Source organism: Coturnix japonica, chromosome 4 (genome assembly GCF_001577835.2).
Source record: "Coturnix japonica isolate 7356 chromosome 4, Coturnix japonica 2.1, whole genome shotgun sequence".
Lineage (NCBI taxonomy): Eukaryota > Metazoa > Chordata > Aves > Galliformes > Phasianidae > Coturnix > Coturnix japonica.
In genome coordinates, this window is record NC_029519.1 from 61,444,356 (window position 1) to 61,516,444 (window position 72,089).

General features: G+C 37.4%; 1 protein-coding gene across 1 annotated transcript; it reads right to left on the bottom strand.

The window, feature by feature from the left end:
- Positions 1-7,312: 7,312 nt before the first annotated feature.
- GRXCR1 (glutaredoxin and cysteine rich domain containing 1) lies at positions 7,313-40,344 on the bottom strand. The gene is made up of 4 exons (XM_015862377.2): positions 39,019-40,344; positions 16,704-16,943; positions 9,518-9,583; positions 7,313-7,548 (listed from the first exon to the last, which is right to left on the bottom strand). The coding sequence occupies exons 1-4, from the start codon at positions 39,463-39,465 to the stop codon at positions 7,369-7,371; spliced, it is 933 nt and encodes a 310-aa protein (XP_015717863.1). The 5' UTR covers positions 39,466-40,344; the 3' UTR covers positions 7,313-7,368.
- Positions 40,345-72,089: the final 31,745 nt, after the last annotated feature.

Here is a 72,089-nt window from a genome sequence, read left to right on the forward strand (position 1 = left end):
CATTTATATAGATGTGTTGTTAAGTGGTGTTAGAGAGAAGCTCTTGGCTGCTTTGTTTCTCAAAGGTATTTCTACTCTCCTTAAAGTAAATAATGCTTCTGTCCCTCTGCTTCTGCTTGGTTCCTTTAGGGTGGCTCTAAAAGTTTTTCAGTATCAATTTTGCTGTGCCACATTTTCTGTTGCATTCAGTCAGGAGGACATGTACCCTTTGCATGATTACTATGGGCAGCCTGCCATTTTCCAGCAATATTTTTCAGGATTTCATGACCTTTTCCAATGAGTTAAAAATAGAGCCTCAAATGACTATCTCCAGATCAGGTAACTTTGAATATGTATTGGCAATATTTCTGTCTAGTCTTCCATCTTATCTACAGCTATTAAAATGGCAAATCTTTTTTTATTTTTTTCCTTAAGTGATCTCTGCTACAAAAAAAAAGTATACCCTAAAAATGCATTTATGAGTTCAATTGCTGCTGTTGAGAATCTCCTCCAGTAAAATGCAGCAGCAGCGTTTGCAATGTAAAGTATATTGATGATAACTCTAAACTTGCTTGAAGCTACCTGGAAGCTGTAATAGCTGTTTTTCTCCTACAGGTCTCTCAGTCTCACTAACGGATTGGGGCTACTTCTCTGCTCAGTCCTTTTGCTCCCTCCCAGAAAAAGTGATATCTAAATTATTATTAATAAGAAAGCATGTAGTTTTTACTGGAGCTACCATTTCTTTGTATATGGACATTCTCAACTTTGCGAAATGGGAGAAAAAAAATGTTATAACTTTTCAGACAGAACCTTCACAGTTAGTGCTGAAGTGCAAGTCAACACATTCTTAGTTTTCATGTAAAAAGGAGAGACAACCTGTTCATCCTAGGTCTGTTTGTTGTTTTTTTATTTTATTTTATTTTTAGTGGACTTACGAATCTTTACGCATCAGAGGAACTTAAATATCATTTTTTAGGGTTGCTATGAGTTTCAGTGTACACTTAATAATATCACTGGATTTTGACTGAGAGAAACTTATTAAAACATTCTGATAGATTTAATCAGGTTAATTTTCCCTGCTTTGAGGGGGGAAAGAAAAAAGATTCTAAACGATAGGGGGAAAAAAAATCCATCCCTCAAGTTCACTAGTAATGAGATATATTAAAATATATATTTTTTGCTGTTCTAAATGTTAGGAATATAACTATCAGGTAGTGAAACTGCTATATGGGACAGATTCTTTTTTCTTGTTTATGTTGGCTGGGTTACTGGCACAGTAGAAGTTGGAGATGAATTTAGTATACAGAGTAGTGTCTGGCTATGAAGTAAAAAGCTACAATTTAATTCAAATTGTATATTTCAAAGGGAATGTATTCAGTGTTTCAAGATATGTATTTGCCTGCAGGAATGTGAAAATGTCCAGCAAACAGCAAATTAGATATCTGATGAAAATTCTTTTTCACTGTGTGATAAATCTGTGCAGTCCTGGCTTGAACCACATAGGTAGTCATTTCTTTTTATTTACGTTTGATAAAGGAAAAATCACATCTCTGTGAACAAGTCAAAATTCCTTGTTAGGAAAGTAAGAAAATGAAGTAACAAGTAGTTAAGTTGATGCTGTGATTAACATTAGCATTACCTAAGATCTGTGTGTTTTCCTAGTTGTAATACCGATTTTGGCCTGTGCATGGAGGGACACTGGCAGTGGTAACAGTAGGTGCTAATGAGCCCAATATGCTACCCTAGCATGCCGTCCTGCTGGTTCAGTCACGTAGCATAAGGGGACATCCAGAGCCTTTGCTGAAGTGCTACAGTCTTTCACTGTGTCTCATGCAGGACTGAAGGTGTTAATGATGAATTTTAACTGGCCTTGTGCAACAGAGGCCAGGGAAAATCCTGAGTGTTGCACAAATAATGGCTCTACCAGATGCAGCTCCAGGTCTGCCTCAGAGAATTCTGCAACTGAAAAGATTAGTGTCACACACCTCCATGGGACTAGCAAAGGGAACTAAGGAGAACAATGGGCAAGTGTTTGTATTATTTTCTTCTGAAACAAAGGAAGAAAAATTGGACTGTAGTTTTGTGTTTAGCTCTGCGGTTGTTGTTTTGTTTCAGCCAATAAGTTGTCACTTCTGGTAAATATCACCTCAGATTTCTTCATCTTCTTTCAGCTGCATTCTGAACAGATTACACATAAAGGACAAAATTATGTAAGATTAAGGAGTCAAATTATATTTAGCTAATAATATCAATTTGATAGATTCATTTAATAGCAGAATACATTAACTACTTCTTCCAGGAAGGATGATTGTTTTTACTTTTACTAGATGATGTATTGAGATTGTAATTTCATTGATTCAGGAGTCATCATTGGCTCCTTCTCTTGCAGTTAAGGTAGTAGATGTCCTTTGTGGATGAGATGTTTTCCAGTATTCTGTCAATTGAAAACAGCACATAACAATTCTTATATCTCTGTGCAAAATGACAAGGAAAAATATTTGTGGCCCATTTCTGTTACAGGAGAAAAATCATCAGCAAGCAAAATGAGGTTCAGAACTGATGAAGTTTTCCAATAATTTGTGGTGACCTCTCAATATGAAACATGAGCCATGTGATATAATACTTACGTGCTATTGTGTATTAAAAAAAAAATACACTCCAAATGTGGTGAGTGCTGAAAACATTAGAAGTGATAAGAGTCAAATACCTCTGAGCACAAGAAAATGTGACCTAACTTGCTTCTAGCAAGCTACTACAGGCACATGTTTCTAATGAGCACTGAATATATGCTGAATCTGTTGCTGAGTGTTATGTGGAACTTACCACAGAAAGCCTGAATTTTCTACTTTTTAACATATATGATTTTTGTACACAGTCAGACTTTAGAACCTAAACCAACCACATTATATGAGTATTCTTAACAATATAATTATTTCCAGGTATCTTAGCAGCATGAAATGAAGAAGAAAACAAGGGAAGTCAAGAAGTCACACTTTTTCCAATGTAAAGCTTTTGGAAAATAAAAATTTATAGTCTTTAAAAAAGAAAAAGAATGTCCCTCAGAAAATATTTTATGGGGCATAAAGCTTTTAGTAAATTCTAATTTATGCCCAGTATTATCTACATGAACCTGGACATCAGCAAAAATTGCTTTTGAGTGAAAATTCAGATCAATTTTATCTGCTTCATTACTGCTGAGGCAGGTCAGGATGTTAAAATAGGGAAACTATATCTGGCCATTCAGAACAACTGTGATGATCTTCAGGGTTTATGAAATACTTTCAGATCCACAGGCAAGAATTACTTTTTTACAACTATTATCTATGGAAACTTCACATTGGGGGGAAAAAATGTCATTTTGAAAGTTTAGTAAAACTCTTGAAAAGAAAGCTCACTATGAAGTTAAAGTGATACATTTATTTTTTTTTCTCTTATCTATGAGCTGTTGCTCTGCAAGTGTACATTGAATTAAGACAAAGCCTGACAGCAGCTGAGAATTTAGTAGAAAAGATTAGACTATCTTTATTAAATATGATGGACAAACTCTCTGAAGAAGAAAGGATGAACTGTGTGAATCTGGGATCAAACCCTAAAAACAAGTTATGGTATAGCAAAGTGTTCTAGACCATAAGTAATAATACAGCAAAGGCAGGTAGTAGAAAAGCTCCTAGACAGGGCAAGAGGACTTATGACTATATCCCAAGTCTATAAATCATATTGTAAGTAGCTATACTGAGTTCATTGAAGGTAACCAAATACTGCAGTGTGACATATTTGGCATTATTGAACATCCTATGATCTTCAAGAAGCATAGGCTGAAATAGGACATACTTATTACTATCATAGATCAGATAAAGCTCTGGAAAATAAATGCAGAAGAACATTAAAGAGTTTTTCAAACCATACTACTTATGAAATATGTGCTGGAAGATTGGCTGTAGTGGCTATAAAAACAGGAAAGAATTTTGTGTTTAACTTTTATTTGACACAAAATGTGAACTTTTAGTAGAGAATGTAAGACTGGCAAATTAGGGTTTGCTATGTCCTAGACTGGTAAAAGAACATGTGACATGGAGAAATGAAATATTACACCACTTTTCTGGCTGCAGTGTATGCAGTCCCAGAGGATATTACAAGAGGACTCCCTAAGTAGAAAAGATGTCCCAGAACACTAATGAATGATTACAGACTGAACTTCCTGCTGTATTTGTGCCAAACTTCTCAAGATTTTAACTGATGGATAGAATAACAATAGATATGTCCTATTTCTATTTAAAAGTACATTTCTGTTGCTCAAAAGTAACCACATAATTTTTTTTTTCTATCATTATGATGACAGATAAAACTTCTCAAATATATCAGTCTGCAATTAACATTAGTTTGCATGTAATGCTAAAAGCAGTGGTTGCAGTACCTCAGATATATGAGTGTTTATGGTGTTTATTGTTTTCATGCTTGTATTTATATGTGAATGTGTATATATTTGTGTGTTAACACATAAAGACTTTTACTGTGAACTTTGACTTTACATACTGATGCACTGATTTTATGCCCCGTCTGCTGACTAGACCCCTGAGGCAGTAAAAAGCACTGGTTGCCAGTGCAGTTCTATTGATGCAAAAGGTTTAGCATAAATTTATCATCCCACGGATTTGTCTGATGTTTTGAAGTATAACATCTGTCCTATGGTGTTCTATTCCCAGGCATCACAGAACAGGGAGAATTAATGAACATTGTGAGACTGTTGGACTCAGTCTTATCACTAGAGAGAGTACTCAGATTTAGATAATGCTTTGTAGATTTGTTACCCTTATTCATTCATAATTTAAATGAATTTGAATAAGGAAGAAATTTCTCCTGTATCTAACAGGCAAGAGATTCATCTACCAGATATAATGCTATAAATTAAATGAGTAAGTTCTAAGTAGTAATCCTATGAATGTTGCCATTTAAAAGTCTTTCTACCGGTTGTCATTTGTTAATTTGAACCGATCGCAATCAATAATGATAATAGCAATTGTAGTCAGTCCTTCTATGCGGTCATGTATCCTTCTGTGTTTTGAGAAATTAAACCAGATTTCATTTTTCTCCACATTAGAGTATAGCCTTTTTTAGCTACTAGAGAATATTACCTTGAAAAATATTTCTTTATATTCTTTCAAATTTCACATCAGTAATCTATAATGTCTTGTGCTTGATGTCTAATGGTTTTCAAAAAAAGAATCCTTCTATCAGTAGAAAAAATGAGGCCTCAGAGAGATACAAGGCAGGTAGTGCATGTCTTATTACAGCATGGCTCCTCATGAACAGTGAAATTACTGGATTTCATGAATCTTTGAGCTCATTCTAAAGCAATCTTTCAGCATTGCGGAGTAGATAAGGTAAAAATCTTCAGAGCAGAGTAGATAAGGTAAAAGAAGATTAAGCTGCAAGGTTGTTTTTTTTGTTTTTGTTTTTAACAGCTCTTTCCCTCTGAAGAATTATTTCCTGATTCATTACCCCCTAGCAAATTAATGCAAGAAGGAAGAAAAATAGGATTAAATAAAACAATTTATTTCTAATAACTTCTACTTTTCAAATCATTGTTGGCTTACAATGACCGTTACTATAAGCTCTAAATTATTTAAGGCAAGCTATGCAGTCTAAATTCTTCTCCTTCCTAAATTATTTAGTGCATTAATGTTTCCTGTCAAATGCTTATGTGGTCAAATAATGTATCTAAGAATAAGTGAAGTGTAAATTAAATGTAATACAATACAAAGGCAGTAGCTAGAAAAAGCAAACAAAGAGTCCACTATTATAAGTATTATCATGAAAATTGTAAAACAGCTCAGAAAAATTAATTTCCTGTTTTCATGAATAAAAAAGAAAATGTCTCAGGAATTTATTTTCTTACATATGACACCGAGGTCAAAACTAGTGTTTCATTGAAATACAAGTTTCTTTCAGCAGAATGAGCTTCAAGATCTGTCACATTCTTTTCATTCATAACTACGAATTCTTGCAAATTAACTCAAGGTAAAAACCTTGGAGGGTTTCAAGGCAAATAATTATTTTAAGAGACATATGCTATGCACTATAATAGAGTTGATTTGCTAAGTCAAACATTAGCAGTGCTTCATTTCTAAAGAGAATAGGGGTAGTCTCAATCAAACAAGTGTTTAAATCAATACAGTCGTTCTTCTAACCTTGAGAGGAGTGTATTTGGAATTAGTAAGTTTTAGAAATAGCAAAAAATGTTTGCTTTATGTCTAATATTCTTTTAGTAGATAGGAATTACCAGGACAATCGTGTCCTGCAGAAGGCGATGCTCATTCTTGCACTCTACAACTACCTGAAGTGAGGTTGTGGTCTTCCTCTTCTCCCATGTAACTAGTAAATGACAAGAGAAAATGGCCTCAGGTTGTGCTAGGCAAGGTTCAGGTTGAACATTAAGAAGAACTTCCCTGAAAGAGTGGCCTTGTACTGGAACAGGTGGAGTCACCATCCCTGAACGTGTTCAAGAGATGTTTAGATGTTGTACTGTGGGACATGGTTTAGTGGGAATTATCTGTAATGGTTGGACTGGATGATCTTGGCGGTATTTTCCAACTTAGGTGATTCTTTGAAAGAGAAGAAGATTGTTTTGTTTTTCTGTAGGTTCAGATAAGGGAAATAGTGTAGCAAGAAACATACATTTATCAGAAGGAGCATTTTTGCAAACCATGCTTTATGCCCATGCTTTATGCAGCTGTAGATATACTATTTAATATAACAGCTATGCTATGCCCAAAATACTGTAAAGGAAGATGGGCAAAGTCAGTGTAAACAGAAGGAAGTATGCATAATATTGTACCCTATTAAAAGCACTCTAGTAGTTTATGAGCACTCAGAAACTTCCAAGGTGTATATACCTGATGTGGAGCCCACAGTGTATCGATGCTATCTGCTGACTAATTATCTTCTGTTCCTGTTGAGGAAACCTTCCAAAAATGACAAAGCTGTATGCAGTGGTAGAGTTGTCTGACCATTGACCCTGCTGGAAAGCACAAGTGCTATAAAAGAATTGCACTAGACCAGACCTTGGTCCATAACTGTTACTACGCTGAACATCAGAAATTTTGATATGGCCTATAATGCATGTTTTCTTCTTGCTTGTTTAGTATTGCTGATGATTACCCACAGAAGAAGGGAGTGCTTCATATCCTAGTGTAAGCACAGTAAATTTAATTTGGTAGCTAGCAAATAGTTCCAATGACCAAACCAGCAGAGGCATACTATAAATTGATTTTTATTGACTGAATTAGATAAACACATTAATTAAAAAAGAAAAAAAAATCATATTACAAACTGCTGAAGTACAATAAAATGAGTTGCAAATATGGAGATGCCCATATGGAGATGCCCTTTTTAACCTGCACAACTTCTGCAGCGCTGTAGCCCATTCTCATTGCAAGCTGTGCACTTGAGGGCTTTGAATGAGTCCGTAAAGCAGTTTCGAAACACAGACATCTTGCTCCCATGGCACACTGAGCACGGAAGGAAACCAAAGCCCCCACATGAGAGGCACTCATGAGGATGCTGGACTCTCTGCTCAAGGAAGAAAGTAAGAAATATCAAAATGTTACTTTGTAAACCATCATAAGCTTTTGGACAAAGAGTCCTCTGGAACAGCTTCTCAGAAACACATTTTTATTCCCATCTTGATAAACCACCACCTCCCCATCCTAAGTTATGCCACCATGGAAGAACAGTATGTCTGCCTTTTCCTTTATAGAGACATGCATGCAGTACCAAGTCAGTCACACTATGCCTCAGTAACCCATGTTCATAGTTGCCAAAGTGGCTAGCAAAATGAAAGAATATGTACACTGTGCTCTGCTGTAGTCATAGATCAATTCTATTAGGTACTGGAACTGATCGGTTTTATATCATGTATGTTGAGATATGATATGCTGAGCATGCTCCTACTAAGGTTAGACCTGATCATATTTTAAAAAAGCAATTCATAGCTTCTGACAAGCTGAGCTTTATATTATCAGTAGTGTGCCCATCTTTATAGGTCTAGAACAGTGAAGTTTTTGGTGGAAAAGAGGAAGACCATTATTCATGTTAGATTTGAGAAAAATGCTGCATACAAGTCTTAGGTTTGCTCAGGTGTCCAAATTCATGAGTAAAACAAGATTTATTTAATTATTTATTTTTGGCAGAATTAAAGACAGTGGAGAACACAGGAAGAAATTTTGAAGACATGTTTTAAGTTATGCTTACTGAAAACATTGCTAATTTATTAAATGATCACTTAGTGCTGGTGTATTATGCTGCTCCAAACCCATACTGTAATTTAGGAGTATGTTTCTACTTACTTTGCTTGTCAATATTTTTGATACAACAGTGCTCTGATTCACACATAGCAGCTATTGTGCAAATTTATCTAAAGTGCCATATTTTGGTCTTATTACATATGCAAAATACTTACATCATTCTTTCTTGCCATATATTTTATTGGTCTGATAGATTATCATTATAGGGAAGGAGAAGACATAGGAGAAATAATGGATTATGCAATATGTACATCTGTCAAGCAAAAATCAAAGTTACATGGGAAAGTTTTATGGGGAACAAACCAAGTAGAAATGCAGTAGCATAAGAGCATTAGAAGGGGTTTTGTTGTTGTTGTTGTTGTTGTTGTTTTATTTGTTGTTTGTTTTTACCTCCATTCTTCTTTACTGGTCTTAATCTTTAGTCTAGGGGCAATGCTTAGAAATATGTTGTTTAAATCTATCACTTTTATCTCAGGAGGGCCCTTGTCTTTCATCATGTAAGAAGGTAGTTTACTTCACTGGATATTATTGCAACTAATGTTAATATTTTAATACAATATTCAAATTTCAATAACTAAATTTTTATTGATTAGTAATTAGTAAGTAATAATTATCATTGTTACTTGTTATGTTTGTAAGTAACAACCTTTCCATGCAGAAGGCTAAATAAGAGAGCTAAGAAAGAAACATTTTATCTTAGTGTCTCAACAATTACTTTCTCTCTGGAAGAGATAGGGGCTGGTTATAGAAACTGTATCTTCAGTGATGAAGAAACATAACTATCCCTTCCTTGTAACTGTAGCAAAACTATTTTTGAGGTAAAATCCAGTAGGTAACTACGTATTCAAAGTAGTTATTGTATTCAGTAAGCAGTTATCAGTCTGCTGTGGCCTGGTATCTTTTGTCTTTTAATTGTACTTGCTGTGCAAATGTTAGTGCCTAAAGCAATTTAGTTCCTAATGTTATAGGACCTCCCGAAAGGCAGTGTATGGGGTCAATTATTCCAAAGTAATGAAAAATGTTGAGAAGTACAAACTATTCTCTCCCTCAGACAACAATAATTCTGCATGTATGAATTGCACATACACATTTATTAAAGAATTTCTGGTTAGCTTTCCATTTCAATTTGGAATCATCAGTTTGTAACAGAAGAGAAGTAATCAGTTGAGAAAAACATTTTCAATTGTAAATATTCAGTGTATGCTAACTATAAGTAATTGCAGAAATACAATTACCTCAATTTTGGTTAAGAGATCCTGTAGTTCCCCAGATTCATTCATTAGCAAAATTTTCTCAGCACCCTATTAGTAAGAAGAAGAAAAAGGTCAGTATGAAAAGCCTGAGATGATTAGGAGATTTGGTCTTGAAAATTTAAGCAAGCTGAGTACAAATTTCACTCTCATTAAGTATTTTGTAACTAGGTCAACCTCAGGAAAGCTAGAAGGAGAGAACGGTCTAATGGCAGTTATGGTGGATCTGTCTGAGGTTAGTTACCAAGTGCTGTATTGCATTTCCCCGTTGTAAAAAGTGACACAGCTTGGAAATTCTCACTGTGTTCACTTTATTTTACAGAGTATGCCTCCTGACAGAATAATAATAAAAAATGTCTAGTTACTGTATCAAAAATTACAGTTACACAAATATACAACACATCAGAGAATGCATCTAAATGAAAGGAGAAAATTGTATTTCAAGTATTCCAACAGCTGAGGATTGAATTAAGGTATAATATGTCAAATGTAAAACAGGAGAAAAACTGTAATGAAAATACTGTAGCAACATTAAAGTCAGACACAACAATGAATAATAATAATTCAGTCTGCGTACAGAGAACCTCTAAAGGGCTTTGTGATCTGAACAAAGGCAGTGCTAAGGTAGTTCTTTTCCTGTCTGAAAGTAAATTAAAAGAAATCACTGGGGGAAAAAAAAAAAAGTGAAAGTATTAAAGATGACATAACTTTTTTTCCCCCTTTAATTAATTTAATTTCTTTCCCATCTGGAACTAGAGGGCTGTATTTGAATGCTTACACATCAGTGATACAACAACATATAGTGAATTCTGACTACTACCAAATGCTTTCAGATGCTTCTGATCAGTGTTTCAAAAGAGAGTGAGAAAAAATGAGGAAACTGAGGCACAGGCAGAAGGAATGGTGCAGTACTGAAGCCAACTCACAGCAAAGCATAGATGAGACCTCGACTCCCATCTCTCCAATGTCTTGTGCTTATTGACAGCTGAGGACAATTAGCCATAAGTGGTGGGTTTATGCCATTATGTTTCTCTACTTTCCTCATCCCTGAATTCCCAGACTGCTAAAATTCATCTTTGGTGAATCCATGAGCAGAGAGTTGCAAGGGGATTCTGGAGACGGGATGCAAGCTGACAGGTCAGAATTGCTATTACTTGGAGTCAACAACAGTCACCTCTCCCAAGGTGCAGAGCAGGCAGGGAAAGGGCCAGCAGATCTGCCTGTGGCTGAGTACTGTACACAGAAACACTTCAGAGTGTAGCCCAAAAGCCAGTCAAGGGGCACAGAAACTTTGAAAGGAAATTCGCATTACAACCTAGTGAGGTTTGTTGAAAGACATTTTGCTGTGGCTTTGTACAAAGAAATGCACTTCTGACTCTGAGTACAGTGGTATATTAAACAGGTCCACTGCAGACTCCTTTGCCATGTCACTGAGTATTATGCAGAGATGTTTGTAATCACAGTATTACACTTCATTTAAGCAGATATTAATGTTTTAGTGGTGTTTTTGCCACTTCTGCAGTAAACGCTACTCTCTCAGTTTTCCACTTCCAAAAGTGTTTAAGAAAAAATTACCTGCCGGGTAATTATTTGTCATTAATTATGTGGAATATAACAGGAGACAGACCAGCTAGCATTGCTTGTGCTGAATATGTCTCTACTGAAATCTAGTACATCTGGTACGCACAGAGTGTACCAGCTTCAACATGCGCATCACATGTCTTTGTCTTTTTTTATATATATATTTATACTTTTATATATAAAGCGCCTATCACCTGATTGATAAACATTCTTTGGAACCATTCTGATGGCAGGGGTAAGAACAGGAGTCAGCCTGTTAGTACCTCAGCATTTCTGTTTCCAACCAATTGAAAAAAAAAAAAGCCACAAGACTTTGCTGCCAGCCTGGCGTGCTGGTGTTTAATACTGCTGTGTCCCCAGCAGAGAAACTTATAGCAGCCTCCTTCACAGGCTAATCTTTTCCTGTTCTCACACAGAATGGACAGCAGGAGCGACTGGCACAGCAAAGCCAGGGTTTGCCAAGAAGGTCCACAGAGCATTAGCTCAGGCTCAAACATGCTGCACTGTCTTGAGAGAGTTTGCATTGTCTGTGCAAGGAAGAAATATTAAGGATTTGCAGCTTTACTGATGTAATTGCAGCAGTGCAAATTCCCTAATCAGGTCAAGCCCTGATTTGCCCTCGTGTAGGCCGAGATCAGTTCTGTGCAGCAAGAGTTGGCAAAAATCATTCTTCTCGCTTCTGCTCCTTGATGCAATGATTCTGTACAGTGACACTGACTGGCTTTAGGAAGCCTGTAATTAAAAGTCTGCCAGGTTTCTTATAATAGATTGATATTTCAAAGGATTTATAATTCAGATGACATTCAGTCAGCCAGCTGTGTTATTCCCAAAGTGGAAAGTCTCATCACTATGTCTTTAAAATTAAAAACCATACTTCCAAATGACTATCAGCATTTTCAAGTGCTTAAGTATGTCCTTTTGATTAACATCTGCCTCAAGTGAAATTTGAATAAAAGACACTTTGCAGAGGTTAATCTACCCTTTGAATCTGTGAAGCCTAATGTGCAGTGTCTGTAATTAATGGAGTAATTAAAGCAGCTGTTAAGTAAGTCCAATAGCTGCTTTCTGATCACAGATTGATGCCTTTCTTGTATTGTTCTCAGTCCACAACTGACCACAAAGTGCTGTGACGCAGTTAAGACTCTGTCCATCCGAAGATGGAAATGAAGAGCACAACTTAGAGGGGCATAATATCTAACCAAGAGACGAGAGCTTTCAGTTTTGTGAATGAAAGAAATATTCCAAGTTCCAGTCTGCTAATGCCCCATCTGCTAGTTTAAATAGCTGCCTGCATGGTCCAGTCCAGGGGCTGCAGTGAGGTGTTTGCTTTTCATAGGCAAATGCTATATGCAGACTTTGCTAAATTGCTCAAAAGGTTTCCTACACCATTTTTATTCTTCACACTATTTTCTCAGTTTTCCGTTGAGAACATCTGGTAATTAGCATCATATTTCAGGTATGGTCCCACTAATTGCAGAACTAGGATGAGCCCAGTAAATTATCTACTACACCAGCTCCTTCTTGTCATTAAACTAGCCTGATGCTCATCCATCAAGAATGTAACACGTTACCATTGCTGTGATGTAGTTCCTCATCATGGGATGCATCTTAATCTGTGTATATGGATTTGGCTAAATTAGAATGCCAGCTGATGCAAGGAAGTAGCCTCTCATCTGCATCATTCCTTACATACAGAGAAAAATTAGCACAGCATGGAAATAGTAAATGAAAGTGGGCTGGAAGCCAATCTTGGCCACTTTGTGGTTTGTAGGGAACAGCTGAACCCAAGTATCTCTTGTGAAGATGTATGGAATGAGATTAAACACCTGGAAATCTGCCAATAAACATAGAAAAGTGCAACTGCAGTGTGGCATAAGCACCAGAAATGTGCTTAATTAAATCTCTCTGTTCCTGAAATTTTAAAGCAGAGGAAGCGTGTGACTGAATGCAACAATCATATCATAGCTTTACTACCACAGAGCTGTTCAAATCTACCCCACCAAGGAAAAGCCAGGAAATATGTTTACTCTAGCAAAACATGAATGCAGTTGAGAGCTACTAAACATAAATGGGCACTGGAAAGAAGTAAAAAGGAAAGTGTTATTATTTGAATAACAAATTATACTTTACACAAGTATTTTCTAAGAACAGTCACAAATATGGCTTCATCAGTCTTAGGAAACAGTAAGAAATAATTAGTGAAAATATTTTTACTATAGAACCATAGTAGGTGGCGCAGTGGTAGGAATGCCGCTTTGCAACACCGGGGCCCGAGTTCGAATCCCCCTGTGGCGTAAGTGGTAGAAGTGCCACTCTGCACTATGCAGGAGACTTGAATCCTGGGGGTTGGACTCGATGATCTCTAAGGTCCCTTCCAACCCGCACGAGACTATGATACTATGATACTACGATATGATTTCAGCTGAGAAAACTAAGTAGGAATCTGTTTATTTGCAACAATAATTGTCATAAATATGCATATGTGAAAATATCTAGAGTAGTTTCAAATGACAGCTAAGTACTGGCATTTAGTCACATATTTGAAGTGAAAAATAAATGAATTATTTGTGTTTTAAAATTATAAAGTGATGAGCACATACGTTTATTAGGGTTGACTCTATTTGTCTTTATTTTCATCCCTTTTCCAGTAGGGAGGGGCTTTACACAAAATAAATGTTTAGCAAACCTGGGTGCCTTTATGAAAGAGTAAATGAAATCTCCAGTGTTTTTCCATGTTGCTTTCTGCTTTGTGGGAATCATTTTTCACTCTGCTTTGGAATCTGCATCTGCACCCAGCAGATGGCATAATTCCATTTCAGATGGAGGTAGCCTCTGGTGAAGGGTTTGGGGAAATTAGATCAGATGGTAAAGAACGTACTGCAGAAAGAACCTGCAATTTGCTGAAATGCTGATCTTTAGAGGGCATGTATCAACATATGCAATTATTCAATCTTGGGGAAAAAAAAAAAAAGAAAAAAAAAAGGAGATTAATAAACCTGCTGTACTGCAGCAAACAGGTGTTTCCTTGCTAGGAACCAAATATGGTTTTTATTTTGCTTCTACCCAGGAAGCTGATTGGTTTCATTTATCCTGTGCAGGCAGTGATAAATTCCACAGCCCTGTGACAGTTTATCCAGTAAATGTGCAGTATTCCACAACCCCATCAGGCTTTTTGAGCAGCAGAAATACTGTGTTCTTTGTCACATGCACATATGCTTTGTTCTGGTCCTTTTGTTACATTTATCTCACTAAAAATAATCTTGTGTCCTTTCAAAACTGTTCATATTTTAATGTGGGTGCTTCTTTATCCTTTAAGGCTCATTGAAAGGTGCCTGGCTTAATATAGGTCCTCTTTTGTATTACTACACACAATCTCTTTTGGGAAAGGATTTACTAGGAAATAAATATTCAAAATTAAAAAGAGAGAAGGAGGGACAAAAAATAATTCATGATTAATTTACAAACACACCAGGCTTCTGGATTTCTGTGTACATTTGTTTTGCAGAAGATAATTATAGCAGAAGGCGTTATGGAAGTATCTGCTGTCACCAACAAGACCAAATTGTGCATTGAGCTCTTGATTACACTTTGAAGAAACACGAGCACAGCACAGTGCAGCCCTGCAAACACCCATCCCACCCTCAAGGCAGCAGATAGAAAGAATCCTGGAATCACAGAATCTTTAGAGTTGGAAGGCACTCCAAAAGGCCACTTAGTCAAACTCCCCCACAATGAATGGGGACACCTACTGCTAGATCAGGGTGCTCAGAGCCCTGTCCAGCCTGGCCTACCTGAGGAGTGACTGCTTCCACATCCTGGAAGAATGGGTAAATGGCCATAATTTTCCCAACATGCAAACTGGCCCCAAAATTATTTCTCTTCCTCATTAATTTGATTTTGTCCTCTTTTCTTTTTTACTAGATATCTTTTCTTTCCTTAAACAATATGAATTGAGTTTGCATGTTTTAACAGATGTTTGTAGACCAGAATTTTTTCTTCATTTTTTACCTGCTGGTGCCAGCAGGTAGTTTGACAGCTAAATACATCTCTCCCATGTACAACTGGTTCCCTAATTTCCTTTCCTTCATTCCTACACCTATGTAAAATATCCCATAAAATACTTCATTTTAATAAGATTATATTGCTTGCTACACTCTTGTTCTTCCATTAAAAACAAGTTTCCCTTGCTATTCTACATCATCCATCATACAAAAATGACTGTAATAAGGCTGAGCAAATAATTTATTCAATACATTTTGGTATCTTAAATGATTTCTTCTGATGAATGGATTGGAGTGAGGTATTCGTGAACTTGGTCATAACTTGTTTGTATTCATTTACTTATATAACGTGCCAGTTAGGTGAGCAAAGCTTAGTGTGAATCCTAATGAATTGTAAGCTACTCTTGAAAGTAGCAGTGCTGTTCCTGGTTGGCTGGAGAGCTGTCTGTCTCAGGGTTCTGATAAAAGCAGTCACTACTGTGAGCTGAAATTCTCCATCTGCTGATGCCCACTTGCACATTGCCCGTTCTGCATTTCTGCAGCTGTCTGATGAAGTGAGCTGATCAGGGAAAGGCAGAGCACAAAGAGCCTGGCAGAATCCCAGTCCCCTAGGAAAAGGGAGGAAGGGTGCCTGAGTGTTCTTTACATCCCCAACATCAATTATGTGCTGTTTGTTGGATGCATTTTATTTCATTACTTAAATCTTTTATAATACCAGCAAACCAGCCCTGCTGTGTTTAAATACAGTTTGCCTCTGCAAATCATAGACTCACTGTTGGTGCTAATTGCTACTTCTTTACCACTTGAGACACATACCTTTTCTAAGCTCTCAGGCTGTTTTGTTTGTGTCATTTTGCTGAGTTGTTTTGGTGTTTTTCTTTTCACTATAAACTCTGTTTCGTTGTTGTTTTTTTTTGTTTGTTTTTATTTTCAGTTTCTGAAAAATGTTTCTAAAGAACAGACCTGAACAAAACAGTTTCCTTGCCCAAATACAAATTTTAACTATAGTTTTCTACTCCTGCAACAGAGAAGCTTAGGGCAGTTATTTCTCTTTCTAGTGTTAGACTTCAAGTACTAATCAATTCTGTATTTAAGATAACGTTCAGCTGATTATAGTTGCTTGATGCACCACATAGTGTATGCTTAAGCTCTTAAGCCCTAAGCTGCTAGACAGGCTCATATTCATTGCAGATATTACTAAATGAAATATTCATGCAATGTGTATTCATTTTCCTGGGTCAGCAATACATACAGGTTCTCATGAAGAAAAAAAATCAATTTCTCTAGATTTTCATGATTGCAATTACAGAATGAGTTATTTTTTAAGAAACACAGGGTAGCTTCGATGGAATTACTACATCTTACTCCCCTCCTGAAATCATCTCCATAGCTGTCCTGCTTTTGCAGCTGAGCCACCTAAACTCAGAGACGCCATTTCTGCAAGCGAGTTGATCTGCACAGGAGAGAGAGATGGCATCCAAGCTACTCAGTGTATACCAGAGTTCCCATCACTCCAACACTGTAAACAGTTTCATTAATAACAATTTACATTTGTTCTTATAGATTCGATTGACTCATGATTTACTTACCCCAAGGTAATGGCCATCAATAAACACAACAGGGAGAGATGGGGCTTCACACACCCTTCTGCATCTCTCATCAAGTTCTTTTCCATAATCGCTGTTCAGAGCAATATTTTTTTCTTCAAATTTAACTCTGTGGTTTTGAAATATCTTTCTAACCAGTTCACATCTTTCAAAAGTGGTTCTCACCACACGAAGGCTGGTGGTATAAATTACTATGCGGCCAAATTCTGGCACTGTTGACACCTGGAAAAAAAATAAAATCAGTTCCCATTGCAGCTCATGAAATGTTAACAGTCTGTTTCCCTTACTGCTGTAATAGCATGCAAATATTGAGCAATATCATTAAAAATATTATTTAAGCACACAAAAATAGCAATTTAAAGTGTTTATCAACATAAGGTATAACTACTGTTTTCAAAAGAAGTGGAAATAGTGAATTAAACCCAATATTTTCAAGAAACAGACATATTTTAGATCCTGATGAGATTCCGAATGGTAATAGGTAATTGCCTTTTTGCTGTTGTAGCATACACATATTCACCCACATTATCCAACCTAACTAACTTTGAGTTAGTTTCATTTCATTTGCAAAAGCACAAATTCTTCAAAGATGCAACAGAAATGCAATTTTCAGAGCAGTCTGGTTCTGTTAAAACTGAGAGTCTTGTTTGTACAAACTGAATCTGCTAATGTCCATGCTAGGTCTGAGATGCTATTCCAGGTATTAACAGTCTCCTTTAGGAAAGGACTTGAAGGAGCTAGAAGCTTCATCACAAACTTGTGTCAACACTGACCTATTTTAGCTCTCTCCGTGCTGAACTAGATCATGATTGCAGAAGTGACAGATATATCCCTAATTTTTAGTGAGGAATCCAGTCAAAATACTATAAAATCCAGCCAGCACTAAAGAAAGTGCTGCTTGTGCATATTCAGTGTTCAGTTCCATTGGGCATAGTAAGTTACGGGGCAGGTTTGACATTTTACCACACTTATTTAAGGGTAAGTTTTATATTTCATCCTTTCTCCTATGAAGGCATTTGGGGAATGTAAATACTGAAGGGATATGAGTTTTCCAGGCCACTTATAGATCATTAGAATTATAACTATAGCCATATGCAATTTAGTGGGGAATTTTGGTGATAGGTGGACAGTTGTTCTCAATGATCTTAGAGGTCTTTTCCAACCTTAATGATTCTATCTGCAATTTACCAGTTTTCCACCTCCCATCTCAGAAAAGAGGCTTATTATGATAGGTCAGCATTTCTTTTAGGAAATAAGTTTATAAAAAGAGAGCTACTTTTCACTATCCTATCCTATTTTTCTATCTAAAATCTGTTATATCTCTCCTGCAGAACTGACTCTTCTGCAACATATTATTTACACATTCTAAATGAGAGTAATAGCTTTTCCTCTGCTTCAAAGATGAATACTCTACATAGATATGGCCAAAAATTTTAGTAACAGTGCATAGGCCACAGGAATGAAGAGTTCATCCTTTTCAGAAGTAACCAAAAGGAGGTTTTACAGTATTCTTTCAAAAGGTATTTTCATATGCTTATTGCTTTCTCCTCTTTGGAGTGCAAATATGTTTTGGAGTGAAAAACTATTCAAAGGGATGGAAATTTGTGCTTCTTCATAGCAGTATTCTCTAATGCTGTTTGTTCACAGACAGCAGGGCTGGCAGGATAGCTACAGACTGTCATTATCTAGAAAACCATCAGGGCTGCAGTGTTCCTGCAGCATACAAATAAGCAGCTGAAGACATGGAAAAAATGGAAAGTTGTAAAGTGATCTGGAAAGATATCAAGTGGTAAGTGTGTACTGAGTCACTTTTATGCTTATCCCCCATGCGGAACAGTGAAGAAAAACCCTTGTTTTCACTACAAAGCAATATCGAGGGCATTGAATAAATAATAATAATCTAGGGAAATTTTCAAAAACACATTGTTTTGTGTGATATAAACATGCAAAACTTTTCCTAGGCAGGACTTTATCATATCTGGGAAAATCACTCCTGTTACCTGTCCTGAACAACTATAGTAAGTGAAAAGAGAGGTAAAACAATTAGAGAGATTTACAAGTTATTTTCTTAATAATAATCTGTGTTTATTTGTATTTGTTATCCATTTCAGTAGTTGCAGCCTGTAAGATTTATTTGCTAGAATATGCTCTTGAAAGTAAATCAACAGAATAATGTTATATCACTCTGCTTTTCATTCCTAGGCTGGAAGTAAAGCAAAAACAAACAAACAAATAAACAAACAAATAAATAAACAAATGTCATGCACTGGAAACAAGTGAACAGAAAGACATTCTAGAAAATGAATATTTACAATTAAAGGTAAAATATCCAAATTAAAATAATCTTGTATGTCTTGTACTTGCACAAAAAATTTTAGCTGTAATTAAACAGAAGACAATTCTGTGGTTAATGAGAAGGTCAAAATGTTTTCTGGGCTGTGGAAGTTGAACAGATGCATAAAACAAAAGATTTGGACTGACATACATTGACCATTTTCTCACACCTGTGAGATTCTCACTGAAACCTGAAGGCTGTGAAAATCAGAGGGGAGCAGAGGGGGGCAACTTTTGTGTCAAATTCAGAAATTTCCAAGCACACAGGCCAAGGAATGTGTTCCAAAGAAGGTATCCATGTAGAAATACTATCAAGTGATTGAAGGCTTCCCAGGGAAACAAAACTGTTTTATCAACAGCACTCTACATCATTTACAGCTCACAGGTTATCGGCACAGTGCTATCATCTTCCACAGAAGCATTCAAAGGCATTGTCTGTTTTATTGCATCAGTATGAACATCTTGTGTTTTGCTTGGGATCATCCAGCAGGAAGCAACAACAGCATGACCTACATGGCTTCCTGGCACAGATGCTACTCTCAGCTACTCGGGAACAGCTGCCCTTCTTTCATTAAGGAAGGAAGGAAAGGAGATAGGAAGGGCAGAAAAAGAAATATCAAGAAATACCCACAGCAACAAAAAAACAACAAAGAAAAACACAAATTGTCACAATGAGACAGTAAGAACCATACAACTAAATGTATGATTAATAATATAAAAAATATTAAATAAAAGAGAAAATGAAAAGAAATGTAGCAAATAATAAACCTTTCTAATCCTCCCTCTGGACAGAAGGTATAAATTCATGTTTTACTCTCATTGGTGTGAAAAGAATATCTATTTACATTCATGCTCATAAATAATTAATTTCAATGGTGGTGTCACCTGAAAATTTGCACTTTTAATGTACTTGTTTCCAATAACAAATGAAAAACAAACTAGTAAACAAACCAGCAAACAAAAAACTATTCTGTATTTTGCATTATATGAGCAACTGTATTCTAGCAAAAATAGAATCTTTTTCTGTTAGGATTAATGGACTACTATAATATTCTTTCAAAAGCTAAATTTCAATGTTAGCCTTTAATATATATGAGATTTTTAAAGGCTTTTACTATATTCAAATATAGCGTTCGACTAACATTATCCATGATGTAGTGAATTGTTTCTTTGACCTAAATCAATGGCTGATACGCCCTTCTCTGTCTCAGAATATCATCTTACAACATCTCAGAGTGTTCTACTGAAATATGCACCTCTTGTCTTTGTAATTAGATACTATCAGACTGGTAAAGTATCTCCTATCCACTAAGGTAGCTGAGGAAGAAGCCTAGAGTACATTCTAAACCCTGCTCCAGAGATGTTTCAGTGAGTAAATGTAGTATTCGAGGTCTAAAGAAAACACTGTGCAAGAAAAAAGTTGTATGTATGCATGTATGTGCCTACTTGAATATTTTAAGGTATACCTGCATACCTACAAGTCTTAAATTAAGCTGCTCAATTCATATTTGGTATTTCATAACCTACAGCTTGAATTAGAATAAGCACCCAACCAGACCAGAAGACCTCTTGCAATGAACAAATCTTGTGTTCCAAAGTAACATATCTTTCCTTGACAGGCGAGGTTTGTTCACACATACAGAAAGAATTGCAAACTGCCACAGTTTGTGCTCTCTGTACAAAATCACATTCTGTTCCTTTTCATTGTTTGTAGTTTAAACCCTCCATAGGCTCTCACATTCCAAAGCACAGAGAGCACTCTCTAAAGTACTTTATTACATTAAAGCTGTTAGTTCTGTTTGCATTGTCTTCAAGGACCTGGCACTATACCAACAATTGGGAAAATTCAGAAGTTAAACTTTATTAAGTACAGAAATCTATGCATTTTTGTAGGTCACAACAGAATAGAGACTAGTTTTCTGCAGCAGTGCTACTCGAACAGTTGAGGTCAAAGCATATGCTGATCTTTTTTAAAATGCATCACTTTGTTAACAGTACACTAATAGTACACTTTTCTTATCCAATTTGGTACTTTCAAGGACCATAAATATGGGACTTGGAGTCTGTGAACCTTTTTCATTGTGACAATGAAAGGATCTCTCCAGTTATCATCCATAACCATCAGCATGATGTCTGCCAACACCAATTAACAAAACTGGAGAGGGCAACATACCCCTAAACTAGGTATATGAGATTCTGGGACAGTCCCAGGTTTAGACAGTAGTTTTGTTGTCTCCATGAAAGTGGTCAAATCATAGCTTTTCTCAGCTCTTAAGGTAGCACAACTATGTTTCTGCCTTTTGTCTGCCTAATTCCTGATACTCTCCATCCCACAAACAGCAGTCCTAGGAACATAACTATTTACAGGAGCTATATAAGAAAAATTGTTCTTCTACTTGATTGAGTATTCCAGAACAGAGCATAAATATTTATTTCTGTTTCAGTTTCATGGGATGCGATAACTCTGAGGATCTGGTCACAGGGAAGGGCTCAGATCCAAAAAGAACATGACCTCTTTGACTTCCTAGCTCTTGGACAGTTTTTATATCTCTTTCCTATACATCCATCATATACTGAAGACTGCAGAATAGTGCAGCTGGCATATTTAAAATTGTTCATCAATTGCAAAATAAAATAGATATAGGATTTCATTACACAGAAGGAACAGGTGTTGTTTTTTCGTGTATGCATGTAATTCATTTTTATTTCTAAGGCTGCATATTAGTTTTGTGGATATCTGATGAAAATGACAAAACTAGTAATACTGTTAGATGTGATGTTTATATTGTTCCTTTCATCCAAAGGATGCCAAGACATTTTCTGTGGGGAAAAAAATAATTTTTTTTTTTTTTTTTAAAAAAGGCTTTTTATTAGCATTATTATCAGCATTCAAGTCATTTGACAGAGTACTAAGAAAAAAGGGATGTGGTAGATCTGTCTGTCCTCTAACTCCAAGTATATGAATATTGTGACACTTTTTGTTCCTCAAGTGATAGAGCATTATATTGTGGTTTGTTTCTACCACTGCAAGCTTTCCCAAATAACCTCCAGCACAGGCTGCTTTTAAGGAGATGACAAAGAGTTTCCATTTGAAATCAGAAAAAAATTTGCAATACCACAGAAATGAAATAGAGGGCACAACCCAGCCAGTCCCTGCTCCTTGGAATGCTTCAGATATTCATGACATTTATAAAGGGTTCATGAAGGGTTCATGAAGTACAAAGACTGCGGCTGAGCTCACCTCCCCTTGTTCCTGTTGTCATTCATCCTGTACACACCCATGAGGCCATGCTGAAGCTCTTGGTGCTCATGAGGCTCTTGGTGACCCCACTTCAGATAACAGAACAGGTTATGCCCTTGGGTTCATGGCTTCCACCAGACACTCTACCAACATGATTCTGACTCGGGACAGAGTACAGTCACTAGATAGCAAAGCATAGTAGTGCTGGGGAAATCAGCCAGGGCAAAGTATGTTAGAGTGTTCAGATTAGTAGGGAAAAAAAAGCATCATTATCTATCCATGCCTAATTGCATCATTTAGCAGGCTTTCAGAGGCCTATCAGTATTTTCTTATTAGTGTATTTATTCCTTTCTGCAAAAGAAAGGACTATATGAAACATTTAAAATCATAAGCAAAAAGTAATAATTTCCATGAGTAACTCTAGTCTAGCTTGCAGTTATCACAGGGTGGGGGAGGGGAGGGGAACAAAACACTGTGATACGGTGTTCTCTGTTCTTCTCACTTCCTCGCTACTTGTTTCTTCACATATTGGTGTGGAACCCCCTGTGCTCCAGTTTATGGCTGTTTCTCCTTGCCCTGTCCCCACAGACCATTAAAAAGAGACTGGCCATGTTTCTTTGATTACCACAGTTAAGATATTTATAAACGTTAATGAGACCACCTCTCTGTCTTCTTCTCAAGACTGAACAGATCCAGTTCACTAAGCCTTTCCTCATAGGGGAGATGCTCCAGGCTCTTTATCATCTTTGTTGCCTTCCGCTGGACTCTCTCCAGGTGATGCTTGGGTTTTTTTGTACCAGGCTGCCCAGAACAGTATGCCAGGTGAGACCTGACCAGGACAGAGTAAGGGGAGAGGATCACCTCCCTTGACCTGCTGGCCGCACTCCTTTTCATGCACCCCAGGATCCTATTGGCCTTCTTAGCCACCTGTGAATACTGTTGTTTCATCATATGTTAGATGGGATTACAAGAAAAGAGAATTGTTGCAGTATCGCCCACAAAGACTGAAGAGGAAGAAGAACAGCAGAAGATAGCTTTGTCCTCAGCAGTTTGAGTGAGGTACTAGCTTTTTGTAAAAGAGCCTTTGGTAACGGTGTTCAGCAATCTCATCTAATATCATGCAGTGCTTGTTGTTTATGGTTTTGGAGGAAGAGGACTGAAGCCAGACAAACTGTACCTATGCTATCCAGTAACACATTGAACATATTGAAAATATTTTTAAGTATTTTAAATATGGAAAGTTTTAAGTATGTAACAGTTGAGCTGTTTACTCTAGGTGACTGTTTCTATCTTTACCCTCTTTCTGTACCTTCCAGATCTCATCCAACTGGTAGAGCTCATTTTTCTCTGAGACTACAATATTTCCTAGAACATGATATATAAATGAAAATTATCTGCCACTAAGAAGGTTGATTGGAAGCAAATTTCATGGAATGATAACCTTGCTCTTGGATCATCATTTTCTTCAGCACACATCCATGAAGATTTACTTGAGTGAAGTTCCATGACAGTTTCTCAGTGTATTTATTTTACCAAATAGTGCTATCTTGTTGTGGTAGAGAAATGGCCTCAACGCACATGGAAGGTACACTTGATTTTTCTGATAATGATCTTCATCTTCACTGAGAGCTTCTCAGCCTTCAATGGCAGGGCCAGAGCAATTTCATCTGTGTGTTCAGTAAGTGTAATGTCAGCTCTGAAATGAACTGTCTGGGGAACAGGAGAATAAAGAAAGTTCAAAATTGCTCTGATACTGCTCATCAAACAGCCTGTTCATCTATTTTAGTTTTCCTTTACTCTCCTCCACCCTGATCAATTCATTCTGGAGTACCAAGATTTCCTATACTATGCTGGGATTATTTTATTTATATAGTATTTGCAAAATGGCTCTATTAAGATGACGAGCATCAGTAATCTCTCAGAGCTTTTCCTTACAGAACAAGTGAACTTTCAGTATGGATATACTGTTCCTGAAAAAATATTTTTTACATCTCACTGGTATTTTAAAGCATGTTTAAAGAACCTACACAGAATATACAATGCAAATATCTGCATGGGTCCTAACAGTAGTGGCGTTTTTTTTGGCAGTGGGACATGTTATGTTCACCTATGTGCCTGTTCTCTGTTGAAAGATTTACTGTGGTGTGCTATGAATCTAGTGTACAAACAGGGAAACATTTGTTTTCTGCAGATGCCATGGTAGTAAGAGAGCTATAAGCTAATTTTAGTAGCATTTGATTATCTGCTATGTTTGATAAATGGCATTCAGCTGAACAATCTGAGCGGCATTATAAACAACTTCTCTTTGATGTAATCACTGCATCAGGAAAACAAAATCTATATTTCTGCAAAACTGTACTGCAGCATTACGAGAGATGTACACTCTCTGGTTTGCTTCTTGGGTCATTGCATATTAAAATATTACTTAGAAATGCATATTAAATTTGCATAGCATGTCTTAAGACGTTGGCTGTGCCAGTCAGATAGAAAGGAGAAGAAATTCAGAAAATTTCAAAGGTGGAAAATGAAAAAATTTGCAAAACGTCAAATTACCTTGACATCTGGACTGAAGCCCTAGTGAAAAACTATGCTAGAGATTGTTCTTCAGGCTGCAATAAAATTAGGAAGAGAAATCATCATAGGGATGGCTGAAATGTGGGTATGTTTAAGTTGTAATCCAAACAATCAAAAGGTTTTCTTTGTGCTGCACACGAACAGGTGTTGCTGCAGCAAGGACCCTTATTTCTTCTCACTGACAGATTTTCTGAGTTTGACCTCCAACAGAAGGCTTGTGTTTCACTCTTCCTTTCCCTTAACTTCAATGAACTGATCAGCCTGCATCCAAAGCTCCCCTTCTTCTCCAACAGACATAACTGTGCTTCCTCCCTCTTCCAGGTCAAAGCTATCTCTGAGAATTTTATCATCCCATTTTTGTCAGACCTGCAGAAGAGATATGCACTTTCTTCAAGACTGCCAGCACACAGAAGCCTTCCTTTTCCTTCTCCTCACTTGCTGGTTTATCCTCTAGAGATAGCACATCACTGCCACACTTGACATTTCTGGCAGCTATTGAGGCAGTGATTTAAATGAAATCCTTATTTTTGCATAAGATTTGCATAAGGTCAAAATTACAAGCCAGTGCTGCAGGCAGGCTGAAATAGTAACTGGCTGCTAGAGATTTCCCTGATCTCTAGGAGCAGGTAGTGCCTCCTAGTTGCCCTTCAGATGGAGTAAATGTTGAATTGGCCAAAGCATAACAGGAGCCCACTAGGGAACTCACAATAAAATAAACAGCAGAAATGCATGTCTGTCTTAAGACTTGTGCTCAACAAATTGGGCAGGTTCCATTTCATCAAATATCTCAACAAGAATTTCTCCTCTCCCTCTCTAAAACTGAAGTTTTGTCAATTGCAGCAGAATCCATCTGTGAATGATCTGTTTGCCTTTCTGGTGCAAACCAGTGCCATGAGTTGGACTAGAATGAAACAGAGTCAAAATCCTCAAAGATTTTTTATCGGTCACAGTTTATTCCTGAAATGGGATGAATTCAACTTACTTCTTCCTTCTCTGGTAGGTTTGTTGAGGAATTCTCTGAATCTGAGCAAACAAGTGTACCTAATCATCTTAGCATGCTCTCTGTCAACATAGGGAATTTAAAACTATTGTAGAGTACCTTCAAAACCATCCCTGAAAAACTTTCAAACCCTGCCAATCAAAGATTCCTCTTTCTATCCCATATATTCTTAGTCAAAGACATTGCTTATCTAGCACCTAAGATTTTTTACAAGTTATTTAATTTATCTGTGACAGTGTAACAACACTGATCCACACCACCACCTTCCTTCCCCCAACTTTCTCCTTTCTCCTGATTTTACCAACAAATTTTACACAGGTTGACAATGAGCAACACTACCAATAACACCCTTTCTAAAATAGGTTAACAGCCACAAATCTGCCTCAATCTTGGGGGCTGAAGCAGCTAATAGCAGACACCTGGTTCAATAGCTGAGGACCAATTGGGCATCTTACCCCATAAATAGTGAGAAACACAAGGCCTCTCTTTAATCTTTGCTCTATTGGTTGGTGACCCTGTATTTATAGGGGGGTTGAAGCTGGATGATCATTGTGGTCCTTTTCAACCTTAAGCTATTCTATGCTCTCTTACATGGTAGCTGACTGTATAATAGGATCTTCCCTGAGTAGGGATGCTTCTTGGCATTATGCCTACACAAAGATCCTTCACACCTTGACATCAAGATGCCTTTCTAATTCAGATCCTTGGTAAGTGACTAATTGTTTATTTTAGACTTTCTTGGCTTCCCTAAAAGCACCTCTTAGATCAGTAGTTTTAGGCTTTCTTAGCCTTGCTAAGATCCCAACTTAGATTGATATTGCATATGTAATCCCTTAAACATAAACTGTTAACAAAGCCTAGGTCTAGGAGTGAATTCAGCTGCATCTAGGCTCAGTGCTTACAAAACAATGTAATGTTACTTTTTGGTATGAGCCATGTGTCTGTTTCTGGGTCTGAACATTCACTGTATTTAGATTTACTTTAGTTCCAGTGGCATGTCTGATCTATGCAGAGCTTTCAGGTGATCCTTCTGAGAGTTTATGGTTGTATTGCAATAATAAGAAAGCAAAGAAAAATATTTGAATTTTTACATTGACTGCTTATAGCAGTTTACCTGGAAGACAGATTTTGACTGTGGCAGTTTATGCAGTGTGCTTTTGATGTGAGAGAAGTATAGAAAGTCAAATAAAATAGGCAATGATGATAGATTCACAGCATGCAATTCTCACAAGTTTTCTGTGTCTACTAACACAACAGAGAACAGACAAACTAAAAGATCTTTGTTACTTCTCCAAATTATCTTGCAAATATTACTAATTTAAGGGGAAGGGAGGAGGGGGGGGGGGCGGAGAAGAAATGTCTACTGCATGTTACTTAAAGAAATGTTGCCATCAGTAAATTAAAAATGTATGACTGGAGCTGCATAGCATCTGCCTACCTAAAGCTGCTTCTGTAGGTAGAGTGGGAGGCAAGAGAACTGAAACAATGGGCCACAGGTAGATCGTGTCAATTGTTCAGACTTGTACATTTAATACTCACATTATTTCTCAAGTCCTGGAAATCTAAGAATGAGGTTTTATTCTTGATGGTATCTCCACTGTTTAATTTCCTATTGCTTAACTGCTGAGTTACCGCTTGGTAATAAAAGTTATGTGTAGCTGTATGGAGAAGAACAGTTATTCAACATTTGTTCAACATTTATTTCACCCCTCTCTTTATTCCTGCTAATACTGGGAAAAAGGTTAAAATGAGAGAGTATATTCAATAGAATGGAATGGATTTTCTCAAACAAAACGTAATGTTATGTACTTTTTTTTCTGGGTCTCTCTGTTTTCTAGTTCTAGACAAAGGAAGAAGGTGGACTTCAAATAAAAGAGTGTGTAGGTCAAATTGAATGAGCTCTGACTATCTTTCAGTATCTAGACAATTACCCAAGAACAGAGCTTTATGCTATCTATACTTACTTGCTTATGTTTGAATACATGTATGAAATCTTAATAAATTACTAGCAGCTTTTCTTGCATGCTAAATTACTATCAGCTCGTGTATTAAGATTTCTTTTGAATTTCCTTTCTATTAAAATGAGTAGGATTTTTCAAATACTTTTTCTTGTCTGGAGTGGAAGCATTGTATCCTGCTACTTACTTGAACTCTGGTAAGAGTCCAATTGACTCTTAGCTGACAAGCCAGTTCTAAGATTGACTTGTATACATCTTATCATAATGTCATGCTGAATTACTACAAAAAAAAAAAAAGCCCAATACATTTAACATGTCTTAAACAGCATGCACAGTTCCTGCACAAATCCTATCTTCTTCAGCAATAAGACAGCTTTTACTCTTCCTAATATATCACACTGTTATCTGTGTCTTGAGTTGCCTATCCAGGTAGGATTATTGGAAAGCTTGTGTCCTACTTGAGAGTATCTTATAAGGATGGTGTTAGCCAGTAGGGAAGAAGTTCATGGTTTGCTGAGAGCTGTCAGATAAAGATGAAGCTGTTTGATATCTCAGATCATGTGGAAAAAGTCAGCAAACAGCATGGCTCTGAGTGAGAGCTGTTTGAGCATGCTGTTCCCATCTGCCTATAATCACTGCTGCTTCCCTCAGTGGAACATTTCATACTGCAGGATTGTGTTGATCAGCAGCAAGTGGCTGTTACAAAAACTAGTGTCTGCTCTGGCCCATTTCTTTTTATATTTGCAGCAACTTTGTAAAACTGTTTATTTTCCTTTGTTTCCTTTATTTTAAAAAGAAAGGTTGCTACACTGTCCTACTTGGTCAAATTGATTTCTGTTTCAATAAATAATTATTCTTTATACTTTCTCCTTTCTTTCACTAATTCTTCAGTCTTCTCTAAAATATTTCTTGTGTAATCTTATATGTTGAAGAGACGTGCTAATAATAATAATATATATGGATCTCTGATAATTATTTTAGACTTAAACATAGTCAGGCACAGTTAGCTCACACAGTGATTCCCTGTGCAGTTCCCAAACATCAGCTACAGTTCACAAAGTTAAAAGTTACTTCTGGTGTATGCAGGTGAACTCCAGTATATTGAGCTTCTTACAGATGGAATTCATCTAGCAGCTGACTGGAGAAACAAACTGATTCATAGCTGGGATCCCATTCATGATGTGACATACCTCTGTCTCCTTTGCCAAGATATACTTCATGTGATAAATGGATTTTCTTTTCTATAGCACAAAAGTTAAAAATAATAGTAATAATAATAATAAAATCATACAAAAGAATAGGCCATGACCTGTACCTTGTTTGTACCAATGCTGCAACTGGTAATATTCCTAGTGATAAAGATAATGCACAAGTACAAACTGTCTTTAAAGAAAGCTCCTGTCAGTTAGATTTAATCAGCTGGAAATTTACATTGTGAGTTAATTATGCCCTGGGGTCAGTCTGTCTTACAAAACAGAACTACTTCTGCTCTCCCAGAGATCAACAAAAGAACAGAATAGAATAAATGGATTAAGGTACCACTTCTGAACTGTAATTAGCAGCAGGAGAAAAACTTGATCATAATCATAATTTACCTTTCTGTTCAATAATGCATTGAACTTGGTGCTTGAAGGTCTTTTCCATCCTAAATGATTCAATGAAAATCAGAGGAAAGATTTAAATGAAATCTAGTTTTGATTTGGAATATGCCCTGGAGTTTTTTAAATCTGGCAGATATTAAGCTTTCTGTCAGAACTTATTGTTTTTTTCCGATGAATGGCAACTAGAATGAGATGCACTGAGATTCTGAAATTCATAAGGAATGGGTTAGGGTCTTTGTGTGCTTCCTTTCTTTTCCAGACATCTGGCACTTAAGTGGAACATGGTGAGATTTATTACTTTTTTTTTCTTTCCCATGGCTCTATAAAACTTAAGTAGAATTTTCAGGTCAAAGTTATCTGGGCTTAGATAAAGCAAGCTATCCTTTAACAAGTTGAATTTATCTTTCTTTATTTTTGTTTATGGTTAACAAAAAATGCAGGTTTTTTAAGATGCATGCAGAGCACTTCACCACTGAGTGTTATGAGTGAAACAAAGAGCAAAACTGAGCTGTCCACTGCCTAAGAAAAGCCTTGACAAAGCACTGTCTCTGCCTTGCCCTCAAACAACAGAGCCATATCATTCAGTATGTGGAAGTGGTGAAAAGAAAACTCTTCAAGTTATAGCACTTAATTCTGTATTAGTATTGAGTGATGAAGGATGTAAATTACTTAACAAAATTGGAACTATGCTCCTGGTTATCTCCTCATTATTAAACCTAATAACATCTAGAACTTTGCTTCAAATTCTGAGTAATTAATTGCTAGTTAAACACTCAGAATTTTACTTTATATTAAAGATACACCTGCATTACACACGTATGGTCCTTTATTCCTCTTCTAATGTGACAGATTCTTAAAAGAAAGGTAGAACTGGAGACTTTCAGGCAGACAGAGGAGCAGCTCCTACATACATAAACTGGCTCTGCCCTGGAATAACCTGTACTGTTATTGGCAGCTTGGATGTACGAAAAAGGGGCAGATGACTCATCCACTGCTTCTGTGCAAGCAAAAAAGAATCATCTCAGTAGTACACAATTATAGACATTGTTGTTGGAAAAACCAAAGCTGTAGGATTATTTGGCATTTTTAACCAGATAGATAAAATGTCTCAAAATCAGAATGTGACAGGTTGTATGCCTCCTACCAGTTTCTCCTCCTGTTAGACAGAATATCTGCTGATATAGTTATAATGTATATCACTTTAGCAGTCAGTATACATTTTATTAGCAGGGACAGTGTGAGCAGCTTAATGCTCCAGTCCGAATCAGGACTTGGGCAATATGTATTTTTTTTCAATGTAAATTATTATTGCTCCCCTCCTATAGTAATAATAATAAATGTGTTTAACAATAAATGTGTTGTAAACAATTAATATTAATGTAAATACAGTTGCTGAGATAGTTTATCTACATGCTTTTCTTTTGGAGCAATTCTTCCATGTCCCCTTTGCATAGATATTAAACATTCCCCTGCATCAAATATATGTCAGTAACAACACTTACTCTAATATCAGAGTCTGTTATTACTTTAAAAAGCAAACTGCTAGAGCTACTGTGGATGAAAGAGTGGTGGAAGAGGCTATATTGTTAGACTGTTCCTAGTAAGTGGCAGCAAATAAAGACGATGTCACCTGCATGCAGCTGCAAGTATTGAGCTGAAAGAGTCCCTTTTCAGTCCACAGTCTCACTCACGAAGACTTATGAGAATGTTATGCACCAAGGGAGTTTTTAAAAGCCTGACCATCCAGCAGTTACAAAAACCATCACTAACACTGCAAAATGTTGTGTGCATTTAAACAGTCTATTTTCTGAACAAGCAGTTTAGGAGCAGGCTATTTTTATCTTCATAAAAATCAAAGTTTAGGACTTGGAGTGGCTGGATATGTGGTTCTATTTTTGGCCCATGGCAGCATTTGGAAGAGCAACTGGGACTTCTCCAGTGCATGTTTGGAGATATGACTAAGGGTGCTGGCCCACATCTGGAGAGGGATGTTCTCCAGAAGCAGATAAAGACCTGCTGTATGTGGAAGGAACTCTGCCGCTAACAATTAAAACTTCTCATTGTCACTGTTGCTATCACTCTGTCTCTTGTAACATTTTGCACTTGAATAAAATGCTTCATGGCCGGGAGGGAGAGTCCTTGTCAATTGGGCTGTGAGCAGCCAAGCAGGAAAAGAACATTTTATTTTAAAGGCAGTAACTGCAGGTATAGAAACAGACTGCTTCCTTCACTACAGAAGCTACACATAGAAATAGATATTTGTTCGGTAATACCTCGTGACTCTTCTCTATTCTTTAAAACTTGTATCAGCCACCAACCCTGAAAAAATATTTCTTTGTCAGCAGTAAGGGATTTGTCATTGCAAGAGAAAACATTGCATTTAGCTTTACCTTTGTGGGAATATTGGCTGGTAAAGTTTTCCCGTTTTCCTTTGCGATGAGGGGAGAAGGAGCAAGTTTGCATGTGATATTACTGCGGTACAGAAGACATACTGCTTTGACGTTATTGATGGATGGTGTCTCTAGACATCCTTATAAAGAAAAATTGTACTAGCTTTGTTAAAATTATTTTCCAAAATTTGTACTAGCAATGCAGATGGCTTTTCTGTCATCTTTCTTGTCATGTGTGAAATGAGTCCCTACCTCACTGACTCCAACTGCTCATCTGTGACCATTTCTGTTGCTTTCTGTGATGAAAGGCATAAAGACATGCGGCGGCAGCCTCTCCAGAATATAACTGAGCAGAGAAAAAGCACACTTTGGTTGAAAACCTGTTTGGCTTTTTTTTTCTTACCTGTTTTCCAAATCACCAACCTGAGGATGCTGCCCTGATTACTGTTTACATTATAAGATTCAGAAGATTTATTGTAAGATTTTACTTTCATGCTTTGTACTACCTAGTATGGATGTCTTCATGCACGAAAGTAATACAGATTACATCCTAAAGCACATTTAATTGCACTTAAGCTAAAAATCTATTTGTTGACAAACACTGCAGTAACAAATTAAAACTCTAGGCAGAAAAAGCAGCAACTTTTTAACCATTTAGTTGTTCCAAACTGCTAATAGTGTAACTTGTGATGGTGTAGTGTGTAATAAACTGTCAGCAGTTTGTTACCTTAATAATAATACCAGCATTATTATAGACCAATGCCAGATCAGGCTGTTGACAAACTAGGACAGTCCAGCAAATGTTACCTGCAAATAATGCACGACTTCAGTTCTTCTCCATTAAGGAACACCTATATGGCACGCATGCATTTAAGTTTGTCTAAAGAGATTTTGCAAATATCAATTTTGCAAACCTTAATGAAGAACTGAAGCAATTCTGAGCTCTGTGAACTACAGGGAATTATAGTATTATTAATTTGCTAACAAAGTCTTTTGTGGCACAAAATGAAATCTTTAGTATGTGACTGCAGAACCACACCACTAAAGTAAATAAAATTCCTCACTTTTTGGAACTAACATTTCTGTTAAAAAATAGGAGATTTTTTTCTATCCTCATTATTACCATGTTTTTGCAGTTACACAGCTGTGTGACTGTACAAACTAGTGACAAATTAGGCCAATGTAGCAAAATATTTCCTTCCATGATTGCAAGTGTAACTAAAATATATCTCACCTAAGGTGCTCAGATGCAATGAAGTTATTAGCATTAGCCAACTCATCTCCTTAATCTCTGTTGTAAGAAACAGATTTCTTGCCACTTGAATAAGTAGAATTAGGGTACTAGTGTCCTAAGAATTCATTTGATTGGCTTTTTACTTAACATCACTTCTCATCAGTCACTGGTAAAGCTAGTTTAAAGGAAGACAAAGCATTTTCCATGTTCATTCAAAAGCTGAGCACCCTACCTTCTCAACCAGCTGCACAAAGTGCACTATGTAATAATAGCAGAGAAGTACATGGGCTTGGCCCCAGTGCTCATCTATACTGTCAGGTCATTGACCAGACGTAATTTAAAGTAAGAGGATGTGAAGCATATATAGCATTTTCCCCTTAATTGTCTTTACTTATGTCTCCAGTTTAGAAAATTTCCAAAGGCCAGTATGTTTAGGAATCTAACTCAGTACAGCTGGGAGTCATCACGTTCCATTTGGCATTCATGTTCATTGCCAGAGAGCAAGCATTCGGTTTGTTCTTTCAAAAAGAAAGCATACAGAGGAGTGGCAGAACATTGCTATTTGCAATCTTTTGAATCATGTCTACATGCATACTTCTCATCTCTGCATCTGGTCCCTCACAAGCAAGTTACAGGCTCTTCCAATATGCTTCCATGTTAAACCAATGTCATCACACTGCAATGCTGAAGTGAGAAAAATAAAGAAACTGGAATCAAGCACGATGCTGAACTATGGTATTTGGGATGGCAAATTGAGAGTCAGCATGCCTATCCCCCACTCCTGCACCAGTAGCTTAGTCAAGATGTCTTGTGACCGCCTCACTCAAAGCCCAACTCCCACCACTGCCTCCTGCAGATGCATTCTGTAACAAAGCAGCATCTGCTTATGTACATTTTGTGTAGGATCAGATTTACTGCGCATACTCAGAGGACACCTACTGCATGGAGACCTGCAGGTGAGGCAGAGAAAGGAAAGCCTGGTTTGTGGTTCATGCAAAGTGTGTAGGAGGGAGCTGTCAGGTCCTGTCAGTGATGAGATGCAGAGGCACATGGCCAAGGCTGTAATGAAGATTAGTCAAATTTTCATTTAATAAAAGGCTTTTAATGCCTTTCAGACAAGGTAGCTTGGAAAATCGATTTTGGATAAAGTCCTTCTTCAGAAGCATATTGTTTTTGTTTTTTTTTAATCTGTACCTAGTGTCTTAATTCACTTTAGTATTACATATATGTATTCCATCAATACATTTTCATTGCAGCATAAGCTTAACTTCTCTGCTCTCTCCATTTTGCAAAGAAAAAGGACAGGGGATGAGGCTTATTAATAAATCACTCTGGGAAGACAGCCACATGGTATAGGCTTCAAAAAACAATATCTCTGCTTTTTCCAGTGGGCTTCATGATCTGCTAGGGTCATGGGCCCTCAGACTGGGGTCAGCCTGAGGCAATTCTCTTTAGTATCAGTCCATTGTTAGAAGCTATTTTCTCACCAGAAAAAAGAGAAGCTGCAAAGTGCAAAACAATCTTCCCCACTGCTGTCTGCATCGTGCTCCTGACAGAGCCTGGTTATATTTGAGACTTGAACATCAAGGCTGTTCACAGACCATGCTGGGGAGCATGTCATTTCAACCTGTCTCAGGGAAGGATCAAGACACCTCAGAGAAAGGGTAATTTTGAGGCCTCACAGTGTGCTGGCAGGTTGGACTGACATCCAGGATGTGCTAATCAGATTGCTAGCATAAAAGCCCAGCAAGTTTTGGTTTTTTTCAGTTATTGATTCTGTCTTGAAGGGGTGACAAATATAACCATGGGTTTGTTGCTTAGCTTCCCAGTGCTCAGTATATTGGAATATCAGATCTCCTCTTACCTATATTTTTGCTAAAAAGAGACAGCTTAATTTTTTTTGACTCAAAGCCTGTACAACACTTCCAGAGGTTTAGGTAGTCTGTAGTGTGATTACTCGTCATTTCAAATCTTAAGTCAAATATGCATTTTTTAAGTCCAATAATGGCAAATACTAAAATATCATTAATAGCCCAATAATAGTCTTAACTGAGTTCAGTGTTTTATTGCTGATTTACAGGCGAACATGATAAAAATAAATACCAATATTCTAAGTACTGACCAATTCCAGGCTCCAGTTTAAAGTGCACAGGCCTTAACATCTAATAATGGCCTTTAGTTGCACCAGAGAAGGTTCAAGTTGGATTTTAGAAAAATTTCTTCTCAGAAGGAGTGGTAATGAGTAGTGGCACTGAAACAGACTTCCCAGGGAAGTGGTGGATTCAACATCCCTGGAGGTGTCCAAGAAACATGAAGACATGACACTGAGGGACATGGTGAGTGGGCAAAGTGGAGATGGGTTGATAGTTAGACTAGGTGATCATAGAAGTCTTTTCTGGCCTTAATCATTCTGTGATTCTATCTGACATTTTTTAGGTAGTGGCTGTGGCCACCAGCTCTAGAAATCATTAGTTTAAAATGTAAGTTACTCAACAGTAATGACTGTTGAATCTGCCTTCTTTGGAAGATCATTGCTTTTGCTGCTGTCTTTTATTTTATTTTCTCTGTGATCTGGTGTTAGCCAGCCCTTCTAGTTTTGTAAGCTCTTCATGTCTTGTGATGTATTCACTGTTCCAGGTCACTAACAAGTAAAGAGAGAAGACTACAAATCTAACCACTTTAGAAGCTCTCATTCTCATAACAAACTCCCACCTAATTCTTTACTTTTTCCCATTTCTTTCTCTAAATATTAATAAGTTTTATCTCACTGAATATTGACTTGCACTTTGCAAACCTTAAATATTAGTTCTGTCTGAAATACTGCACTGGAGAATATCCACTGAAAAATATCCAGTGCAAACTTAACCAAACTTCCAGCACAGCTTAACCAAACACATTGTCTCTCTCTTCCCACATCCCTTCTGATGCAATGTTCACAAAAGCATTAATCAGGTTTGTTAACCAGGCCTGCCCTTTCATAATAGACATCAGCAGGCCCTGCCTGAGCATGAGTTCTGTAGCTAATTTAGCAGAAAGAGACCTTTCAGAGTATGCTGGAAGGCCAGTGAAGTGTATAAGCATGAGATTAGAGAAAGAGACCCATGCTGAAATGTGAGAATGAGGGGGACCTGTGTGAAGCCTTTGGCTGAGCACCATCACTGTGCACACTGGGTGGGAAACCAGCTCTGGCATGAAATGATCATTGCACTACTTAGTAGTGCCAGGGAAATCAAGGATTTTTGCTTGACAGTTATTTAAAGGAAATAAGAATAATTTGTTTTATTTTTCTACAGGCTAACACAGGGTGCATCCATCATGCATCATATTTTAAGTGCTCAGATGTAAGTTAAATATTAAAAAAAAAAAATAGTAATGTGCTGATGTAAGGCAATTATTTTGGATATGCAGAGAAGGGGTTTATGGGAACAATTAGCAGGTCAGCCCGCCATCTCCACAGCTGCTAGACCTGTCAGTTTTAATGTTTCAGCAGGAGATAATTTCCCTTACATTGGGAGTGTGTGTGAAGAGGGAGACCAAGAGCTCTTGTACCTTTCCATTATTTAATTTTTTAAACAGTGCATATTTCTTATGGGTAAAATACTTCCAACCATTTAATCACAGCAGCCTGTGAGAATGAGCTGCACTTCAGGTCCCACATGAGATGTAGGTTAAGGCCATGTGGGCATGAGGGTGAGATGATGTCAGTTGGACTTGGTGTTGGGATGGACTGAGCTGTGGGAAGCTGCAGTGGCCTGTCCCTTCAGAAGATGACTGCCAGAGAAATGTTCTCCTTGTGGCATCTGCCCCTACAAGGAGAAAGCTGGAGAGGTTGCCACAGAAGGTGATTTGGGCTGGTTTCTTCTCACCTTTCTGTCCCTGGTATGGCCTGCCTTGGAACTGAGTTGGCAACCCATATACACGCTGCTCTGACCTGTACCATGGAGACATCTCACTGACAAGGACACAGGACAGTTGTTGGACAGTCAAATATGTTGAACCTAGTTTATCATCTTATGGAACAGCAGAAATCAGGCCTCTGGTTGTGCTGGTGTTGGAAATGATCCGTTAAATACAAGTGCTTGCATTCAAGAATATATCAGTACTTGGGATTCAGGGCTGTCAAAATGAGCATACTCTGAGATTCCAAGTACCTGCTTTGTGAAATGTATAACAAGATGATCTTCTGCTGAATAAGCAAAGGAGGAGAGACAAGTTTTTGCGTGGATAATTTAGGGAAGTACCCAGAATAAGAGATATATAATTTTTTCATTTATATCTTCTAACAAAGATGTTTCTATCTTACTGAATCTTTGAATGCAGAACTCTTTTTTTCCCTTATATTGTAAAATACTACAAATTAAAGATCCTTATCAACTTTTAAGTTGTTTATTATTTTATGAGTTCTAATTATGGACAGCTGTGGTTGACTTAGCTATATATCATTTTCTGAGGCTGTCAACTACTCTTAAGCCTTCTTTTCTTCTGGCAAATTATCTCATAGAAATAGTGCTGATCTGCTAGGAATAAAACTTCATTGCTATCCAAGTATATTAACTTCAGTCCCTGAACCTCCCAGTCTAGAACTGGAGATAGAAACAGCAAGACAAGAGGGATGCTAATTGAAGTGCAAATGCCTACAGACAGTTCCATTTACTTTGTTGATTCAGATTTCTTAGCTTGGTGTCAGTGATGCAGTAGAAGAAAGAATTTATGTGGCAGTGAAGTTGGTGGTGAGGTGAGACAGTATACTCTGGAGAAAAACAGTATGGAGTGGGATTTCAAATCAGGGCTGGAAAACACAGACATACCCCAGTCAAAAATTCCTGACTCATACCCTATTAGAGAAGTCCTCATTGAGTTAAAAATTTGGTCAGAGTAGGTAAAGTCTTCAGTGAATACATAGAGGGAAAGCAAGTTATGTGACTGCTCTGTGATAAACACAGGCATTAAAGCTTTTCCATCCTTGAAACAGCTATCTCCCAAAGAAACATCAGTATGGACAAAAATACTAAGCACAGTACAGGGAGTAAGTTCATATACAGTAGCAGGACAATGTCAGCCAGCAACCATTCCTAAAGTATTACGAAATGATGATTTCAAAGTAGCCAAGAACATTTAGAACGCTTCATTTTAAAACAAAACAGCAGTCATTACTATTATCAAAATCTTCATGTTTTAAAGCTGCATGCTTTTTTAAGAATGATGCACTGATGTAAACTATAGGCAATTCAAATTGAGCAGTGTAATCCTGGGTTTAGCTGCATACCTGTTGTCCTTCTGTTTGAATATTAATGATTTAAAGACCTGAATAATATATCTAGGTAATTTATATATATGAAGTAACATCTTTAGAACTTTATTTCAGTTTTTTTCTGAGATCTGCCTTTCTCTATCTAAGTGGTCAATATGGTGTATACGATTTCAAATACAGATATTCTGCTCCTTCTATAAGGTGAATGGAAAACAGACATTAATAAAAGAGACCACTGACTAAAATTTCATTCCTCTGAAATTTTCATGTGGGAAAACAGTCTGTGCTGCCATCCTGCATCTAATTTGATCTACTTGGCAGATAAAACACAATGGAATTTACAAGTATACATATTTACATTGCAAACTCATCAGAACTAATATAACAGGAGTGGAAACACAACACATCTCCATACAGATCAACTGTGCAGATCTTTGGTTAATTCTTCCGTTTCTTTTCTGGTTCTGACATGGGAAGCACAACATACCTAGTGCTGGTCATCAGAGTTTGGGTCAGTTTTGAAAGAAAAACTTCATAAAGCAATGACCCTCTGCATGCAAGAGCAGACAGTGAGCTGCAAGGGAGATAAGGCAGAACTGAATTCAGAGTCTGAGAAATCATCAATGAGAGAGATCTGAACAAAGGAAAATAATAATGTGAGGAGCTGAAAGAGACAGATGCTGGGCTTGCAGCCAGCTGAACCGCATCACTTACCTGAAATATTTTTGACAAGTTGTCAAAGAGGGCTTGACCAGCACTGACTTTGTGCTTGACACCTCTGACCGTGCCATTTTTGCTGAGAATGTTGACTCGCTTTGTACCAAAACCCTTCTCTTTCGTGGCTCTGACTAAAATGAGTAAGTCATCCTGCTCATTTTCGTTTTCATCGCACTCAGAGCCACCATGCCCATTCTGCTGGCCCTCCACCTCGCTCAGCCGGCTGGTCTGGTCAGTCTCTGAGCTGCTGGTGTATTCAGAGTCCAGTGAGTCGGTGGCCTCCCCATCAGCATAGACCTCCTTCAGCACCCGTCCGCTGTGTGAGGATGCCACACGGAACCGCACTTTCCTTGACAGCCTCTCACTTTCTGCCTTCACCTCACCCTTGAACATGGTCTCTTCCACTGATATAAGCAGTTTGCATTGTTCCAGGGTAGTGCCCATCGGGTCTGCCAGTTTGTCACGCTTAACAACAATACCAGCGCTGTTTTCTTCTGATGAGGATTCTCATATTAAGCCAGAGAGGATTCCCAAGAACCTACGCTGCTATTCAGCAGTTAATAATGAATGTGTTTGTGCTATGGTTACCTTTAAACTAAAACCTGTAAAATGATATCGTCAATTAAATATTAAAGAGCCATTGTGTAGTTTTTAGCACTAAGGAAGAAAAGGAGAAATTATATTATTTGAATAAAAAGTCAGAACTGTACATGATTAACACAGACAAAGACGTCCCAGGAATTTGTGTAAATGCAATGTTTGTTTGCTGAAGAAGGCAAAAAGGAAGAGTTTTTCACAAGATATGTAGATGCACGGCTGTTCGTACACATTACACCTGAGGTGAAAATTGTTGTCCTGAACACTGAAGAGGAGTCAGTGATGGGAACATCTTTCATCGCTACACTTGATTCACCTACCACCCATACCTCAGTCGCCAAAGTTTTCTTTTTATGTAAACTTACAGCAATTAGGAAGAGCCATGACTTAGTGTTCTGTGATGCTGGCCTTCTCACAGACTGCCAGAGAAGTAGAGAAACAATTAGTCACAATTTCCTACAGAATAACACAGTGATATTAAATGGAACTAAACCACTGCTATTATCACACAGTTACCATGGCTCTATTTTCTTGTTTTCCTCAAAGGGCTTCACCAAGGGAATGTGAACAAAAGGAGAAAACTAATTAATTGGGGAAACAAGCAGCAAACAAAGAAATGAAGGATTAGGTGGATTCCATAGTAAGGGAAGAAAATTCTGTCACCACATCACACCAAATCATAAGCTGAGCTTGGAGCAGTATTGAGCACCCTACTATAGGTGTGTATATATAGTATAAATGCTATGGAAACTTCAGTTTTCCATGTCCATTCAATATAATGTAGTAAAACATATGAAGACAAAGCATGATGATCTATACTTACAGTGCTTTACTTTCATTTTCTCCATTTGAAGTAAAATGCATATCATCATCTGAAGCAGCATCAAAAACCACATTCATTTCCTACTTTTCTGGCAAATGTTCCCTATGCACTCTCTATAGCTTCATTTCTCTCTAGCCTCGTGAATAATGAATGGCATCCTGAAGCCTGAGCCCCTCAGGCAAGAAATGAGTCCCTAGATGTTCAGCTATCCCAGGATGATAACACATGAGCGGCTGCAGAGCTTTGCTCATCTGAGGAGGCTTTCTGGACAAGATTTTAGAAATGTGAGCTCCAGTCATTCAGAAATTAGATAGCAGTTATCACAGCTTTCTTTTGAGCAGGAGACATTAAACGCTGCACTTCAGCCCAAGATCACACTTCTTCAGAATCAGCTATGAAATCACTTATTTTTCACCTGTAAATCAGGAACATAATTTATTAGTGACACTTTCTAGCATTAGTAGTTGCCACATTTCTTTCAAAAAGGAAAGGTCACTATTTTATCAGCTATATCTATAATCAACTGTACTATTAACTACATTAATTTGCTACATTATCAACCAAAACTATTAATACAGGTTAAAAAAAATAGAAAGAAGTAAAAATAATAAATAAGAGAAGTTAAAATCAACTGCTATTCATCTTCCAGACAATAAAAATGGTCAGTACTAATATTGCATGCAAATACCTTCTAAAATTCATTTTAGGTGATGGATTGGGATTGATACTCATTGTAATGTAGCTGCTTGCCACAGGATAGCAAATACTGTTCATTATTACTAAAAGCTGACTCTGAAATATTAGCATTTTGTAGCAGAATGATTGCTTCAAAATATCTTTTATGCAATTACTCAGATAGGACCAGAAGGCACCTAAATAAAACATTGAGCCTGTTGCCTACCCCAGAACTGGCTGTATCATGGTATGATGTGATTACTTGAGTGAAATCCTCTTAGAAATATGCTAAATTATCTTCTTCCTATTGATTTTTATTATTATTATGAAATAAAATACAAGTGCTTTGAATTGCCACAAATTAAGAAATCTGAGCTTCTATAACAGAAACATTTGACAAAACTTATTTACAATATTTTTAATCTCCAATAAATGATGCTATGTATTTTTAACATAGAAACCACTTTATTCTAATTGCAGACTGTGAGCAAGTAGTAGATTTGATGATATCTCAGTAATTTAAAAAGTTAATGTAGCATTGAAGAGATGTAGAATTAATTTGTACAACGTTTTAAAGATACTTTAAATACAGTTAATAACTTGTTCTCTGATAGCAGGAAATTGGCTTGCCACATAGTTTCATGGCATTTCCATTATTCACTGGAAAATATGTTCGTGTCAAACAACAAAAACAAACTGTATACAGGATTTTCTTTATAGAAAAGCAGGCAAGCACAGTGGAGAATGCCCCTTGACAGAGGCATTTACACACACAATGTTTCATCTTGACATTCCAGCTGTGTATCTCTTCTGAGTAAATGTGACTTTGGGGGCAAGCGCATATAGCCAGCAGGGAATGGATTACAGACTCTAAACTGATTATATTCATGACATAAGACATCTGAGAGTTCAAAGAACTGAAATGCACATTTGTACCATCTGTGGGTGCATGCTATCAACGAACAGAAAGGATAGACTTTGACTAAACATCTCTGTATCTCCTGCACAATTAAATTTGTTCACTCCTGTAATGAATGCTGACACTAACCCTGCTTATTCACTTTGGTGATGCATGCTTCCAGCTGATATGATTGTGCTTCTCATTTCCTACCTTCTCCCAACAAAGTTACTTTCATTCAGAGTTATTTCTTTAAATAATAATAATAATTTTTTAAAAAATGCAGCACAATTTGGGACTAATGAGACATTTCTTTCTTGCAACAATGAATCTTCTTGAAACACCTGGCTGTTGTTTCTTCTTGGTTTGATTTTAATATTTGGGCACTGGGACAGCCAGTAAACATAAAGACAAAACCTGTGGAGAAGAAGCTGAGATTTCTGAGAGCTATTAGTAATGGGTGAATGGTTGGACTGGATGATCTTTTAGGTCTTTTCCAACCTTGGTGATTCTATGATTCTCCTGAACAGGCAATCACTGTGTAATGGAAATGCTGTCATGGCTTGAATCAGTCACTGAACACCTGGTAGGGAGGCAGGACCAACCCCAGGGAGCTCAGGTGCGTGCAATACACCTGTGTCACCAGAAGGAGTGAAGCCAGAATCCAGCCCTTCCCAGACCTTATTTAAGTGCTGGCAGAGGAGCCAAAGGTCTTTTGTTGGAGATCCCTTTGCCCCTAAGGCTTTCTGAAGGTAAGCAGATTTCCCCCACCCTCTGTGCCACCAGATGCATTTGAGCAAGTCCTCATTTGCTGCAGCCTAGAACGTTTCTGCTCTATTGTTGCTGTGCTTTCTGTTGTATTAGAGCTTTACACACTGTAGGTACTACAGCTGCATACACACTACATCTATTTTTAGGCCGTGGAGAAGGAATGAGTAACAAGGAACCAGACCAGTCCATTAGCTTGATGTTGCTGTTAAGTAACATCATTTCCAGTAAAATCCTCACTCTTAACCACATAGAACTTTATCAATAAGTTAAAAGGAATACAGAACATGGTGCTTCTGTTACTTATTGACAAACTTCTTGACATACAGTTCAGGAAATTGCCCTCAAGGAAGCCCTGTGGAGAGGTGCTAAACACTGTAGCCTGGAATACAGACATCTGCTCCCAGACATACTTCTGAGACTCCTCCATGCTCTTATAGGCAGCATGCAATCCACTGCCTCTTTCCTACATGAGAGTAGCTAAATGCTAACTTACTAGTTTAGTCTAAATATATACCCTTTAAATTACTGTAATTAGGTCAGGTGAGACAAATTATTTGAGGATCACATTATGCAAAAAGTTAGTCTTACAGCTGTATCAGAATGTAAGAAAAAGCAGAAAAGAATAAAGGGAAACACTAGCCTCATGTGTAACCCTTACAATGTCTTTAACAGCTAGGTGTTTTAGGTCTATAAATGTCTGAGGTGTGGGGGGCAAAATGGTGAGGCCAAACTCTTTTCAGCAGTGTGTGGATTCAGGATAAGGGGAAACAGCCAGAAACTGGAGCATAGGAAGTTCCGCACAAACGTGAGGAGTGGTGAGTTTGATGGAGCACTGGAGCAGGCTGCCCAGGGAGGTTGTGGAGTCTCCTTCTCTGCTGATATTCAAGACCCGCCTGAGTGCCTACCTGTGTGACCTGGTGTAGGGAACCTGCTTTGGCAGGGGGGTTGGACTCAGTGATCTCTGGAGGTCCCTTCCAACCCCTATGATTCTGTGATTCTGCATCATATACATACTAGAGTTCATCATTTGTGTACATGCATATTTATATTCATGCTTTTATTTCAGCATTTTATGCAAGCAGATAGACTATCCCAGGTACCTAATTTCTGCACATTTTCCTCAGGAGATGATCACGCATCAATGAGAATTAGCTGTAGTAAGACATTTGAAAGATAATCTAGCCACTTGATTAAGCATTTCTTCATTTTGCTGAAGAAATGTAGACCACAGGCTATACACTGCTAAAGACTGCATGACAATCCCATTGACTGGAGATTAAATGGAAGTCAAAGTAACCAAAGGTTGCTAGAATATTGATACACAAATTAAATTAAAAATTAATCATAAAAATTAAACTTTGAGAATAAAACAGAGGCCTTAAAATCAACTAGACTGTAATCTCTCACTGCCTTCTTAATTTCTGAACAAGTGATAATTTCAATAGAGCAGCTTAACCTGTGACGAATTGCAATGCTTTATTGATGCACAGCTTAATTGAGGCCATTTTGCTTTATGTTCTTGTGGGTTACTAAGTACATGTAGCTGTAGGTTGCTCTGCTACCATTCATACTGATGTCATTCATCATTAGACAGGTGGCATGAATTCACAATGACGTCTTGTGACATTAATTCTTATTTGCTCTACAAATTCCATTTGCAGCCACTTCTATAGTGCTGGTGGTAATCAGAAGCATATTGTAATCTCTCATTGTTAACGTACAATTAGAAGAACAGTTGTGAGGACACAGATATTTGAAAACCTGGATTCCCAGCCTCTTCTGGCAAGCGGGTTGAAAATCTGAGCTTATTTATTCTGTTACAAGGAAGTCTTGTTTGTGAACTACAACAACAAAGAAATAGATCTAGAGATTACAAAAGTAGATTATTTGGATCATAAATGGTAAATATACTGCAAAATACTGCAGATTAACTGCAAGGTAATATCTTTACTATAGTAAAGTTCATAAGGACACACTGAGCATACCCAGGTACACATCAGAGTCTGTTGTTTGTCAATTACAGGGGCTAAACAGAAATACTACAAATTAGAGCAGACTGAGCACAATTGCTGTTATAATGTTTAATTAGTCATATCATAAGTGCTTTATGTTGCCACTTCTTTTGGTTTGTAGATTTTATTTAACTTCTGTCAAACAATTTAGAATAGTGGGGCGTCTGTGTCTATTTGTTTGCATTAGTGAGTTGGTTTGTTATTTCTTTGATTTACATAATGAAGTACTTAAACAAATGAGGAAATCAACACAGGTATCTAGGCCACATACAGCTGCACAAGGAGTAAGAGTTCACATGGGATCTCTCCATTACTCTTTTGCCATGGTAACAGAAACCCTTTATTTTTGAGCTCTTTAGGGAGACATGTTATCTTTAACTTTAAATTAATTCATGGGTATTTCAACATAGTTCTTTCACTTCTGCTCTTGCCATGGTAGATTTCTGTAGGAGCCAGGCTGCTGAACTACACGCAGAAGCAGCGGTTCATGAAAACTTTCTGTCTTTATGAAGGAGATCCACTTATGCTGAAGTCTTATATTGTGTACTTTGGGCAAAGAAAAGACATTACTTAAATCTGCTGAATAGTTAAACCATTCAAGAAACAGGCAAGATTTCTTCTTTAGGTGAGCTTGTCAAATACTGCTAGCCTACTGACCACAATATTAGAGCAATAGCTGAAAGGTTTGACCTATGTCATATCTCTGGTAACAGACTATCACTTATTTTGTTTCATGTAGCCCATCTAGAAATTCATTGTTCATAGCCTCTTTTTTTTTTTTTTTTTCGTCCTAGTCATGTTAGTGGTCATCACAGGATAAATGTTAGCTGTCTTTCCAGAAGACTTTTCTTGTAGTTGGCTGTCAAAATCTTTCATGGCCATGAACTATAGAGATCTCTGATATATTTTTCATTGTGTTCTATTTGTTCAGGTAAAAACTGAGGACAGGCACTTACATTTCAAGAGGCTATTTCCATTTTTACCGTAACAGTGGGGATAGCAGACATGATTCTTGTTTCAGGAAGATGAGGAACATTATAACAGCAATTTGTGGGGGAAAGAACAATTGTATTATGAAAAAAATATACACGTGGAAAACATGCGTCAGTTCAAGAGAGATCAGAAGCATGTGAAATAAAAGGTAATTGTTCTGTCAGATTGTTCCCTTTTGTTCCCTGGTATAATCAATATTGTAGTTTCACATAAAGCAGCCTCACCAGCAGCAGATATACCAGAACCCTGTCCTAAGATGCCTCATATATTTATACATTTATTTCTCTTAGCTTCCAGTAGGAACGTGGACAATGCACTGGGTCTGTGGCAGAAAAATAAATGTAACACAAGTATTGGGATTAAGAATCCAGTATTCAGTTATGGTAGAGTAAAATGAGAGGAAAGAACTAACACAGGTAAAATTCAGTTTGGAACTACTCTTCCTGAAACTACCATGTGTTAAGTAGCCTAATTAAGTTTTTCATGGTTGCCTTGTTTGCAGATATTATCTCTGGGTAATAACCGCTATATAAAATATAAATATAATTCTAGTGCACTTCTATCATTCTGTGACTTCTAAATATGTGTATGCATGCTTTACTACATAAAAGACCTTATAGCACTATAAAGTTGGCATGTTTGGGCTACAAGTTGCTTTCAGTATTTTGTACAAATTCCAGCCAAACTGTTGCATTCTACATCGATAACTTTCCCTGTGTTCCTAATTAGATATGGTGATCTTCCCCTCACTTTACTATATTCTTTTCAACAGCTGCTGAGTCCTAATGCTGAGCTGTCAGCGTTTCATCAGTGAGTGACCTTATTTAAATGCTCTTTTAAAAGGTCCTTGGAGACAATAAAGATTTAATTATATAGCTTTACTGGGATTACTCTGAGATGCTTTTAAAGAAATGAAAGGGACTTAGAAGTACTGAGAGTAGGCTTCAGGATTTAAATTTTATTCTTACATTGTGAAAATGTTTTTCAGATTGGTTTATACCAGTTGGCTTCCAATTGGTAATATGTGGGTTTGGACTTTACCTTGGAGGGAATCAGTGACGTCAACACTAACCCTTTCTTAGCCAGATATACTCTTCTGCAGTGATATGTAATATGCTACTGCTTGCAGGCTGTATGGAAATCATTCCTGAGCAGGCAAATATCTGCCATAATCCTATACCTGACCTGAGGCATAGGTCCTGCATGCCTCCTTCATGATTTCCAATAGATAGCATTTATGAGATTTCATGCCTTTAAAGACTTTTGATATGCTTTCATGCATGCTTTTAAAGCCTTTGACACTGTTCCCCACTACATTCTCATGGAGATGATGGCTGCCCATGCTTTGGATGGATGGATGCTCTGCTGGGTGAAGCACTGGCTGGATGGCCAGGCCCAAAGAGTTGTGGTCAATGGAGTTAAATATAGCTGGTGGCCAGTCAAAAGTGCTGTCCCCCAGGACTCGGTACTGGGGCCACTTGTATTTAACATCTTTATTAACAGTCTTGATGAGGGGATTCAGTGCATTCTCAGTAAGTTTGTGTTTGACACCAAGTTGGGGAGGGAGTGTTGATCTGCCTGAGGGGAGAGAGGCACTAGAGAGGGATCTGAATAGACTGGACCAAGGTAAACTGTATGAGTTTCAATAGGGCCAAGTGTCAGGTTCTGCATTTTGGTTGTGACAACCCTAGACAACACTACAGGCATGGGGAGGAGTGGCTGGAAAGCTGCCTGATGGAAAGGGACCTTGTATTGATGGATAGTCAGCTGAATATGAGCCAGCAGTGTGCCCAGGTGGCCAAGAAGGCCAATGGCATCCTGGCCTGTATCAGGAATGGTGTGGTGAGCAGGAATAGGGAAGTCATCCTGCCCCTGTACTTGGCACTGGTGAGTCCTCTAGTACTGTGTTCAGTTTTGGGCACCTCTGTACAGAAAGGACATGCAGGAGCTGAAGCAGGTCCAAAGAAGGGCAACATGGCTTGTGAGGGGCTTGGAAAATATGCCCTATGAGAAGTGACTTTAGGAACCAGGGGTATTGGGGAAAAGGATGCTGAGAGGAGACCTCATTGCTCTTTCCCAATATCTGAAAGGTGTTCACAGCATGAGCAGAGCTGGTCTCTTCTCACTGGTGGCAGGTGACAGGATGAGGGGAAATGACCTTAAGTTGTACCAGGGTAAGTTTAGGTTGGATATCAGGAAAAACTTCTTAACAGAAAGGGTTGCCAGGAGCACTGGAACAGGCTTCCCAGGGAGGTGGTTGAGTCCCCATCCCTAGATGTGTTTAAAAACTGCTTGGATGTGGTGCTCAGGGGCATGATTAAGCAGGGGATTGTTAAGGTAGTATGGTTAGGTTATGGTTGGACTTAATGATCTTTAAGGTCTTTTCCAACCTGAGCAATTCCATGATTTTATGAAACATCAAACCAAGACACTCATAAACTACATCTATTAATTTAGAATCATTGTTTGCATCTCTGGCTTTCAGAGGAGAAAATCATCTTCAGCACTTCCCTCCTATCAGTTTTTTCTCCTTAGAAAATTACATCATTATTGTGATTGTAGACAGCAGATACTCCAGAGGTAATAATATATAACAATGCAGCTTAGCTTTTACTTTGCATGTGGGAATAAAAGTGATGAAAATAAGATAAAGGACTTTCATTTAGGTACGTTATTACTAGAAAATGGTACAACTGGAGTCTTTCTGTGGCCTTCTTTTATTCAAAACTTGATAAATACTTACTTACTGTTTGTTCTCCATTTCTGCACATTATTGTTGAGGTGGGAAAAAAAGACTACAGAATCTCATGAAGTTGTGTGGTTATCTTCAGCTGTGTACATGACTATTCACATATGTAACAGCAGACTGGCTGTATGAGGAAGGTGATCTGCCTACTCTGTGATTTTTCTGTCTGGCTTCTAGTTGACAAGCTCAGTGCCTGGGCTGTTGTGCTGCTCTTAATTGAAGATATGGTCACTATCAATATTGGTGGAGGAAATATTTCTGTGTGTACCAAAACCTGGATGGAAAATGAAGGATAGTGTTTCACACAGTCTTCAGCATAGCAGTATCACATCAGCTTCATGTTGTTTAGCCTAGAGGAGATTTATTAGCTGTGAATTCCCAAAGTTGATTCTCTATGAGGCCGAGAGGCAGGACCATACACAAACGCAGAAGAGACTGGACTGGGGTGATTTCTGTACCTCAGTAATCAATGGATGTGCCTAGAGGTGAACAGAAAGAGGCGGCAGAGAATCTGGGCATTGCCTTGCTTAATGGCTAAGCTAAGTATGAGAGGCATGAGTATCTGAGTCATTCAGTCTCTGCACATCTTGGCCATCCCTCTGGGATCAACTCACAAAGCAAATAACATCTACAAATGCTCGTCTGTGGCAACTAGTGAAATCATGCTTATGTGGAATGAAACTCCTGCTTTACACTGACAAATGAAGAGCTTAACCTGTGTAAGTGAGGGAGAAGAGGTGGTTTGCATAAGGTCACAGGCATGCTGGGGGGGATACAGGACCCTAACATGGTCAGTACAGTCAGAAGGCATCCCAGCGACATGTATGTGGGGCCAGGGGCACTGTCAGAAGATGGGGCCTTCATTTTCTGTTTGCTAACATAAAAGCAGGTACTTCTGAATATATGGGGGAAATACAAGGTTGGGAGGACAGACAGCTTCTTTCAGCACTGGTAACTTCAAAATACCTTGTTAATAAATGATATAGCACTACACAGTTTTCTCCAAAGTCCAATGCACTGCTGAAGCTGTAAATCCAGCTTCTACTTTACAGTCTCTTCTTTAGGCCACTCATCTGGTATTTAAAATATCATAATGAGGAGGAAAAAAAGTCAAGCACTATCAGAAGGTTATGCATGTAGCATAGTACTGAGGGGGGGAGGGGGGGGGAGGAAGAGTAAATAAAAATAAGATGCCTTCTTCTTTAGTCACCCTGAATCTCCTTATAACCAGAAAAACACCATTTTCTGAGCTGAGCACCGAACACTCCGATATCTGAACAATTTAATGCAGTGGTTTGTACATTACAATGAATCACACATCTTCAGTCACATATGCTTCTGTTGTGTTATTATCATTATATTTGTCTTACTGCTTTCTTCAGGAAACTAGTGGTACCAAAATAAGTATGCTATTCTAATCTTGTTTTCTTTTCACTTCAGCTTAGATTTTTAGTGCTTAGATTGAGCTCATTCAATTTACAGGATCATTAACCAGACTGCAAACAAAAGGCAGAGACAGAGCGTCTCTGCAGGAATCCTCAATGCCAAAACAGCCCCTGGGTTTTACAGCCTCAGGAGTTCCTGGCACAGCATCCATCTGCTTTCTCTCACCTGAAATCCACAATAAGATCCAACAGGTAGAGATAGTGGCAAAGAAACCAATAGCAAAATTGTAATGCTTTCTTTTCCAGTCAATATTAAATTGTATGTGAATTTATTTATAGGCTTCCTGGTGAAATCTCTACAAAGAGATCAGGATTTCATTTTACATGGTGGATTTGAATTACAAGTGTTTGGAAATCAAAGTAAATGTTTATTTCCATAAATACCTGTCTCTGTCTCTCTCAGGGCTGAGAGGCAGTAACAGCATTCAGCACTGTGATAGCAGCAGGTATCCATGTCCAAGCATGGAGACAGCTGTGCACTGTGTCCACCAGATCCTTTCTGTGCATCCAGCACAACTTATTAACCATGTGGCAGTGACACCTTTCAGTTACAAGTTTATTCACATAATAATGTGAAATTCTTTAATCTATAAATTGTTTTCCTAATTAGGATGTCTTTTGGTTTGATTAGGCTTTCTGTAACTGTTTACTATTTCTTATTTCTTTCCTCCACAGAGTTGAGAAGAATGCTAAATTACAACCCTATCCAAAGAATGAATCTTTCAGCTGAACACTCTTATATAAATGACTTTCATTTCCTTTGTGGTATACATTCATCAGAGGTAAATTCAAATGCATGCACACTTTACTACTTGCTTACATTTGAAAGACGTATTCACAAATACAATATTTCAAATGAAGACTTTGCCAAAGTTCAGTCACAGTCTAAATAAGCTCAGAGGATTTCAGATCAGTCTGACATCGAGCTCAAGATACTGACCACACTGCTGTATAATCATTTAGATGTTCACCAATAGACTCCAGTTAATAACATACAGGCACACTTTTTTTTTTTTTTTTTTTTTTTTTTTGAACATAAATAGAGGCCTTTATGCCAGGCAGCTAAATGTTTACTGACTTAATGTCACCTCTTTGAATGCAAAGATATTTCATTGTCCAGAACTGTTCCTGGAACACTGAGCAGCATAATGATCCCTGATAAAACAGGCTCCTGGGATGGCTGATACCACAGGAAATTTTCATAGTCATGCACAAATTCTAGAATCCCATTGTAAAGTAATCTACAAAGATTTGCATTTGTTGGATTCAAAATGTCTTTTATACTGTTCTGCTATCAATTCTACTCCAGGACAGGTAATTTGTGAGGTTTCCTCCTCAATCTTTTTCTGCATCTTGTGGTTTTGGAGCAGGTTATTTTCTTTGTTTGTTTTCAGCAACAAAACCTGGAAAAGAGTGAAACCTGTGCAGGTGAGTTTTCCTTTTAAATAAGTGAAGTATTTTAGTAGTTTAACTATAGCACAGATATCATATTTATTTATTTTTAGCACATCCCAGATTGTCACAGAATCGAAGAATCACAGAATGACCCGGGTTGGAAGGGACCTCAAGGATCATGAAGTTCCAACCCCCCTGCCTGGCAGGGCCACCAAACTTCCACATTTACTAGATCAGGTTGCCCAGGGCCCCATCCAACCTGGCCTTGAACACCTCCAAGAATCTCACTTAGATCTTAGTCACTAACCTGACATTTTAATGACAGCAGTTTTATACTTCATTATGAACCAGCTCAATACAGATCATTCTCAGAAGGATTCCCACACTGCCTGCTACAGTGGCAGATGGGGTTTATGAAGGTGGTTATAAATGTGACATGGATGTCCACAGGCAAGAGCAGTAATGCTCTGATCTTCAGCAAAGCAACCATTTATGCTGTGCCATGCCCTAGACTAATATAATGTTGAGGCTCTTGACTCCTACTGAGAACAGTAAGTCTCATTGATAGGAGACTGAATATTTCAAAGCCTGTAAGTCTGGGATCACATCCGGCACTGACTAGAAGTGGTTCCTCCTGTTAGCTTTCAAATCGCCATCCCAATCTTTCTTGATGAGAGAAATTGAGCTCTAGACCCTCTACCAAATTTTATTTTTTCTGTTTCAATAGTCATCTCCTTTAAAAATATCAGCAGCCTACCAGATTAAAGTACACAGAGAAGGGAAGGTCAAGTGGCAGAAGGAGGCCTTTTCTTCTCCCTCCCTCAGGCACTGAAGTGCGACAGGGGTCGCAAACAGGGTGCAGTACAGAAGTGAGTTACCATTTACATAGGCAGATGGGATAAGGATAATGTCAGGGATTCTAAGACTATTTTTGTTAAACTTAAAATACTAACTTTTGTCAAATATTAATTTGTGAGATTTGTTGCAAAATAAAAAAAAAATACAAATAATGAAAGAATGCCTTTCCAAGTTTTTACTAGCTCTCTATTACCATAATTTGACTATTTAATTCAGATTCATTATTTTTCCTAACCAGGATGTCACTTTTCATGTAAACTAAACCCATAGTTATAGAGAATATTTGAAGAAAACACTTAGGTCACAAATTAGTGCATCTCTGATTACGTTTCTATTTCTTTAGTCATTACATAATATAGAACATGAGAAAATAAACCACAATGAATGTTTTCAGACTTAGGAAATTTGGAACATAGTAAGTTGATACACTTTACAAAAAAAATGTGATCACATTACTGAAAATACATATGTACTGTAAAATTCAACGATGCCAATGATCCTTTAAAGCATGTGGTATTAACATATTTTGTGTGTATATCACAACTTCTTTGACACTTGTTCAAATATTTGACAAAATATTTACATATATGGTAGTGCTTCTGACTTAGTACCATATTTGCTGTCCTTGCACCTCTCTTTCTCTGTGAAACCTCACCCAGGTTTCCGCTTGTTTCCTAGTCAGTGTTATCCAAAAATAAATTAGAAAGATTAACTATATAAGTGATTCTATTAGGAGAAAACATTTTGTAATAACCACTTTTCTAAATGTCTTTTAATTCAATTCAGTGTTGACAGCAGATGGAGTAGTCAGGATGGAAACATTTGCATATTGAGCAAAGCTCTTCCTGTCCCGATTCTGATTTTCTCCATTGCTCTGAGCCACTGCTGATTTTGCTTCTCATTCTAGCCTCCCCACTTTGCTCACTTTCCTTCTCTGCTTGTTCCTTGGTGCATTTTACACTAGTGACTCTTTCATTAGCAAAATAAAATTAATTAAATTTTCTAGCTTGTAATCTTTCAGTGATAGTTATTTGTATTCAGTAAAGTTTTTGTTTATTAACTGCATATAAAAAACACAGAGTTCCTCTGACTGGAATAAAGTAGATATGGACTTATTATTTCCTAATATATTTTCAAACTATGCAATCTGCTGTTTCATGATCAATGGACTGTGGAACGCAAATAACTGATTTCATACCTCTCTGATTCCTGTAATGATATAGTTATATTATACCAGAATTATATCCTCGAATTGACTGCACAGCTGAATGTGTTATGTCAAGAAACACAGATATTCCCAAAGTGAATTTGCTGATATTTTAACAGTGCTTTCTTTTGCACTTTGTTGACTTAAGGAAGCAATCTGCCTTCATGATTTCCAAGATGCTTGTACTTGTGGGGAAGAAGTATTTCATTTCATCAGGGCTTTTTCATTGTTAATTCCTTTGCCAGAATTAAGCAAGGACCAAAGTTTATGCAGGGATAAGAAATTACGGGATCTTCTCAAATTGTTATTGAACTGAAGTAATGACTGCAATTCATGCTGTTTAAATATTTAATAGAGAATTTAGTTTAATCAGCCTGACAACACAGACAAGCATATTTGTACCTAGGGCCAACAGTGAAAATAGCAGTTGGTATTTATGTCTTTACTAATTTGTTTTCCTTTGGACATTGCTACTTCAGAGGTCTAATTCTTCCCTCAAGCCTGCAGTTCTGAAACATAATTGTTGTAAAACTGAAGCAATTAAGTATTTACTGATTAAATAATATATTTCAAAGAAAATAGTTACCTAATCATTAATGTAATTAAGCGAATAAGCATTTTACTACTACTGTTTTAGTTATATGATTTTGCATAATTGTTGCATGCAATTATAAAGCTATTAGTTATCACCCTCCTGTTCTGTAAATTTCTATAAATTTCATACAGTCACTACTGATGTACAGCTTTATCACCTTTTCCTTCCCTGGGCTGCAAGTTCATCAGCCTTTACCATTTCTTTTGGACACAAATCTGAAAGTAAGTTCAGGATTTTGCCAGAGAGCTCTGTACAGCATCCCTGTGGGTGGATCAGCATCTCAGTCCACCAGTCATCTTTGTTACAGTCTGTAGACATTTACAATACATGTGTTAGAAGACTTATACTGCCTTTTGTTTCTAAACTGATTTTATATCTTATCCTCAATTTACTCTATTTCCAGACCCTTCTTTTTGTCATTCTTGCACTTTATTTTCTCTGTTGGAACATTTTTCCCTGTGAGTCAGAGATGGACAAGATAATTTGGTTGAAGGCACATTTGGATCCTCTTCAAAGTGGAGGGCAGTGGACTTGTTCCACAGCTGTAAGACTTAGGCAGGGTCAGAGCCCTCCTCATGCTGCCATAAGTAACCAGCTTCTATGCTTCCCCTCTCCATAAGTTGCGCTTACCTCAGTGCAATGGGTGGGTATAGCTTGCTTCTCTTGGAGTTCCTGATGATCTTAGACCTTGTTCCCAGAAGGTCCACAGGCTCCTAAAGCAGAATGCACAGGTTGCTGAGCAAGATGTCCCCTCCATTGTTTGTCTCTGTTTGTTGAACTTGTAGGATTACCCTTAAAAGTAATTTCTGAAATCCAATGCAGTTCCCAAAGGATTTTTCCTAGCACCAAAAACATCTGGCCTTGTAATTTCTTTTTGTTGTTTGTTTTTGTTTTTTGTTCCCCAGTAGTAAAATTATTATATAGTTTGTTTATATTCGCTACAGAATGTTGAAACCTGGAGTTGCTCAATTTATTTTTCCCTTGGACTGTATAACAAAAGATTTTGCAGAAACCCGACTAACCAATTGATCTCTGAAAAAGAAAACAGACACAGGAATACTCTGTCTTTAAGACAGAGTAGCCTTAGACTTTGCTGTCCTTAAGCTCTGTGGGTTTCTTTTTTTAAACACAAGTTATTTATGGAGCATCCTGTATGTCAACCTTAAAGTCCTATGTTCATCAATATTGCCTTTCTGTTGAATGTCCCCATTAATCACAAAGTGGTGATTTTCTAGTGCAAAGTGAAACTAGGGTGTTGACAACACTTGAAATTTCTCTTACAGGTTATTTGTTGTGCAGACAGGATCAGACATCTTTCTATCCACCATATCTTAGGGATATCCATGATACAAATTACTGGTATAGAGCAGAAGTAGCATTTGCACTTAATGTCCAGCAGCACAGTTTGGTGTGTGTTTGTTTGTTTGTTTTTACATTCTTCTATTTGCAGTTAATTCATTAGGATCTTTGCACAGATGGGAGAGAATTAAACAATAGTCTAAGGAATGTAAATATGCTGAGGGCAAATAGAAACCTGTGGAGACCTATAAAAGGAAATCACTGCATTCTCATTCTTCATTTTATCAATGCTTTGTTTACTATGCAAACATAGGAGAAGCAGAGGTGATAGGGTATTTGCTCAGGAAATATTCATCACTGTCTGGCATCTTGAGGTAATTAGTCTGCCCTGTACCTCCTTTGGAAACCATAGCAACTCTACAATAACTTAATTACATTCTGATTATAACATAATAAATAATAGGCACTGCTGCTAAAATATATTAATTAATGCATTCTTAACTGCCCAACTACTGTATACAAATGCACTGTCTGTAATTGGTTTCTTGATTAAAAACTGTTTGCAAAACAGAGATTAAAAAAGATCATAATTTTGAATGACATCAGTCCTGGATGAAATCAGAGAAAAAATTCAGTTAATTGAAGACTGTAGGAATCAAGTTAATATCAGTCAACACAGTTCAATGGGAAATATTAAGTTTTGTTAAGCAAGACCAACTGCATCCTTTAAGAGTGTAATTTTTGTTGATTAGTAACTAAGCAGATATAATCCCCATGTTCTGTAAGGTTTTTGGCATACTGTAACACGGCAAAGGATGACCACAAATCATAATTATGGAGTACGAATAAAATATATTGTAAAAGATTAGGAAACAGCTAAAAAAAAATCTTATAAAACAACAAAACCAACCAGAACAACAAAACCAAACAAATAATTAAAAATAAATAAATAAAACCAGCCTCAATGTTCACGGGTTTTTACTCATCTAAAGGTAGGTTTTCACATCTAGAACCAACAAATGCCAACTATTCACCCAGCCTAGGTGAGTTAAGAAACAGCAAATCTAGAAAATGTTTCTAAGTATTCATAGATTCAGGAAGTCTTCTCATTTGTTGGAAAGCTAATACATACTATGGAATCTGGTACTGATAAACCAAGTGTTAAGCAATGATAATAAAATTCAGATGAAAGCTTGCCTGCAGGGAAAGAATTGATTCAAAATGGGAAGAAATGCTCTACAGCGGAAAAATGTGGATAAGCTATAGTGCTGGCTGGATTACCAGCTAGTGTTTGCGAAGCTAGCACTGGAAAGTCATATAGCTTCACAGTACAAAAGAAGCCCAGTTGAGAAGTAAGGATTATTTTCCCCTGTTTTCCTACTTATGGCTTCTGCAAGAAATTCAGCAGAAGGTTGCCAAACAACATGAGCACACGCCAGTTTGCTCAAAGATAGACCAGGGAGCACTAACCAGGTACAGCATCCCATTGTTTTGGCTTGACAGTACTTTGCTGAAAATAAGATGGGGAGGTAGGTTTCTAAAAGACACCATGGGATATAAGTAACTGAAGCACCAGGGTCATTTAGGTACTAAAATCAAGATGGATGCGTCTCAGGAGGGGTTGGTAATCAGTACAGGAAGAGATAAAAGAAACATAATGGCCGGAACAGCCTGTGATGCATGTGGTACGTCAAAAGAAATGACCCCAAACAGAGAAGATGGACCTATGATTTCATAGGAACTTATTCCCCTGATTCCCAGTCTGTGACTGTCATCATTATATCATCATTCTGTGGAAAAACAGGGCAGTGTGATCAGTGAGTCCTGGAACAGCACAAAAACTGAAATTGCTCTGTTTTCACTGAGTATTAAATTAAGATTTTCAGATTTATTTCAAAATCACATCAGTTAGTAATGTTGTAAACAGCAAAGTCTGAATTCCTCAATAATGCCAAGCTGAATTCTGAAATTTACAGAGGGCGTAAAAGAAATTTATCCAGCAAACCATTATTTTTTGAGAGTTAAATGAGAATGCCGTTGCCGTGCTCTAAGAACACCAAGACAAAACTTCCTTTCCTGATAACTATATTAATTTTGTAAAACAACAATACAAAACATAATACTTCTCATATCCTCTCCGGGTCTGTTGACCACTTTATTTTTCACCCATCATTTTTTTCATAATTCAAATATGACTGCATTGTTTTCCCAACACCCTTAGAAGGAATGTATTCATGAAATTCAGTGCAGGTGAGTATTCAAAGTGGTGGCTGAAATAATTTGTAACTTGGTCATTATAATGCCCATTCCCGTGCTTGCTGAGACCCAAGCTGAGTCTCGATCCCTTACTACAACTCTAGCACACTTCTCAGACTGTAAAAAATAATGTTACAGATATGGAAAAAAGATATTAAAAATACTGTCATATCCACTACAGAAGAAAACTATTTGTGGTTCAAAAATATATTGATAGATTATGTACAAGATAATCAGTCATTATGCTCATATCCATCATGATTCATATTTGACTCACATGGTAAGTGAAATTAATCCAAGTCACAGGCATAAGCACAACTGCCTTTTTCCTATAGGAAGCTACAAGTTGTTTTGACTGAGCATTAGCACTGTACCAGAAGATTGCTCCCAAAAACCAGTGGAAAAACAATCACCAATAAGGCCTAATTCCATGCTGAATTCAACTCCACTGGCACTCACTGAAAGATGTGGGAAACTTATCAAGCAATTTCTTGCCATTCTTTGGTAACCATTACTCCCTGTAGATACCCATCAGAGCACTTCTGTGCTACTGTATTTAGCTTTGGAGCTGACATAGATCTCTAGAAGCTTTCCCATCCCCTACCTCTTGGTAGTGATGCAATACATACTTTCTGCCACACGAGGGTATGCATCCCAGTAAATAAACGAGAAGGAATGGCTACTCTATCACACTCTCTCTTCATCAACACTTTGGTTAGGGTTTGCATGATGGAACTGAAATCCTGGAGCATTGCATTAAAGCACCAATATCTGAGGGCCCCCAGCTCTGTGTTAGCAACATACACAGACACATCACAGCACTGGAGCTTTTAGGTTAAAATAATTTCTTGTTTTGACAGGGTGACCATGATTATTCAACAGTCTCAAGCAAATGCTGAGACCATGGATCTACATTTACTTCTGAGAAAAGCAGTTTGATGCAAATGCAACCATTTCATGTAGTCAAGTTGGAAAAAAATTGTTAAATCGGTATTTAACTTTGCAAATACTGAACAAACTAAAGGGCTGCTATTACCTGCAGTTCAACCAGCTTGAGCTCAGAGTTAAGGAACTCACTTCCCCATATATGCTATAGATCAGTGTATCTAGCAGTAGAACTCAATAATCTATGTATTTTTTTACCAGTTCCCTCGTATAAGCATACAGCATTGTTCATTTTCAGATATACCAGGAGCTGAGCGCAAAAATAACAGTAGCTGTGTCTATGGAGTGGGTGGAAAAGGGGGACTGAAACAATTTCAGAATTAATAATGGCGTGGTATTTTAAGCACTGCTACTTCATACTGATTTCAGAGGTTGTTTGAATACTTTTTCAGATGAGCAATGCTAACTGCAGAAAATAGCTCATGTTCTACACAGAAGAAGGAAAGGACATCGTTGCACCTTTTCCCTTTTTTCTTTTCCTTCTTCCCCAATTCTCTCCTTTCCTTACTTCTTCCATTAGAAATGGGAGACTTGTATTGTCATGTGACAGGTATGAACTCAGTAGCACTAACTTAATAGCCAGCATTCTAGTAATCACCTGAGCAGCCAGCTATGACTTGGTTCTTACCAAAGATGCAGCTACAAAAGGCCACCAAGACAAAGTAAGGAGTTGCACCCTATGCTTCACTGCAGAAATCCATTTCTGTACAATCCCATGTTCCCAGCCTATTTTCATTCTGTCTTTCTGGCCTAGATAAAACACATCAACTAACAAACCAACCCCATTTGTTTCTTTATGGTGTGACACAGTAGGTATCACAGCAAGTTCCATTAGGAAATGCTGTCTAAATATACAAAGGAGGGCTTCTGAGTGCCTTTCTGTTGGTCAAAAGTAAACATAAGGAACTGCAGCTACCACCATGAACAAGAAAGCAAGAACATATCAGTGATCTCATTTCTAGTTGTCAACATGTCTCTTACTTTCTGGTTTGGGCTTAAGCATATTACCAAAGAGAAAGGCCTTAAGCTTTGTTTATGCAGACTTTGCTAATTCTGTGTCCTCTCAGCAGTCAGACTGTAAAGACTTGAACATGTAATGTGAACAGTATCTTTTCTATTAATTACCTAATTAAAAGTAATGGCCCTGTAATTCCTATGATATATGCAGCCATGTAGCTGTCACAATCTGACAGTTCTATTTGCTAATCACTGATCCCTCTTCATGAGTTGCTGCTATGATACTATGTAGCTTACAATGACAGAAGTAGCTCACGGCAGAGAAAATTCCTATTTTGAGCAAGCTTAGTTTTGTCCCACCATGTTTCAGATATTTCTTTTCATCTGAAAAAAAAAAGAAACTCAACTTTAAAATAAGTGATTCCTTTTAAAGATTAACTAGAAATTCTAAGGATCACCTTATCCTGTCTTCCCCAGCTTTCAGCCCTATGTCATACTTGCTGAGGTCCTGCCACAGCCATAGAGGGAACATGCTGCATTTTTCACAGCCTCATTCGATGCCTTGTGCCCCCATGCAGAGCCAGGCATTGTGCAGTCTGCTGGTTGCCCTAATGTAAGCCAATGAGAACAATCTGCCAGAGCACATTTCCGGGCTTCTCTCTAATCCCTGATTTTGCTAGTCTAAAATCACAAGCAATTTCCATAGCCCCATTAGGCGAGGTATTTCAGAAAGCACTGACAACCTACGTTGTAATAATGAGGTCTTTCATCAGGAAAGTCTATGAATAATTAATTCTAATTAAGTAGCTGATATACACAGTAAATCATTCATTAGCACTTCAGTTCTACACATTACTGACTGCAATAATTTTTGTTAGTGTAAATGCTGAGCAAGAGAGTATAATCAATGAAAACATTAATAAAAGTTTGAATCACTGCTAGGAAACGAATTTCTTCTCTGCCTTTGTTTTCCTTACTTGCTCTTACAATATCAGGGAGTAGTTGTCCTTGGCCAATGACTCACTCTACTGCAGCATTAGCTGAAAAATAGTGAGGCAGTAGGCACAACAGCAGAAAACATAAAGCAAAGAGGAAAAATGATGGGCTGTAATCAGAAAGTGACTGGCTTTCTGTTAAGAACAAGGAAGAGACAAAAAAACAGAGATACTAAGCCAAAGATAATGAACACAGAAAGCTTATTTGGAGAGCTTTACAGTCCACGAACTGTCATCATATTTACTGCTCAAAACTTCAGAATTATGAAGATTCTGGGATTAGATACTGCTGAGTTCTTCAGGTTCTGTTGTTAAATTCTGTAAAATGCTTTATAGATTTGAAAACTAATGGCAAAATCATTATAATAAGCATGATTGTGATTACATATAGAATCACAATGCAAGAAACTATATAAATTCACATAGGATTCATGTTAACTCAAAGCCTGAACATATGGTATCTATTTCAATGGACGAAGTTCTCCTTTGAGACAAATACTCACACCCTGCAGAAGAGAGGGAACCAAGCAAATGCTGGCAGTAATTAGAGGTGAGGAGATTTTCTGCGGAGAAGCAAAGGATGGGCACCCCATCTGTTTGATGAGTGCCGAGTCATGAGATAGTCTGACTTACAATTCATGCATTAAAACACTGTTGAAGTTTTTGTCTTTGAATTCTGGTGCTTTCATAGCACTCATCTTAATTTTTCTCCTGAAAGAGAATTGTAATGTAACTAACTCCAGGAAGAAAAGCTCTATTGAGATTCTCCACATGTCCTGAGACTCCACATACAGCCATGAGAGACAGCAAACTTTTGCAGTAGCTCAGCCCTTTAGAATTCAATTAAGGATTCAAGTCTTTATGTGCTTGGGATATGAGATAATAAAAAGAATCATTCAGTGTCACATTCAGTGTGAATGAAATGGAGAAAAATATAAGCTAGGCTGTCCAATATAATTTTTAGAGAAGAGGCATAATTACAAAAGGCAGTAGAAGCAAAAGGAAAAAGTAATGAAAAAATCAAGTTCACTAAGGATTTAAAAGAATGTAAATTGCCAAGTCCACAAAGGAAAGTAAGAAAAAAATCAATGCCTGTAAAGAAAAAAATATATGAATGCAGTAGGGCAAATATAGAAGTATTTCCACAAAAAAATCTTTTTTTTTTTTTTTTGCATTTTCAGGTTTTTATTATAGCAGTAAAAAATGTGGCAACTTAAGTGGATGCCTAGCAAGAAGCCAGAATTTAAAGAACTGTAATGCAAATAAAACAAAAAAGCAAGCCTATAAACAAAGGCTCTGATTTAATGAAGTTATTTCTCCATGAGGATTCTCACTGATGTTGTACTTCTGCAGCACTGCAGTATCCAGCACTACAGGAGACAATGAACATTCTGTTTTTCTGCTACTGTGAATTGTACAAATTGTCAGACACATAAATTCTTATTTGGAGAAGGAAATAAAAGCCTAAAATGCATGCAAAGAGCTGCTTGCTCAGACCTATAAGTACAAGCACAGCTTTGGTCATTATGGGGAATATTGTTGAATGCAAGAAAGTATATGATACATAGTACATTTGGGCTCAGAAAGTTATCCCAGGCTCAGAGAGTTGTGGTCAATGGAGTGGAATCCAGTTGGTGGCCGGTCACAAGTGGCATCCCCCAGGGCTCGGTGCTTGGGCTGCTTCTGTTTAACATCTTCACTGATGATCTGGATGAGGAGATTGAGTGCACCCTCAGTAAGTTCGCAGACAGCACTAAGTTGGGAGGGAGAGTTGATCTGCCTGAGGGGAGAAGGGCACTACAGAGGGACCTGGATAGACTCGATTGATGGGCCAAGTTTAACAGCATGAGTTTCATTAGGGCCAAGTGTTGGGTCCTGCATTTTGGTCACAACAACCCCAAGCAACCCTACAGGGGATTGTGGAGGTGTGGCTTGGGGAGGTGTGGCTGGAAAGCTCCCAGACAGAAAGGGACCTTGGTGGGCTGATGGACAGTCAGCTGAATATGAGCCAGCAGTGTGCCCAGGCGGCCAAGAGGGCCAATGGCATCCTGGCTTGTATCAGGAATGGTGTGGTGAGCAGGAATAGGGAAGTCATCCTGCCCCTGTACTCGGCATTGGTGAGGCCTCACCTTGAGTACTGTGTTCAGTTTTGGGCACCTCAGCACTGCAATACCCGGGCATAGCTCAAGGTGGAACTCTTTTATTTTCCATCCTCTTGACAGTAAAAGAAAAATAGCAATAGTGATATATTTTTGGTATTCTGAATAAAAACATTGATGATCATCTACTCTTTGAATTCCTCAAGAATATTTGCTTAAACTGCAAAGCAACCTATTTCCCAAGAGACAGAAAGTAAGCCTAGGGGAAATGGACAAAGCACCATTTTGATATTTTTTCTCTGTCTTACTTAATAAAAGCAGTTTTATGTGTTTTGAAAACAAGTGGAATGACCCAGATTAAATATATATATAAGAAAAAAGAAAAAAAAAAAAAAAAAGATAGGATCCAAATCCATGGCAATGGATAGAAATTGTCTTACCAATGCAATGAACACTGAATTCCATTATCATCATGTGTGAGCCAGAGTAACCTTTGTTTAGTTCTTTTGACATCAGCTTGCTGGCTAAAATGTATTAATTTTCCCCCAGACAGATTCTGCAATATTTTCTTAAAGTTTTTATTAATAGAAGACAAAATGGTGTCAGTATGATAGAGCTGAAGAAGCTGCATGTGCCCACTTGCATTCTAGAAAGACCATACTCTTCTCACCTTGGCATGGAAAACAGACACCCATACTAACAAAGTCCAAGCTACAGTCTACCTGGCTGCCTGTAGAGAACGTTCTTCCACCAGGTGTTTGATAAAGGGTATAAAGGGAACCTTTCCACTTAGGTTGCCAAGTCCATCTTGACGTTATTCATATGGGAAAGCAGAAGGGATCTTGGTAGGATTTTCCTAGTTACCAGATCATTTCTGCAAGAGAGGATTATTATTATTAAACGATGAAATAGAGCAAAGTACTCGATCAAGTTTTCTTAGAATTAATGCGGGGTTATAAAGAAATGATAGAGAAACAAGAAAAGTTGTCATGCTGAAGGCAATGATCTGATTAATTCCTCAGACATTTTCCCAAATGTAGACTTACTTTCCAACATAAAGTAGGAGTACTGTATATGTTCTGGAGATTTATTCCAAGCACATGTATTTCTTTATGAAATTTAATTAAATTATTTTTTTATTATCTGGACTCAGATTTAGAAGATATAAATGCTGCTTACATACACTTAGGAAAACATTTTAAGTGTGATAGTCTCTTCCATGGCAGCATTCCAGATTTCCTGTTGTTCTGAGCTTCAACCTGTAGAAATAAAGTCAACGTATTGGAATTAAATTTGTAACATCAAAAATCCCTCCTATTTTCTTTCCTTCCAAAGTATATGGTGAGATTTTTTTGTTGTTCAAGGCAATTCTACTCACTGCCTGTTTCAGTCACAGTGGACAGGCAATGATTCTTGCTGCTGTGTAATAGAGAATGTGAAGGTTTTGTATTTATTCCTTGTGGAAAGCTTCTTGCTTTATAAAGCAAAAATTAGGAAATTCCTTCATCACTGCTACTAGGAAGAAAGAAAGGCATAGGGTCAATATGGAGGTGGTGGGAATGCACAAGTATACCCACATTAGCTGAATGCTGCAGGTATCCACATGCCAAATTTATGCAAGAGTGGTTTTGCCCCATCCACCTAGCCCTGTTTCCCAGATTCTCCTGTCTGACAAGGAACATGCATGAAATTTTCTTGGCATGTTACTCTCAGACTGGACTGTTTCCTCTTTCTGACATATTGTTTTGATTACCACCAACAAAATCTTCTGAGATGTCTCACACTGCAGGTCTGAGACCTAAGGAAACGGCTTATACTAATTTCTCACAGTAAAGATTAATGGTAGAAAACAGACAACAGGACTTAAACCAGTGATTAAAACTTCACACAGTCAAGAAAGGCACCTCAGTAATTTCATATTTGAACACATTAAACTACAGCTTTCTGTTGCGTATCCTTTTGCAGAAGACTAGGTTGTTTTTGTCCATTCTTGTACTTTTCCTTCTCACTAATATAAAAAGACTTTTATTGTTGTCTTTTATGTCTCTGTGGTTTAATATAGGTAATCAATATAGATAAAACACTAACATCCAGTACAGGAAGTTACAAGCATTTAAATACGCAGAAACTTTATAAAGTGTTTTATTGAATTTTAATGAATTAAAACTTCCACCTCTCTGTAGTTACAAAAGAAAGGTTTTAAATGAACCAAGACAGAATTTGGCAAGAGGCTAATCAGCAGGACAGGCAATACACAGAAGTAAAAAACAAACAACAAAAAAACCCCAAAGAACACAGTTTTCATGCATGAATCTAAACTTTTAAGTGGTACATTGAATATATCCCATTCATTACAGAATACATGGAAATAAACTAAAATATTGTAGTGAAAATGCTAAGTCATAGCTTGAAGCTGTGATTGAGCACCTGGTAGGAAGGCAGGGCCAACCCAGGGGAGCTCAGGTGCATGCAAGGGTGAATCCAGGATCCACCCCTTCCCAGACCTCATTTAAGGATTGGCAGCTGGGGTAAATGTTTCTTGCTGGAGATCTCAGCGTAGCTGGGGCCTTCTAATAGTAAGCAAATTTTCTTCTTTTGTTTTTGTGTCCATTCCTTCTGCGTTTTGTTTGGTTTGTTCACATTTGCTACAGCCAAAAAGATTTGCCACCCCACTATTATTGCTATAATAATATATATATATTATAATAATATATATATATAATATATATTATTATTATACTTTATATAATAATAATAATATCACGTTATGATGTTACAAATATACAAGCTAAATCACAGGATAACAAGGTTGGAAAGGATCTACAGGATCATCTAGTCCAACCATCCTCCCGTTGCCGTAACTACAACAAACCACTAAACCATATCTCATAGCTCCTCATACAGACTCATGTCTAGGTGTGTCTCCTATTATCCAGCTAAACTAAAAAAACATGAAGTTTCCTTTTGTTTTAATGTTAACATGGACTCCTGTTTCTTGAAAGTAAACCCTTTCAAAATGGGGTTTGTTTATCATGTAATCATTTATAATTCAAATCTTGTTAATTCAAAATGTTGATATGATAGTTCATGTTTGGCTGACAGACTGCAGAATGGAAACTGGAGCTCAGAGGTAATCTCTGGTTTTATGAGCAAAACCACTGCAGAATATAAGACAATAATGTGTAATGGTTTTTACTACATGCTGTTCAATATTTGCTTAGCTCTGCTTCCACAAGTAACTGGGTATCTTTTCTGGGTTAAATTCATATTCTGTTAGAGCAGAAGACATAAATGTTACTTCTTAAGTTAAAAATGTGTTTCTAATTTTCAATTGCTAAATTCTGAGAAGCAGTTTGCAATTTCTGTTTGCTGCTTGCACATTTTAAGCCGAAGTCACAATTAATCAAAATTGCAGTAGCCGTTTGTTGCAAATCCTAGTGCTGCCAATATATTAACAACTCTATTAATAAAATATGTCAGTCAATGCTTATTTTGCCATACCTCACCAAGTTTGCAAACTCTTGATACACAATTACTTCACTTTAATTATTTCTCTTCTCCAGAGGTTAGAAGAATGTTTCAGTAATTTTGTAATCAAGAGGAGGAAAGTCTATAGTAATGCATATAACCAGACAAATTTGATTGCAACAGGAATGAACAGTTTTGTCATAATACAGTAGCTGTTGAACACATGATTTTAAGAAATAAAGTATTTCAGAGGGAGAGAGAATATAGACACCATTATCTTCATTGTAAAAGAGTAAATGGCACTCTATAAAAACTGTCCATCTATTTTATAGAAGGAGAAGTTCGTAAACTTATAACATGCTCTGGTTTATACTGGAGCACTAAGACACCTTCCAAGTATTTCTATATTGAAAGATTGGCTACATTCTAGAGAAATTAAGTTGACGTAGTATCTTAATGAGAAAAAAATTGCATTTCTGGGGGGAAATTGCTGCTTGAAAACTTAAAAGAGCTCTCTTTATAATCGAAAGTCCTCTAACCAGATAGTTAGGGTCAAGCACTAAAAAATGGAGGCTCAGGAATGTTCTTTTGCAGTTCCCCAGAATCTAAGAAGTATGAAGAAATTATTTATGGGGTAAGAATTCAGCTTTTTTATCTCCTTACTGCTACAATGAACTGTGTGAACATCAGTGCCTTATGCAGAGATAAATGTAGACTTTTATCATAAGAAAGTCTTTGAAAGTTGGCAGTTCTCTTACTGAGCTTTTGAGCAAGCTAGTATAGCTGTAAATGCAACTATCTAGTTAGAAAGATAATCAACTGGGCACAAAGTTACACCCTATGAATATGAAACTAAATATGAAACATGAAACTCTCATGTACATATGAATCATAGAATCATAGAATTACCCAGGTTGGAAAAGACCTTGAAGATCATCAAGTCCAACTGCAGCCTAACCATAGTACCCTAACTCTAACAACCCTCTGCTAAATCATATCCCTGAGCACCACATCCAAACGGCTCTTGAACACATCCAGGGACAGTGATTCAACCACCTCCCTGGGGAGCCTATTCCAGTGTTTGACTACCCTTTCTGTAAAGCGTTTTCTAACATCCAACCTAAACTTACCCTAGTGCAACTTGAGGCCATTTCCCCTTGTCCTGTCACTTGTCACCAGTGAGAAGAGGCTTGCCCCACTCTCACTGTAAGCACATATGGTCAGATCATTGCATATATTTGATGCACTTCAGATCTTTCTGAGGAGGTAATACACTATAAAAACCAAGTTTTATATGATATAATGAAATTATGCCATAAGAAATGGGTAGTATTTAGCAGCAACAGTGGAAACTGTTTTGGAATACAGTTCTGAGTTGTTCTCTACCAGGTACCTTTTTTCATAAGTTCCTTTTAAAAAATAAAAAAATAAATGTAAGTTTATCATAAGAGACCAAACACATGTACATGGGTGTATGTGGATTACTTTTATCTTCCAGTACCCTATAAAATTCAATCTCCATTACAACAGTTTACAGAAATTGCAAATACCTATGATGCTCTTTAACACAATGCAGACACACACTTTCTCATATCTATAATAGGATTTCTGTGTAAGTCAGACTTAAGCCTATTGCTTGCATATCTCTGGCTTAGGTTTCATCATAAAATTGTCACTTTACAATAAAGTAATTGGGAACATAGGCCATAGGTAATCTTAGTGTGCTTTCAGAGAGGTGGCAGAAGCAACGATGGACCTCTGTTTTATTTTGCTGAAACTGAAGTTGAATTCTAAGTGAAATCCATCAAGTTTTCAACAGATAAACTTGATTTCTACTTAGAGTAAGGGCAGGATATTAAAAACCATGGCAGCCTAGAGCTCTTGGAAATGGTCATGGTAATATGTTTTATTCATCTCACAGTTCTTTATTTTTATTGAACTTGCTGAATTATTTCTATAAACTGAAAGCATAATAACAGTGTTTGAGCAAACAGAAGCTTTGTATCAAGGTAACTTGACCGTGTCCACACATTAATTTCTGACTGCCGTACCATTTCTTGGATGACAATAAAAATTCTGAGTTTGCAATGTAAATGGAAGGGTAGATAGAAAAATAAAAAGAAAACCATTGGAGTCTTGAATAGAATCTGAATTTTGCAACTTTTGTACCTCCTTCCATTCTACCAGTGAGACTTGTAGGACCAAGTCTCCCTTCTGTAGGAGAAATCCTCATAGTAAATTAGGTGAAGAGCTAAGTAAGTAATATGTGCCTGTTCAAACAGGGGGAAAAAAATAGAATAAAAGAAACTGTTCATGGTAAAATTATGTGTTTCACATAGAAGTACAAAACAAAAGACTGTCTCCACCTGTTGGACTTACATAATCAGGAGGAAAAATATTTGATCTTTTTCTACTGTTACTGTTTGGAGGATGTTCTAAAGATGAATTCTGAGTTCAAAAACAATTCAAAATTTAAAACCAATTATGGAATGTTTATCTTTCAAGCCTTTGATGAGGCTGGATAGGCAAAGCTTTGACCTGCTACCAAATTAAAGAGATTCTTTTATGGTAATAATCATAGAAGGCAAGAATTATTCTAAGGGGTAAATTCAGACAAAAGGTGACTTCTCATAACAATGACCCATAAGTTCTCAAGCCACTGCTTCTCTCTCTGGTACAAAGAGCAATCTGTGAGATTATCCCTTCAAGAAAACAATGCCTCAATTGTCTAATTTAGGGACTTTGTTTCATTGTTTCTTCAGGTGATAACTTGTTTTCGAAAGCGTAAGATACATTCTTAAGTGTGCAATGCAACATACTGCAATAATAATTTGTACTAGTAACTAACGTACATGTTTTTGTTTGTTTGTACCATGTATTTCATGAAAAATATTTGTAGCAATTTTTACCTGGTTTTGTTTTCTTTGCCAGCAACACTGCACTTATTTTTTTATTATTATTTATTTTTTTACTTGATTACTGCATTCAGTTTACTATTAGAAGCTCAAGGATGGTGTGTATTACAAATCAGCTCCCTTTGAGACAATAACTCATTAATGCAACTGAACCAGCCGTAGACTCTGTCTATATTTCCACTGGGGAGAACTGCATCCCCCCAACAATATTCTTGGTCTCAGCAATGCTCTCTCACTTAACCCAGCTGCACTTCACTGCAAACTAGAGCCTTGGTCTCATGCATCACCGCATGCACAAAGGTAATATGGTGGCTACCCTGGAAAAAATCTCAGCCAACTTCTGGCCACTAATGTAGGTGTTCTGGAGTCATTAGTAATGTAAGTGATGCTGGCTATGACTCTGACTTTAAAGTACAGCTGTCCTGTTCACCAGTGTACTAGGATATGTCTTCCATGAAGTCATCCTGTTTTTCATAAGAATGCACGTGCACAAAAACAGAGAAAGCACTTTATAGCACATAGCATGAGCAAGATAGAGATGGATGGGGCCATGCCTTAGGAAAAGGCAGGATTGTAAGACCACATCATTCAACACTTCTAATGCAAATAAAGGTGTTAAACAAATCACTGTTAAACTGGTGTTTTAACTAAATATCTCATTTCACTGGTTATCTTTCTGATTCTATTTGATACTTTACATTCACTCCACGTGACATTTCTCAGCATTGCAGTTAGCTACCTTTCCTTCATTGAATTGCCTGCCTCATAGAAAGCTAATGCTCTCCCTTTCCTTCTATTTAATTAAAAAAACAAAAAAGCATCATAAAGAACAAGCCTTACTTCAGGCCAAATAAACATCACCCATATCTCTAGCAGTATTGCTTCCTTCTTAGAGCACTGTGCTAATCACATTGCTTCGTTGGCTTCCTGACTGTCTCCTTACAGCTTACTGTGGATTCATCTGAGGTTATCTTCTGTGGGATCTGTGGGCTGCTTTAAATTTTATCACTTTCCTTTCTTCATTGTCTGCATGTGGTGGGAGAAAGTTGTGCAAGTATATCTATGTTATAGAGGATATGAGCCATAAAAGAGAAGCAGAAAAGGAAATTAACATTTAAAACAAAACAACAACAGTTGGATATTCTACAATAATATGCTTCATGTCTTGAAGTGGAAAAGCACAGCAGGCTTTTCTCATATGTTTTCAAGTTGTTCATCTTGATATCTTTACCTAGTAGGAGATTGCCTTAGAGAGTTATAGCTGTTTTCCAGATGATTTCATCTTCTCCTACATTGTTTTGTTCCAGAAGCAATGAATCTTCTCTGTCTTTGTCACATATTCAGATCCTTATCTTTTCTTTCCTCTTGACTGCGCTTTATTCCAACCAGCTTTAGCTCTGCCCTTTCATGATAATCATTCTTCATTTTCTTAAGGCTCATTTGCCTACATAGTGTCTCAGGCTGACAAGAGAAAAGCTGCCCAGTCAAAAGCACCAGTTAAAGGTGAATACATCCAGGAAAAAAAGAGGAGAATCAGGGAATCTTTGTGAAGATTCAACTAAACCTGTAAAAATTACACAAATTAAGGAGGAAAAAGCCCAGATAAAGGACTGTGTAAGAGAAAAATTTAAGAAGGCCACAAAATGAAGACAGATAATGGGAGTCAAACCACCAAAAGCTCACAGGCACACGATGACATCGCTCTTCTGGAAAAAAGCACTAAATTTGTGTGAGGAAAACAAAGTATTTACAGTGTAAGGATCATAAGATGGCAACAGGTCAGGCGCAAAACTGTAATGATAATTTGCAAGCTGATAATTGCAGGGTGACAACAATCCTGGAAAATCAAGTGACACAATCCCTGCTTATTTAGAGAAACCAAGCTTGTGATTCACTATATGGAATTTGGAAGACGCAGGCCAGAGCTCAACAATAAATCATACATATAGAAACACCGTGCAAACATGGAAAAGCAGACCTGGGAGAAGAACAGGGGAGTTGACGGAGATAACAAATTATACATGTTTCTGTAACTTCTCAGGCATTTAAAAAGAAAGAAGAAAAAAAAAGGGAAAAAAGAAAAAAAAAAAAAAAAAAAAAAAAAAAAAAAGGAAGGATAGGAATGAAGATGCAAGTAATTTCCTTCCGTGTTGCAATGTCCACTTAACAGCCTGGTGTAACTGAAACTCTACCTATTGCAAATCAGTGAGCACACATGCAGGGCCTGGAGACTGTATAGCTCAAGAGGAGATCGTGCAGTGTGCAAGAAAAACTGCAAGAATGAGACTGTTGATAAGCATCACTACAGTACTCTCAAATCTCTTTCCCCACATTCAGTGTCCTGGCAGTATGCTCCTGAAATCTTCATAAGGCTGGATTCTGCAATATAGTTAAATACTTACCTGCATATATACATGTAATTTTACATTGATATACATGGAACATACATATATTTACATATATAAAAAGCGGTTGTTGTGACTGGACTAAACTGTGCAACACGTAGCTACCTATCAATATTAGGTCAGTAGAAGATCTGTAAAATAGCTTCTTGCAGGACAGTGATGGCATTTTTGTGGGTACTCTGTGTGCCCAAATAAATGTATCATTTCTGATAGTTAGAGGTTTTTTCCCCCATTTATGGAAAATAAATTTAAAAAAACACTTATGTTTGCATTCTTTGCTCACTGTACATAACCTATGTGGTTGTGAAAGATTCTTTTAAGTAAAATACTTGAAGCGTGTGTTAGGTAGAAGCATAGAAACAAAGTGCCTTATTTCTAGAAGGGAAAACAGAAAACAGGGGAGCTGCAATCAGATATTATTAAAAGAACACATGCTCTTCAAGGAGAAGGGCATTCAATTAGTCACCCACTGTAGTTTTACTGTAATCAATCCCCTTACATGTGAGTATCCCCTGTTGACAGTAGTAGCCATTCTATATTATGTATAGCTGCATGATAAATCACACACAAGATTAATGATGAATGTTTTGGGTTAGACTTTAATCTGTGCCATTTAAATTCATGACTCACTTCTCATGTAGCTGAGCTTTAAGGAACTACATTTAAATCAAAGGCAGTGAAATTACAATATTTTGACAAAGCGAATGGTTAATG

What these genes read in the sequence shown, in the direction of transcription:
- GRXCR1 (XM_015862377.2), bottom strand. Translation starts at nt 39,465, where the DNA reads ATGGGCACTACCCTGGAACAATGCAAACTGCTTATATCAGTGGAAGAG. An exon ending in ACTTGTCAAAAATATTTCAG is followed by an intron (nt 16,944 to 39,018) that starts GTAAGTGATGCG and finishes TTTTTTTTCCAG; the next exon opens with GTGTCAACAGTGCCAGAATT. An exon ending in TTGATGGCCATTACCTTGGG is followed by an intron (nt 9,584 to 16,703) that starts GTAAGTAAATCA and finishes TCTTACTAATAG; the next exon opens with GGTGCTGAGAAAATTTTGCT.